This window comes from Phascolarctos cinereus, unplaced genomic scaffold (assembly GCF_003287225.1).
Source record: "Phascolarctos cinereus isolate Bilbo 61053 unplaced genomic scaffold, phaCin_HiC Scaffold_9;HRSCAF=440, whole genome shotgun sequence".
NCBI classification, from domain to species: Eukaryota; Metazoa; Chordata; class Mammalia; order Diprotodontia; family Phascolarctidae; genus Phascolarctos; species Phascolarctos cinereus.
In genome coordinates this window covers 43864209-43936297 of record NW_027556402.1, presented here as the reverse complement: position 1 = coordinate 43936297, position 72089 = coordinate 43864209, and the positions used below count along the sequence as shown (strand labels likewise).

The 72089-nt window shown below is 37.1% G+C and overlaps 1 protein-coding gene across 1 annotated transcript; it reads left to right on the top strand.

The window, feature by feature from the left end:
* Window positions 1–34318: 34318 nt before the first annotated feature.
* On the top strand, window positions 34319–58375 carry CXXC4 (CXXC finger protein 4). Its single transcript, XM_078148269.1, has 4 exons — window positions 34319–34981; window positions 35066–35778; window positions 52760–52883; window positions 54350–58375. The coding sequence occupies exons 1-4, from the start codon at window positions 34660–34662 to the stop codon at window positions 54370–54372; spliced, it is 1182 nt and encodes a 393-aa protein (XP_078004395.1). The 5' UTR covers window positions 34319–34659; the 3' UTR covers window positions 54373–58375.
* The last annotated feature ends 13714 nt before the right edge of the window (window positions 58376–72089 follow it).

Genomic DNA, 72089 nt, shown 5'->3' with positions numbered 1-72089 from the left:
GAGAGAGAGAGGGGGGGGGAGGAGACACAGAGAGAGACACAGAGAGAGAAATGATCAGGGTGCTTCAAAATAAAGCAAGAAAAACCTGAAGTTAAAATTATTAGAAACATTGTAGTCAAATTTCAAAGCCATATCATAGAACAAATTTTATAGGTAGAATGAAAAGGAAAAAGAAATCTTCAATTTCTAAGGTGAAATAACCAGAATAGCATGATTACAAGAAATCAAATGAAAAATTTCAGTATAGTGCTAAAAATCAAAGGGCATTGATTGGCACCCAGGAATACAATATCCTAGAATGGTGAGGCTAAGAACATGAAAGAAAATAACTGAAGACTTACTAAAAGGAAAGAATTTGAACTATTCCTTCAAAGGATCCTGGAGGCAAGCAAGATATTGACCCTGAAAACTGACTAAGCAAGAGAAGACTTTAAGATTGTAAGGTAAAAGTAATAAATGATTTTTCTTATGTGCCTAAGATCCAAAGGTAGGAATGAAGGGTGAAGGTAAATTTATGTTTTTTCTTTTGTTTAATTTTTTTAAAAAAAATCTCTAATGTCTGAGTATATTCATAATTTGGAATCAATGGGTTAAAAGGTATAACAGGAAAAATCGGGAGGAGAAGAGATATGAAAAGTGATTTAATATTTCAATGGCAAATCCTGTGTCTTAATGAATAAGTCAGTATTGTAAGTGGTAGGAATTGAGTTTGTAGGGGAATCAAGAGGAATACCACTCAGATAGCAAGAACAGAAGACAAAAGAGGGAGGGCCAGGTCATGAGTGGTCAGTACCCAAGAGGAGAGGTGTGTGGGTGGGTTGATATCTCCTTTACTTGCTTCAGCTCAAAATTACTTTGTACTTATTCTAAAATTGGTAAGGTGTCTCTGCTTTTCCTTTTAATTGGTTCTCCTTGGCCCAAAGAAATAATTCAGAGGGAATGCCAGTTCAGTTCTGCTGCCTCATTGCAATCAGAAGAGAAGAGAAGTCTGCTCGTGGAACTGACTCAGGGTAAAGAAATTCCTGTCTGCAAGAATCATACTATTCCTAATTGGCACCTGACTCTGAGGAATTTATATTAGCTCAAAAAATGAGACACTAAGGCTTCTTTCTCCCTCCAAGATCCAAATCAAATGGTACCTCCTCTATGAAGCTTTCCTTTCTGTTCTCCCCTAATCTCCCTGAAGTGAAAATGATCTCTTCCTCCTCAAATTTCTCATAACCTTTTGCTTTAACATCTCCTCTGAAATTATCTCTCTTTCATATCACAAATATTTTTATACTTAGCTTTTCTACTCCTCAACTGAGGCCATTATGTAGCTCAGTGGTAGAGTGCAGGGTCTGGGGTTAAAAAGACTTGAGTTCCCATTTGGCCTCAGACACTTACTAGCCAAGAAAACCCCAAGTGGTGTCATGAAGAGTTAGACATGATTGAAATGACTGAAGAGCTCCTCGATTAGATTATAGACTCCTTGAGGGCAGGGTATGTATGGTATTCATCCTTGGAAAAATACACAAATAATAGGCCAGAGTATTGCATATAGTAGAGCCCTAATAACCATATGTTATCAAATGGCTTGTTCCATAATCCAAATGAATTGCTATTAATAAGCTCCTCTGGTTGTCTTATTACATGATGGCCTATTCTCTGCAACATTTTCATCTAACTCTATTATAAAATGTGGTACAACCCCCTGCTGTATTTCTTTCTGTGTCTTAAGCTTGCTCTTGCTTGCCACCATCAAAGTGCAAAAAATAAGAGAAAGAAAAGAAAAAGAAATAAACACAATATCTTCAAACACAATACCATTTCTTCACAAATCTCTATTCCTTTTTTCCACTAGCAATCCTTTTCCCAATCCTCCCAGCGCATTTAATTACATGCAGTTTCATATTTAATGTACCTTGCCTCTTACTTTGTTTTACGTCTCTCTAATGCAGTCATCACGTATCATGTTACATTAAAGCTATAAGTTTGTTCATCATATCTACCTCCTAGACTACAAGCTACTTAAAGAAAAAATGTAATCTATGCTGAGATTGCAACTAAATGTGGAGTATGGTGCAAAAATAGAGCCCTAAGACCGGAAGATCCAAAGCAGGGCTTATATGCCAGTAACCAGACAATAGCAGTCATCATAGAACATGTAGACACCAGATGACCTTAGGAAATAGGGGTCAGTAGTCAGTTAAAGAAACAGAATTTAAAGATACCAAATCAGAAAGACAAGGCAATAGTCCAAAAGTATGTCATCAAAGGTATATGAAGACAGTAGGAACAAAAAGCACACTAGTACTAGAGGTCAAGACCAAGTGGCAGGTGATTAAAACAAACATTTTCAGCAAGGATGTTGCCATGAAAATTCTCATTCAAGGAGAGCTAGCTCCCTTGTAAAAACAACCAAGAGAACAAAGAGAATTGCAAATAGATAAATTAACCAATTAAGTGCTTACTATGTACCAATCACTGTAAAACAAAGACTTGATCAAATCAAAAGGAAATGCCAACGAGCTCTTCCATCCAAGTCTGCACCAGAAAACACACAAAACCATAAAGATACTCCTGTCAGAGGTATGACTGAGGAGCCTGAAGTCAGAACATTCTCTGGTCAGGGTCACTTTCAGAGGAGATGGAATTGAGACAAGTTTATCAGTCAAGAGATAGGGCCTGAACTAATACAATTCCATGTCAGGATATGTAGAGGTCACATCAGAGGGTGAAGCCAACTTTTGGAATATGCCTCCACAAGGAGATGGAGAAGTCTAGGCCAGTGTATGTCAGGTGAAGGTCCCTGAAATCAGCCCAATTGCTCATCTCTGAAACAGGACCAGCTAGGGAATAAAGCTTGAAGTCAACAAGCTTACACACAGATGACTGTACAAGGAGACAGAGAAACACCATAGCTAGTGTAGGTCAGGGCACTAGATGAAGGAAGCAGCAATCAAAGACTGAGCCAGAGGGCAGGGCCTGGTCTAAGCACCAATTCTAATTACCTGACCCATTCTGGGGCTTCAGAAGAAAGAAATGAGAGGAGAGGGAGGCACAGATGAGGACCCAGTCACTCTATCAAAGAATGCAGAGGAGAGAGAACCTGGCCTTACACAAAGTCTCAATCTAGGAATTGCAGCTGGAAACATGACCAAACAGAAGAAAAAACCTAATACAATGAAGTTATGCTATGGGTTAAAATAGGCTCAAGAGAAAACAAAAGTTGAAAGCAACTTCACAAGAAATACAAGTAGAGGTCCAGAATATGAGTTGATTAAACGTAAAGTTTCCAATACTGTATGGAAAAATTCTATAATGAGAGATCTTGGATGACATTAAAGCAGTTGTAGAGAAAAGAGACATAAGACAAGAAGACAGAAAACCCTAAGAAAAGCAAAGACCCTGAATATATAGATAGAGCAAACAGAGTTCAATGATTCAGGGAGAAAACAAGAAATAATAAAAGAGTCAAAAGACAAAGTAGAAAGAAAATAGAATTAAGTAGTCACCTGAGGTCAAGAAAAAAAACAATAAGTGAAGGTTTTAGATAGATAAACAAAGTAAATATATAGAAAGGAGCAGAAACCAAAACAGAGTGAGCTCAAACCTACAACATGATTCTGGCCCAGCCAGGAGCATCTCATTCACTTTTTGTTAGGGTGGAAACAATTCCGAAGACATGGGCAGCCCTGAGCCTACAGCTGAGAGGGTCAGTAATTCAAAACAGGAAGAAGATACTGACAATATTTAAGACACTGAATTTACATTTTTAATTGATATGCTCCCCCTTCCCTCATCTTTGGAATTGTGGGCTTTTAAATACCAATGAGGAATAATTTTTTAAAATGACTGACATGAAGTATTCAGTCAGCCAATAAACATTGAGAGAGGGAAACTGATGACTTTGCACAGCTCTGCCTCACTTAAATCCAATTCACTTGCAAGTCAAGACATCAACCCCCTTATGTCATTGGTCCTTTTTGAGGGTGAAGGATGAACAGCAATAATTGAGCGCTTACTATGTGCCAAGCACTGGGGATACAAATAACAAAAAGAGCTACAAAGGCTTTCTATTGTACAGGTTATTGGAGATGACCAAGCAAAAGACCCCAGAAGAACAACCCAACTTCCCCCACATTTAATTCCTAGTTTTAAAGCAACATCGTCCAGAATAAAATTGTTTCTTAATTCTTGTGTTTAATCAATCACTCCAGTACAGAGTATTTTTTGAAGTGAGTGTGACACTTTGCATGAATCCCATAAATAAACAAAATGTGCACAGATTTGTTTATGTTTGGAGCCTTCTGTTAAGTGCTGCTTATATTTATTTACTTTTAAATTATGCCAGACTTTTGCTGATTTCAGGCAGCTTGGGGACAAATGAAGACATTTAAAGGCTGGCTATTACACCAGTTTCTGATACCTATATTGATAGATTAAGGTAACAGTGATACAGAGAGAATACCAAGGGAGAATATTTGTGGTTGGCTTAGGTATGGGAAAAGAAATTAAATACATCAAAAAGAAATTAGGTAAAAGCTTACAAGGACTTTGCCCATGCTAATCCCTTTCTTGATAACTAGATACAGATGAATAAAATTAAATAAGGATGGGGAGAGGAGGCAGGGAGGAATGTAGTATTTCAGGGGTTATCATTTTAAGGGAAGCAATTAATGGTCAGGAGGGTTGGCTGTATAATAAAATCCAGAGATGAGTGGAGAGATTATGCTCTTTTTGACATTTTATTTCTTCATGTTTCTACCTCTCCTTTTTCTTTTCAATTCTCTCATTATCATTTTCCTCCTTCCTTCCTTCCTTCCTTCCTTCCTTCCTTCCTTCCTTCCTTCCTTCCTTTCTTTCTTTCTTTCTTTCTTTCTCTCTCTCTCTCTCTCTCTCTCTCTCTCTCTCTCTCTCTCTCTCTCTCTCTCTCTCTCTCTCTCTCTCTCTCCTTCTCTTCTTCTCCTCTCTCTCTCTCTCTCTCTTCTCTCTCTCTCTCTCTCTCTCTCTCTCTCTTTCTTTCTTTCTTTCTTTCTTTCTCTCTTCCTCTCTTTCTCTCTTTCTTTCTTTCTTGCATTCCTTGTAAGAAAACATTTTTTGTAGAGGGAATGGCATTGAATTTGAAGCCAGAACACCTTCCTTTATTTGAGTCCATACTCTGCCACTTACTTGCTTTGGGACCTTGGGAAAGTTTCACTGAGCTTCATTTTCCTCATCTGCAAAGTGGTAATGATAATGCCTTTCCTACCTACATCACAGAGTTGTTGTGGGAATCAAAACAGATAACATCTATAAAAGCATTTTGCAGGCTTTTAAGGATTACACCAATAACACTTATACACCTTTTCCAACTCTGGGCTTCTGTTGACCTTCTATTGCCCTATATACCTTTTCCAACTGGAATCAGCACCCCTAACCTTGAGTGATACAACTCAACAACAATGAAACCTTGAACATCAGAGTCTGAGGGCTCTACTGTAACAGAACAGAGAGAAAGGGGAGAAGAGAAGTAGTGGTTGAGGGAGGAATCATTCCAATTAAAAGCTTCCTCCAGGCCTCAGAGACATAACACTTACTAACTGTGGGACCTTGGGCAAGTCACTTAACCCCATTGCCTAGCAAAATAAACAACCAATCAAAAAAAAAACTTCCCCCAGGTAGACCTGTTTTGTCAAAGGTCAACTATGCCAATTTAGCAGTCACCAAATTATTAACATTATCCTACCCTCTATTCATGAGTATATCTCAAGACTCACATTGGGTACTATTTTATCTATATATTCTCTCTCAGTGACCTGATAAGCTCCTAGGGGTTCAATCATTATCTCTATACAGATTGTTCTTAAATCTGCATATATAACCCTCATCTATCTGAAGTTCCAATTCAATGCAAATCACCAGGTATTTGTTAAACACCATTATGTGCACGGAGTTTGTTAGTGACTGAGGATACAAAAGCAAAAAGCAGAACACTCTCTGCCCTTAAGAAGTTTTTTTTTGGGGGGGTGGGTATTATCTGAGGGATATTTCAGATGAATAAAAGATATGATAGGCACCTCAAATTGCCTAAACCTAAACTCATCATCTTTCCTAATAAGCCCACCCCACTTTCTAATGTTGCTAATTTGGTCCAAGACACCCTCCTTCTTCCACTCATCCAGGGTAACAATTTCTGAGTTATTCTGGTCTTTTTCCTCTCCTTCATCTCCCCATTCCTTTGCTCCATATCCAATCAACTATGAAATCTTTATCACTAATTCCCTTCTCTCTCACTGGATCAACTACCCTATGAAAGAAATGATTATTTCTCTCTTACATTAATAATCAATTATAGAATTAGAATTAGATTCTCAGGGTACACACTTTTAGATCCTGGGTGGGAGACTAGAGAACCTTTCAAAGAATTTAATCTAGGGTGAGCTTTGGCCTGTGTGTTTAGTTAGCCAGGTCTGAGTAGAGGTGGACCCCCTTTTGTCTAGATTGCCCTAAGTGAGGGTAGTCTGGAAAAAAGATAAGTCTCTTTGCCTGAGACTGAGTGATCAGAGTCACATCTCCTATTCCATCATTAGAATAAACCTGCATCTCATTATAATATTAATTTTTCTCATTAATTGTTAACCAATCAGAGTTGACTGCCATCCTCAGGAATACCTCTTCTTCCAAGGGCATATAAGCATTGAATGGGTTCCATAAGGGGTCTTTGGCATTTGAGACTGCCACTGATTCATTTTACTCATTATCCATTAACAATGTTTAATTAAATGAGAAATTATCCAGAAACTATGTCTCTTGAACTTTTTATACATCACACCTAGCAGAGGATGTCATGAATTCTCAAATGGTATTTCACCTCATAATTAGTCTCCCTGTAATCTGTTGTCTCCTCTGCAATTGATTTTCTACATTGCTGTCCAAATAAGGTTCCTAAATCACAACTTGGACCATGTTGCTTCCCTGCTCCAGAAACTACAGTGACTCCTTCTTGGTTCCAGGATAAAATTCAGACTTCTTTATTTTGCTATTTAAAGCCCCTCACAATATGTTTCCACTCTACTTTCCCAGACTCGTATCATAGCATTCTTCCCTCATGCACACTATGTCCCAGCCAAAGTGACTCACTAGCTGTTCCCTAAATTTGATATCTCATTTCCTACCTCTATGTCTTAACACAGGTTGCCTCCCATGACTGCCTCTTGAAATCCTATGATTCTTTCAAGGTTCAGATCAGGTGACATCTACTACAAGAGATTGCTCTTAATCCCCCAAATTGTTAGAGTTTTCCTTTCTTAAATGTGTTGTACTTGCTTAGCATATATTTTAATTATTTACATATGTGCATCTTCTGTCTCCCCACCCCAAAAACTTCTGAAGGGCAGAGAGTGTTTTATTTTTTTGTTTTTGTATTCCCTGTCCCTAACAAATGCCTTGCACATAAGGGTTGTTGAACAAATACTTGTTGAATTAAACGGAATGGAATTGGTATATATTCCTGAGAAATAATAGGAAGAAAAGATGGAAACCCAAGTAAGTCTGTAACTACATATATTGGCCTCATCTTGGGATCAGATCTATAAGATAATACAGTCACTTTTCAAGGATGGAAGAACCAGAGGGCTAGAAGTATATCTCCTTCCTCTTATCATGGAAAACAAAATAAAATAGTTTTTTTGTTGCTATGAGACTCAAGAAAAGTGGTAGCTGACATTCTACTGGAAATGTAATAAAGATAATTGAAATATAAGGGCTACCATCAGGAATGTGCTGGAGCCAGTTCTAAACAGTTCTTGAGAGCTGATTGTTAAATTTTCAGTGTGAGTATTTGCACCTCAAAAATTGCCAAATGCTACAATCAGGGCTTGATTAATTGTTTGTGGATTGTCTGGGCTTAAGAAAGCAATGGAGAAAATGTTAATAATGAAGATTAAAAACATAAAAGTGAGTCATACATATATGTAAATATATGTATGTATGTATACACACATATATACATATACATATACATATAATATACAAATACAAATACACATACATGTATCCAGTTGTTAAACATCACACATCTAGGCTAGCTTCAAATGTGTATGGTGACTATTTATGGTAATATGATGATGATCACTGCATAAAAATCAATTAATGGTTAGCTCAATTTGGGTGACATAGTCGGTTCTATTTATTCTGTTGTTCTATAAGGTGACATATCTAGGGGCCACAAGGCAATTCTTTATACATAGGAATTAGCAAAATTAAATGCTACTATAACACTTTAATAGCACTGTATGATGCAAGGAGAGGCAGCTAGAAGTCTAGATGGACAGAGCTGTGAACCAGGAGTCAAGAAAACCTGAATTTAAATCTGGCCTCCCATATATGCTAGCTGTGTGACCCTGGACAAGTCACTTAACCTCTGTCTGCCTCAATCCACTGGAGAAGGAAATGATAAAACCACTCTAGTATCTTTGCCAAGAAAATCCTATGGACAGCATGGCCCACAAGATCATAAAGAATCAGACTTGACTGAACAAAAAATGAGAAAGATTATTGTTACTCATTTTAAAGTACCTAAATTTTGATCCTGCTTCTCACATTTACTACCCATATGACCTTGGGTAAATCTTTTCATCTCCTTAGTCCTCATATTTCTCATTTCTCAAATGAAGGAGGTTGAATGACAGGATCACTGAGGTCTTTTCTAAATGTTCCCATGTCAGAAGAACAATTGACCTTTCAAGCATGCTACTGGGGAGGCAGGGGGGGGGGATAGCATTCAACAGAAAGTGACGATAGCTTAGCTATTTAAAATATAACATTCTCCCTTCATTTTCCTCCCAAAGATATATGTTCCCCTAAAGAAAATGACAAGTCATAACAAATATTGATCTAATAATATTACAATTAATTCCCATATGTGTTACCACTCTAGTTAATTTTGAATCTTGGAAGACTTCTATCACAGATGTAATTCATTAATACATTTGTATTTTTCCTCTTTATTTCATTATTTTTATTGTTCGGTTACTTTTTCACTCATGTCTGACTCTCCATGACCCCATTCGGGGTTTTGTTGGCAAAGATACTGGAGTGGTGTGCCATTTCCTTCTCTATCTCATTTTACAAATGAGGAAACTGAGGAAAACAGGGTTACATATTGGTAAGTGTCTGAGGCCAGATTAGAACTCTGGTCTTTCTTATTCTAGGCCCAGCACTCTACCCACTGTGCCATTTAGATGCCCTTATTCATTGTTTACTTTCTATGATGTTACATCAGTGTCCTTATACTTGCACCACACTATGGATTGGCATCTACCATGTATGTAATATAGTTTCACGATCTAAATAATGTAAATATAAATAATAATTTCATTATGTACTTTCTCTTATTTACATAGCACCATAATTATATATAGCAATACATGATAGGTGCCAATGCATAATGTGGTACACATATAAGGGATTTTATGGGATATATTTTCATATGGTGAGAACAAGAAATGGGCAGTCCATATGCTTCACTGTCAGAGTGTCAAGAGAAAGTGAGAAAACCCCCTAGAGTGCTAAATGGATCCTGTGGAGTATATTTATGGGAGAATTTGAATGTGGGTTATATAAGATAGACAGGCATAAATGGGTTGCAATCTGATTAACTAGAGAGGACAGCCACATCAACAGGATTACTAGTCATTGGTGGTTTCAGTTTAGTTTCAAGAAGGAAAGCTAATATGTTAAAAAGGAAGAAAAATTATGAATGAAAAGTGGTCTCCATGGAGTTTCTCTACAGCATGAATGGATGTTGTTGTCCACCCTTCTTCCTTGAAGAGAGCTAATGACAGCCCGGTGTTGGGGTCCAGGTACAGTGTGTTCAACTGAGACTCATCAGTCCAATACAAAGCCAGAAGGCTCTACCACAGGTTGAGCACAAACAGTCCATTTGATAGCAAGCAGTGGTAGGTACTTAGGAAGCTGCCACCCTTCTGATCTGAAAGTTGTGAATGTCTGAGGACTGAAACTTTCAATTCATCTGAAATCTTGTATTCTGAATTTGGAGTCTCTGGAGGTAGGTGTTGACGCTAACTGTAAATGAAAGAAAAAGAGGAGCTTCCATTACCTCTTGTCTTCTCTCTTCTTTGTTTTCCCTGTAACCAGAGAGCAGGAAATAGTCAGGGATGGAGTCAAGTTAGAAACCTGATCATAACTCAGAATAACTGAGAGAAAAGTAGTATGGATTTAAAGAGTGTAACAGCTGGGGGTATTTTCAGGTCCATGTGACTTTTCTATAGAGTAGATTTCAACTAAATAACTTGAACACTTGCTAACATTAATTAAACCTTACAAGTCCTATGAAGTAGGTAATAGCTATAATTAAATTGATATTTTGGAGAGGTAAATGAGACTCAGAAAATTCAAGGTCATGCTGAGATTAGATGGCCCACATTAGGCAGAGCCATATGTCCTGGCTACTTGTCACTTCTCCACTAAAATGAGGCTTTTGTAATACACCCCCCCACACACACACACACATACACACACAAATATTTAGTTTAAAGCTATATAAAGATAAGCAGCTAAATAAATATGAATAAGAACCTTGAAAGTTAAACCACAGATTGAGAGGTCATATAGTACTGTCTGTAGATTTGAATTTGGATTTGGAATCAGAGGCCCTGAGTTAAAATCCTGGCCTTTACCATTTAGTATTACCTCTGTGTCCTTGGGCAAGTCACTTTGATCTATGTGGGCCTCACTTTCTTCATGTATTTTCTTCAAAGTTCCACTCAGAAGCTCCCAGCTGCATAAAATCTTTTCTAATCTCTGCTAGTATTTCCCCCACTCCAAAAACAAAATAAACTTTACTTTGTTTTCATTTTGTCTGCTTTTATATATACACACTGTTTCCCATAATAGAATGCAAACTCCTTGAGGATAGCAATTTTTTCATTATTGTCTTGGTATGTTCAGTTGAAGAACAATGCTTGGCACATAGTAGGTGCTTAACTCTTAATTGTGTTATTGATTGACAGTAAAATGAAAGAGTTAGATTAGATAATTTCTTAAGGTCCATTTTAGCTCTGAGTCTCATGATTCTGTGTTTAGAGGCATTCAGACAATATGGGGAAATCCCCACATGAATTATTAAAATTCCATAGATGACACATATAAAATGCACATTAGTTATAAATTGCATTTATTTAACATTTCCATTTAAACTGTTGGTTAAGCTGTATGCATTTGCAAAGCTGCACACATACTTAGTGTCAGTATGTATAAATTATTTCTAAAACCATACAGCCTAGTATAAAAGATTGTTACCCCTCTTAATCATTAGTTTCTAGCAAGAAAATTTTAAAAAAATTGATAGAAGGAAATCTTCATACCCCTATAATTCCAGCATAGAGAACACAGGTTAAGTTCAAAATACTTCCTGATTAAAACTTTAACCACTCAAGTATATTGTCCTATACCGTGCCTCCACCCCACTCCCCCACATGCTAAAAAGGAAATGAAAAATGCATTTTAAGCAAATTCATTTAAACATAATTAGTTAGCTAAGCACAACCATTTTTTAGAGAAATATTAATTTATTTTATCCACAATCACTTACATAAGCTTTTGAGATTTAAATTTTTCTCCCCCTCCCTCCCCAAGATGGTATGCAATCTGATGTAGGCTATACATATACATTCCTATTAAACATATTTTCATATTAGTGATGTTGTAGGGAACCATTAGAACCAATAGGAGGAACCACCAGAAAGAGGAAACAAAACAAAACAGAAGAAAAAAGTAGCAAATGGTATGCTTTGATCTCCATTCAAACTCCATAGTTCTTTCTTTGGATGTGGATAGCATTTTCCATCATGAGACCTTTGGAGAGGTCTTAGATCCTTGCATTTCTGAGAAGGGCTAAGTCTATCTACATTAGTCATCGCACGACATGGCTGTTACTGCATACAGTGTTCTCCTGGTTCTGCTCACTTCACTCATCATCAGACCATACAAGTCTTTCCAGGTTTTTCTGAAGTCTGTCTGCTCATCATTTCTTGTAGCACAACAGTATTCCATTATGTTCATATACCACAACTTGTTCAGCCAATTTTTTTTTCAAAACTTTTAGCAAAATACATACATTGTCCCACATGGAAACTACTTCATTTGTCAATGAGCAAAAATATTAGCAAAAAAAAAAAAGATAGATGAGAAAAAAAATATATATATATATTATGTAAAGTACTGCTTCTTTTTATGTGAGAAGGAAAAAAGAAACCTAGCAAAACTGAATTCTACTTTGAAAACACCCTAACACATGTGCAATGCACCTGTGGACCTCTCACCTCGACAAAGGGCTGGGTTGAGAGTGTCCTTGCATGTCTCTTTATTTGGTTCCTGCTCAATCTTTTTACTTTTCTACATTCCTTTTTTTGGTATGTTCTCGTTCTTTCCATTTCATTGTTGTGGTTACTGTCTACAGTGTTTTCTTGACTCTGCTTACTTTACTCTGCATCAATTCATATAGCTCTTTTCATGCTTCTCTGTATTTACCACAGACATCATTTCTTACAGGGCAGCATCACAGAGGAGTCAAAACTTTACAGATATTTCACTGAGTTAAAAAATAGATCATTAATTAACAATTTTGACCTGATCTTTCTCCAATTTAAAAGAAAGAAGCTATATATATATTTTATATCTATAGACATACATGCATATATATATATATATATATATATATATATATATATATATATATATGTAATGCTTTGATTGACCTTGGGCAGGATCTATATTGTAATTTACAGATGGTTTTGACTCCCTTGCAGAAATTCAGCTTCTGAATGTAGTAAATATTATGTAAACAATCAACACATTTATCTCCTTAGGGTTCAAATGAACAACAACTCCCCACTCAGAGGAGACTACAAACCAATCCAAATTTCTAGTATTCTGCCTTTTACGTCAAGATTGAATTTGTGTATAGGAGAGAACAACTAAGAGCTGCAAAACCTAGATATCAGTAGCCAAAAAGCATGAATCCACTCATGTGAGTGCTTGGGCGGCTGCTGGCTGAAGTTGCAGGAGATTTGCTATAGGTTTTCATTCCAGCTCCTAACTTATCTATGGGACATCCTACTTGTTCCCCAGGTCATACTGCCACTAAAGACTATCTTCTAGAATGATAGGCTAGTACTATGTTTCTGCTTGGTGTATAAAAAAGGTAGAATAGAAAAAGAAGAAGACGGAGATCCAGAAAAGGGACTTGGACTAGATCATCTCCATGGTTTCTTGTAGTTCTAAAACTTCCTCTATTCAGATATAGTCATGTGACCTTGGACAAGTCATTTCTATATTTGTCAGATGTGAATAGTCTCTAGATTCTTCTAGCTATAAAATCTTATGATTCGATAAACTTTCTTCAGTGAGGGGGTTAACCTGTATCCAATGATGCTTCTCTAATGAGTTGCAAAAACTAGAAGAAAAAAGAGGTGTGAGTATGCAAGTGTGTGTGTAAATGTGTGTGCATGCGTGCATATTCATATATATGTTGGGATAGCTGGATGGCACAGTGGATAGAGCTCCAGGCCAGGAATCAGGCAGACCTGAGTTCAAATCTGACATCAGACACTTACTAATTGTGTGACCTTGGGCAAGTCACTTATCTGTAAAATGATTTGGAGAAGGAAATAGCAAACTGCTCCAGAATCTTTGACAAGAAAACCCCAAAGGGGTCACAAAGAATTGGGTATGAAACAAACAAACAAAATAAAGTGTGTATGTATACGTGTGTGAGAGAGTGCGTGTGTGTATACATATATATAATATATGTATGCATATGTCTGTATTTGTGTGTATACACATACATATACATACATACTTATAAATACACATATACATACATACACACACACACACACAGCTTCTTAGTACAATTCTCCTATCCTCAGAAAATTTGATGTAAATTGGATTTTTCTTATAAATTGTGCCTATAGTTTAATCAGTATGATTTTTCCATTTATACAAAAATCAACCCAACTTTTTCTAAAATATTAATTGAAAAAAAATTGTGACCTAACTTTTTTTTTACTTGTGAGTTTTCTAATAACCCAGTAGACATAGTATATATTCTACCAGGTGCCCTGTGTACAGTTAGAAGGAAACTTATAGGCCAATTTGCCCAACATCCTTATTTTATAGATAAGGAAACTGAAGGCTGGAGAAATGAACTGATTTACCCAATGTTACATCAAAAAATCAATAGTAAAGCCCATATCTTCTGAATCTAAACCCAGTGTTCTTTCCACTGCAACATATATATATATATGTATATATATGTATATATACATATATATACATATATATACATATATATATACATATACACATATATGTATATATGTATGTGTATATATATGTGTATATATATGTGTGTGTGTGTGTGTGTGTATATATATACATATATATGTGTATATGTATATATATATACATATATATGTGTATATGTATATATACATATATATACATATATATACATATATATGTATTATATATACATATACACATATATATGTATATATATATATACACACACACATATATATACACATATATATACACATACATATATATAAACATACACACACACACACAAACCCAATTATACATACAACTACACAATATTTTCATAAAACATACAGATCTTTCACAAACTCCTACTCTGATGCTTCATAATTATGTGAAGGTGATCTTTGTTTCTTGAAGGATGAGCAAACAGAACACAATATTTAGCAAGCTGGGATGTCTTTGAAAATAATTCCATATTAAAATCAAACTAAGTCCACTTCCTGAAGAACGGAGTAGCTCAGAACTGGGAGGCTTATCATTAGCATGTGGACCATTTGGTGATATATTATCTGGCTGGTGCAACCCATGAAACCAAGGAAAATTCCAATACACCTGAGTCCTGTACTCAAGTTTTTTTGCTTCTGCAATAGTCGCGGCACAGGCAGAAGAGTGGGCAGGGGATACTGCAAATCTCACCACCTTTAACATAATTTTGAAGATGTATCAATCTCACTATTGACAAAATAGGAAGATTGGAGGATATTGTAACTAAATTGAAGACTGCCTCAGCTTCTCAAACGAAAATGAAAGAGTTGGAGGAATTAGTTTTGTCCTCCGCTCAAATGAAACAAATGACATTATTTCATGGGGTATTTGGATACTTTGTATTGAAGTATTTCTGATAAGCATTCCTAAATAGACACAAACATAGTAGTAGCCTTTGTACCAAGACCTGTTGAGGTACATGATGAAGAAAGAGAAGGGAAAGGGTTGGAGGGAAAAGGGGAGAAAGAAAGAGAGGGGAAGGAAAGGCAGGGAAGAGGAAAGGGGCAGGGGAAACCTATATGAATTGGAGCCAATGAAATAGGAGAGCAATTTACACAATGATTAAAAAGAAAAATAACTTAGAAAAGTTGAAAATTTTTGATCAGTGCAATGACCAGCCTCAATTCCAGTGGTCCAATGATGAAACGTGGAATCCAAATCTTAACAGAGAAGTGATGCATTAGAGCTGATAAACATGTCTGAAGTAAGGATCTGTGTTTCTTGACTGTGCTTACTTGAAAGGTTATTTTTTTAAATTAATTTTACAGAAGGAGTATTTGGAGGGAGGGTAATAATAATAATAATGATACAAAAATGGTAAGTGCTCCAATGAAGCATTTTCTTTTTTTAATGCACAGAACAGTAGAAAAAGGGGTTCAGTGGGAAATATATACTTGTACAAAGATATACATAATTGAGGTTCATGATTTCATATACAATCCTCCATTCATGTTCTTCTTTACATGTGGAAATGCTCATATTTGAGAGTGTTTGTCAAATTCATGGTAACTATAAAGAGTTTTAAATTTCATATTAAAATGAAATATGGATTAGGAATAAGCAATGAGAAAGGCCAAAGACTTAAACTTCACAAAAGCCTTTTGCCCGTGTATCGTGAATACTTTCTACTAGAAATGAATCCATAGTAACTAGACATGAGAAGTAGATAAAATCACACCAAAGTGATTATATTTTAACTGGAAGGAAATGATACAACTTTGATTTGTTAAAGCAAAAATCAAAATTAGTACAAAGCTAGAAAAAATTACATGACAAAGACATGGCATGCAATTAAAACAACTCCAACCTGACCTCTTTAAACAAGTTATTAATAATGAAAAATTGGACATGGATGGAAAAAAAGGACATAGATTACAATATTTCCTCATAGAAATTCAACTAATATAAATTAATTGCCCATAAGAAAAGAACAAAAATTCCTTTGAAAGCACCTTGCTGAGCAAAGATCTGACTTATTTGTCATATCTAGGGATGGGGCAGTCAAGAGCAGTCCCAGCTTGGAAAATAAACTCATTCATAAAATCACATGGAGAAGAATGGTAGAAGATCATTATAATTATTCCTTTTTAAAACAGAAAATAGCTATATAAAGTCTGTGAAAAGAATCAACTAACTAATGTTATACCTAGGGAATTTAGAGGATAAAATTGGAAAGAGGACAAGGCAAAGAAGAAAGATTAGAACTACATACCAATATTTTTATAATGATTTTGTTACACCATTAAATATAGTAGAGGTGCATATGTGAACTTCATAGTTCAAGATATTCTTGCAGAAGATGAAATAATTCTAAAGAGAACAAAGATTAATTTTATTAAGCCAACTGTATACAAGCTTTGTCCTGGAAGCAATACAATTTTAAGAGTATTAAAGTATGTTTTCACAAGATAGATTAAGGAGGGAATGTATCAAAAATATACAATTACTACATAGCTGATGAGATATCAACAATTGCTGACCTATGTGTTTATATTCCAATCTATGTAAAACATATGAGAATTATATATACAAATATTGAGGCATTAGTCATTATTCATAAGCATTTATTATGTGCTTACAATAAGCCAGGCACTGTGCTAAGCACAGAAGATACAAAGAAAGACCAAAAAATAGCCCCAGCCCTCAAGGAACTCACAGTGATAAACATATAAGATAGATACAGGATAAACTGGTAAATAATCGCAGTGGGAAGACATTACCATTAAGGGAGACCAGCGAAGTGAACATCAGTAGTGAACAGGAAGACTTCATTGGTGATATATAAAATATTCTACATTTTTACCATCCCACAACTGACTGAAAAAATGTAGGGAATGCAAAATTTTGTTATGCTTGCGGTTTGCTATTTAAAACAAAAACAAAACAAAACACAAAAAAACCCCCACTTTTGTTTAAGTAGACTGGAGCACTACCTAAAAGTATTCTTTTACAACTAGGTGGCTCCAAGTCACACATCAAAATGATGCAAAATTCCTTGAAAGGTATAACACCAGAGGAAAATACATCCAGTCAGTATCAAACGAGGCACAAAAAAGGAGACATAAGATCACTAAAGGTGATAGTATTCAAGAGATAGGATTCAAATTGGAGTGATTCATTAAGTAAGGTCTTTTTGAGGCTCCTATTTGTGTGTGACCTCATACCGGGTGCACCAAGCCTTAGAATCATGCAGAGAGAGTCTCTTGGACAAGAAATAAAACCATTCAAAAGACTTTGGCCTAACCATCTACAAAGGAAAAACCAAGTGGATGAAGAATACCTATTATCAAGGTTATGACACGTAATTCAAATATCTCTAGAACTGTTACTTCACTACATAGATCTTAGAAAGAGATAGTAAATTGAAAATGAGTTGGACAGGCTCAAATTCTTATAATCTAGCCAAGGGCTCAGATTCTTAAAATCTGGCCCCCTGGCATAAGTGATACAAATATTCCTTAAGAGTCTGGCCAATATGGCAGATTCTTTAAATCTCACCCACACCCAATTGATGTTCTAATAAACCTTGTCTTTGGCTGAAAAAAGGCTTGGGTCAAATTCATTCAGGCAGGACCTGCTGTTATGATTTTGGAGTCCCAGCACCCCTAACCTCTAAGCCTCAACATTTTGGTGACCTGTATGGGGAAGCTGCCTAATCCCAAGTTCTTCTCTAGCCAATACTGGAAGGTATGTAAGCCTTCCTTCCCGCTTTTTTCTGCCCTGCAGTTGGGGTCACTCTCCAAGCACCTAGTAAAGTTTGGAGGTGCTTTTCAGGCAGACAGTTATGAAGCTGTCTTGCACTCAGCCTGAAGCTCTCAGGCTCTCAGTCTGTTGGTTTAGTTCAAGACCGTGCACCTATGTACACCTTCTGCAGCATAGAGGACAAGGATGCACACCCTATCTGGAAGCGTATGCTCAATTCTGTCAATTCTCTTGGCACTAAGGAATCGGGAAAACTGCAAGTGCCTTTTGGTTCCCTTAGGCTTACTTACTCCCTTCCCTCTAAACCTCTGCATCTGCCTCCATGAAAGTTACAGGGAAAAGTTAGAATAGGTAAAAATATCTTAGCAGATTCTGGAAGGTCTTCTGATAGATCATTAAGGAATTTTGAAACACCTCTTTACAACCTTGGTCACGTCCTTCCCTTGAGTCAAGAGGGTATCTGTTAATTCCTCTCATAGGCAAAGAGAGTTTCACCCTCCCCCCCCTTTGAATTTGCCCTCCCCTACCTGGTGAAAAGAAGAATGGGGTAGGGGCAGCAGCTACAGCATGGGTCCCATTGGCAATGGCCTTGGGCCTTAGGGCAATATTTGCCTGGAAGCATCACCCAGGTTCAGCAAATCCTGTTCAAGGTAGAGAAGCTAGCCTCCAAACTTGGGGAACCACGCTCTTTTAAAGTTGTAGTTTTAACTGTTAATGATGAGATGTTGATTCTCTGTGTAAAGTAATTTGGAAATGCATTTAACAAAATTGAAGTCACTTGATTGGCAATGGGTTTGCTTCAAGTTTCAAACTGGTAACTTTTTGTATCAGTTACGTCAAACAATTTTTCATAATTTGGTTACAGATAAAACAATTTGGCCATTGTTGGTCATTGTTTTAATGTGTAAACTTGCCAAAAAGCTTATTTGGGTTATGTATGGTTTGCTGAGAATTTGCAAGTATATGGAAATAATCTCTAGTAATTGGCTGTTTATACCAGGACTAATTTAAATTTGAGATATAAATCCAGGAAAAGTTTTTCTTAAACTGTGATTGATGAAACTTGCTGTTTGAGGTAAAACGTGGGACCATAAATGATTTTATTTTGAGTTGTCTGATGGATCAAAATAATCTATCAATAATCAACAATCCACTATGTCTGTGAGAAATGGCACAAACCACTCAGAGAGAATGTGATACAGGTGTGAAGTCCATATCCAGAAAGGCTGAGAGGACAGGTTTAGCCTCAGTCTAAGATGGGATCCTCCTGGCTCAGTTTCCCCATTATGTTCCTTTGAAAAGGAATGTTATCCACCTGGCTATTCCTGAGTCTGGCTATGAGGTAGATTTGATACTGCATGGTTGGAAAGTTGTGAATTATCTGAATTCAAACAGGGCTAAGAATATTTTATCCTGTCATATTTGGACCCTAAATTTTGTCCCTGCTTTAAAATCCTTTTATAGCAAATTCCTATAATCAAAGCAAGTGGTCAGTAAAAGATCAATGCAGGTGTGTGAGATCTGGCTGTTTTGACCTGAATGTATAGTCATTCAGTACCCCAAAACAACTGAAATTAAATCAGAAACATCTTCAGTTTGGTTTAAGGAGCAGAATTTCAGAGAATTGAAGTGAAAGTCAGTCTCTTGGCAAATTCATTTGTGTAACTATTTAACCCAGGGGAGGAAAACTTCTACTGGCCAAAGTGTTACTTAAACTTTTGAAAGAGTAAAGAGATCAGATAATCCTGCAGGTTAAATGTAAGTGATTTTAATGGGGCTCTTACACTTTTACTTCTCCCTATATCTGGGACCTGCAGTCTTTTCTGTCAGATTTGTGTCTTCCAGACTACAGGCCATTCACCTACAGTTGGTAGCAGACAGCGAGTACCAGCCAATGCCTCCCCCCTCCATTGTCCCCTAGATTCAGCCTGTGCTCTATTCCAGTCAACCTCCTCTTTGGGACCCCCTCGAGGCAGGGACAGCTCTCTGTCCCTTGCCAGCAAGAAGCAGTTTCAGAAATCAAGACTCTTAGTCCCTTATCCCAAAAGAATTTGGGTCCCTTTCATTTGAGGGGGGAATGATGAGGATGGGATCTGAACCCCTAAAAGAAAAAGAGCATGTCTTTGGGATCTGGACTCAAAAAAAAAAGAAAATCCCTGGACTTTTCCCAAATCTCTGGTGTTTGCCTGAGGCTGTAATCCACTCAACTGGCCTTTCATTTTGGCTGTGCCCAACCTCCTAATTCAGTTCTGTAACCTCCCCATTGCCCCTGGCCACTTCCCATCTTTAATAATATCTAGACTCCATTCTCCCTGGTCACATGGTTCAGGTCCCTGGCCTTCTGTTCACCCCAGTTTACTGGACACCCTAATCCAGATACTCCTTAAACCCCTCCTCCTGTCACCCCAAAGTACTTGGCTGCTTCCAGATCCCTCCCACAGTCTTTCTGTATAAGTCCATCTTGTCTCCAGTAAGCTGTTCAGATTCTTAAAATCTAGCCACTGCTCAGATTCTTAAGATCTCGCTCACTTGCATTAGTGATACAAATGTTTAAATTCCTTAAGAGTCTGGACAATATGACAGATGTTCTAATAAACCCTGTCTTTGGCTAAAAAAAAAAGAAAACAAAATGAGTTGGACATATAATTAATCAGGAAGAGGAAAGAGGACTAGATTACCTTTCCAAAATTGTAAAACTTCTTTAATGACAACTTTCCTCTGAAATAGAGTCCCATCTTTTTAATACCAATATTTCAATGGGTGTTGTCTAATTATATTTAATGAGATACTACTGCCTCTGAAGAATTAAATGTGAATATCACCTACAGGGCTATGAAAAGGCACATGGTACACATATGAGCAGATTTTAATACCTTATAAATAAAGAACTTTAAAGAAGGACCATAGTTAAGGTGTCATGTATTATCCCAAAAGAAGGTGAGTTAGTCATGTGCAAAGAGGGTGTATCAACTGAAAAACAGCCTGCATATTCTACTTTTTGCCTTCTCATAAGAGACATTAAGGAAGATTCTCAGCAACATGGGTGGAACTCCTGTGGCCTATGTCTATGAGAACACAGACAAGATTGCCATGGAATGGACAAGTCTGGATGGCTTCCAATTTGCATCCTTGGAGGAAAGATTGAATGAATAAGATCATACATTCATTTTTTGAGTATATAGACATTCAAAGAGAATGGGTCATATCCATATATAAAGAAAATTAAGCAGAAAGCATAATGAAGTTATAAAAGAGAGACCTAGAAATGAACTTTAAGCTTGGAATTTTGACTTCATAGTTATTTGGTTTAAATAAAAATCTGGGCCTGAAGAGTGTTTACATCTGCTACAGAAAATGACTTGTCTTTCCATAGGGAAGAGAGGAGGGGGAGAGGAATCAAAAAGAAAAGTAAATACACAGCTCAGTTACCTAAACATGGTAACCTCAAGCTTAAGGATTTCTGTGGGTCTGTATCCACCATAAACCATAGCTCAGGAGCCCCTATTGATATATTAATTTTCCTGATCAGCTGGAGGATACAGCTTAGAGCTGTATTTTTTTCCTCAAATTCAGGGACACATTCTCCTACAAATACATACACAATTGGTGGAAAGAATGGAGGCACAGATGGGCAGCTTTGCGGCACAATAGATAGGGCACCAGCCCTGGAGTCAGGAGGACCTGAGTTCAAATCTGGTCTCAGACACTTGACACTTACTAAATGTGTGACCTGGACAAGTCACTTACACCCAATTGCCTCACCAAAAGGAAAAAAAAGAAAAAAAAAATGTAGGCACATAAAAGTAGGGAAACTGTGTAGAGGGGCAAATTATGCCTTTGACACTGTAGGGTCATCAATATATGGAATACACACACACACACACACACACACACAGAGCTGGGTTAGATTAGTTACAAAATATTCTTAATAAGTCTGAAGTAATAAGGATCAACCATTTGGACCAGTTAATTTTATTCTGTTCTATAACCACAGGCTATTCCATTTACACTGTCCAGCCATATCATATCATTGATTATACAAGGGTTTGTGCCCAATTGTCCCTGTCTCATTTAATGGAAGGGTTAAAAATGGGGCCTGCTATAGGCTGGGAATAGCAATACCACCAGGACAGGCTAAGAGTTTGTGATTCAAGGAACTGGGGAAGGTCAGGTCTAGTAGGGACCAGGAGGGGTGGAGAAGTTGTCAGGAGCTAGCTACCATATTTCACTGCATAATCATCACAGATTTTACGCCATTTTTTGAAAAAAAAATGGGGTGTGACCATTATGTGACATTTCAAAAAATTGTGCTGGTATTACTTAAAAATAATTTTATTACTAAATTATCTTTGGTACAAGAATAGCATGCATGAAATACTTATGAATATACCTTAAAATTGAATACTGACAGTGTGCATGCACTGAGAATTCTAGGCTCAAGGCTCACAATGTATGAGAGATAAATGCATGTCCATATGCCACTGGTGAATACATTGCTGCTCTGTTTACTTTTTAAGTGATGTGATAAACAGAATTACATCATGTGATGGTTACATGATGAAAGGTTACAGACCAATTTTTGGACTGAAAAAATAGGGTGTGACAATTACATGGTGAAATATGGGATTACAGATAAGGAGTGCTAAGCAGAAGATCTATATAAAGGGAAATGAGGTACAGTAGAAAGAATACTGGATTTTAAGTCAGAAGACCTAGGTTTGAATCCTGTCTTCGATATTTATTACTTGCATTAGCTTGAGCAAATGACTTGATTTCCCTAGGCAAGTTATTTAACCTCATTTTTCTCATGGAAAATATGGTGGTTGGTTAAAATGACCTGTAAGTCCTTTCCATTTTATCAAGCCAGAAAGTCTAGTGTAAATATTCAGAAAGCCTGAAGATATGAATTTAAATTTCCATTCCCATACTTACAAGTATACACACACACACACACACACACACACACACACACACACACATACACACGCATACAGTGATACTTGTATGACCATGGACCAATCACTGAATCTCTCAAACTTCATTTATTCTTTCATTACATGGGAATAAAAATTGTGAGTTGTTGTGAGTGTGTATATATGTGGTCTAACAGCAGGCAGAAATTTAAGAATCCAGAAAGGTGAGGCATGTCTAAATTTAATGAAGAATCCAAAATGATACACCATACTCAGTGGCCTTTGGATGCTGGAGTATTTTTATAAGACATAGGATGCCAGCTTTCCCTTTCCAGCTTCCCTAAAATATGTTTCTGCCCTAAAGAACAAATTCCCCAATAGACAGATAGATAAGTTGAGAGAATGTTGATGGATCAACATAAATCAAAGACCTCTGGGAGAAAAAAATAACTCAAAACATACACTTTACTAAGGACAGGTCACTAGAGTAACCTTTGTGTAGGAAAGCTAGCAAGGTTGTGATGATGTATGGACATTTACTTAGAAGTAAAGAAAATAACACAGCAGCAAGGAAACTTGGCTTTAGAAAATAACTTCTAAATAATAGTTGTTAAAACATCAAAAATAAACCCTCAGAATATTTAAATTTATGAGATGGAAATTTCACTATATTAAATACAATCCATTTGAAAGTTACTTAAAATAAGATCTTGATTAGTGTTGGAAGTGGTCAGATTATTTGAATTCATGCTGCATGTTTCCATCAAGATGGAACTAATTATTATATTTTTCATAATTATAACTTCAAATAATGTGATTTTAAATACATGCATAAACTTCATGGGGTTTATTATTGGCACTAATTGGAAACTAGCTGTACACATAAATGGATAATTCATATATAGATACACACACATACATATATGCTTACGTACACACTTTGTATAGCACATATTATATATTATACACATATCCATGCATACATACATACAAATTGGCTTCAATTTTGTTCATTGCCTCTGGTCTCCTGGGAGTCCTGGGCACTGGGTACATAGGGGTGGCACTGGGACAGAACAAGGATGAGACATAGCTGTGTTGGCATAAGTAGGTTTCAGGTCAAGGACTCAGCTATAGTTCCAAGGAAGTTACACTTAAAAACTGTAGGAGCTGCCTGCACTCCACTCTGGAAAAGGGACCAGGGAAGTGACAGATGTTCAAAGGCAGAGTAACAAGCTTGCCCTTGGGAAGGAATAATGATAAGATCAATACTGTATTGATTTAGTCAGACAGGGTCTGGGACCAGAAGCAAGGGTTTGCCTGCATGCCACAGCAACAGGTCAAGAGTCCAATTAGAAAACAGGGCCTGGAGACCCAGGGAAAAAGCTGGGTCCTTATATCGGGAGTAAGTAATGCCAATAGGTCAATTTGGGGACAGGTCAAGGTCAAGTGAAAAAGTTAAGTCGGAAATAAGACTGGAAGCCCAAGGCAAAATTCAAAAGGCTTATCAAGGAATTAAGTTACTTTATACAATTCACTCATTCTCCTCACTATCCTTTGAAAGTTCCTTGTATATTTCCACCTCCAAAATTCCACTCAATTCACCATTACCACACACCCCTAACAAAATGAATCATACCTCCCCTACACCATTTAGAATTCTGTGAATATCCTTCAAGGTTCAAATGAAGTCTGCTATTCTATATGAAATCTTTCCTGATCAACTCAAAGGACAGTAACCACTCCCACATTCAGGAAACACAAGATAGATAATATCTATTGTTTATATCATCAGTTGATAGTTATGGCCACAGAATCAAAGAGTTTTTGAGCAGGAAAGGACTTCATTAGCCACATAATTCAGTAACTACAATATCTCAAAAACAATCCCTACTAAAACAAATCCAGCAACTGGTCATTTAGCAAAAGCCAGATGGTTAGTTCTTTAGTGTTTGAAGACCTCCAGGGACAGGAAACCAACTAACTTTTGAAGTAACCCATTCCTAGGTTCTTTAGTTAACCCCCACATAGCATGAACTCAAGATCATCATTCTATTTGCCTCACACTATTCATTGTTCAATCAATGTTTTTCCTAAACTGTAGTACCCTAAAAACAAACACAATACTCCTGATATAGTCCGACTAGTATTTGTGAGGTCTAGAGGTTTAGGGGTGCTGGGACCCCAATCACAACATGAGGTACTTCCTGAAAGAATTTGACCCAAGCCTTCTTTTAGTCAAAGATAAGGCTTATTAGAACATCCATCATATTAGCCAGACTCTTAAGGAATCCGATCATCTGTGAGCTATTGGCTAGATTGTAAGAATCTGAGCACCTTAATGGAGACAAGATGGACCTTACATACAGAAAGACTGTGGGAGGGATCTAGGAGTGGCCAAGTAGGGACTGTGAGGTAACAGAATGCCAGGGACCTGGACCATATGGCCAAGGGAGAATGGAGCCTATATAGGATAAAAAGTGGTAAGTGGCCATAGGGAGGTGAGACAATGGAGGGCTAGGAATAGAGAAATGGGAGATTGGGTGTAGGAAAGGCCAGTTGGTGGGAATGTACCTTCAGAGGCTTCCTTGATCAAGTAAGAGAATTCAAGGACAATTCAAGGGTTTTCTAGGGTCCATAGTCAAAAGGGACCCAAATTCTTTCGGGGTAAGAGGTGAAGGTCTCAGCTGGGGCCCACACCCCATTATTATTACTTTTTAGTATTTGAAAATGTGCATTTACCTGTGCAGCCCAAGATCCCATTAGTTGCATTTTTTTTCTTTCTGTTTTGTTACATTGTTGAATCATATGTTGGGGGGGGTGCAGCTAGGTGGCCCAGTGGATAGAGCTTGGTGCCTGAAGTCAGGAAGACTCATCTTTACGAGTTCAAATTCAGCCTTAAACACTTAGTAGCTGTGTGATCCTGTGCAAGCCACTAACCCTGTTTGCCTTAGTTAACCTCATCTGTAAAATGAGTTGGAAAAGAAAATGGCAAATCACTACAGTATTTTTTTCCCTCAGAGGTCTTTTGATCCATCCACATTCTCTCGACTTATCTGTCTATTGGGGACTCCATTCCTTAGGGCAGAAAGACATTTGGGGAAGCTGGAAAAGGAAAGCTGGCATTCTGACTGAACATAAAAACACCCAAGCAGCCAAAGGCCACTGAATATGGTGTATTGTTTTGGATTCTTCGTTAAATTTAGACATGCCTCACCTTTCTGGATTCTTAAATTTCTGCCTGCTGTTAGACCACGTATATCCCCTTGCTTACTCCCTGAACAGTAATACACACTCACAACAACTCACAATTTTTATTCCCATGTAATAAAAGAATAAATGAAGTCTGAGAGATTCAGTGATTGGTCCATGGTCATACAAGTATCACTGTGTGTGTGTGTGTGTGTGTGTGTGTGTGTGTGTGTGTGTGTGTGTGTGTTTACTTGTAAGTATGGGAATGGAAATTTAAATTGAGATCTTCAGGGTCCCTGAATCCTTTGCACTAGGCTTTCTGGCTTGATAAAATGGAAAGGACTTTACAGGTTATTTTATCCAACCACCATATTTTCCATGAGAAAAATGAGGTTAAATAACTTGCTTAGGGAAATTAAGTCATTTGCTCAAGCTAATGCAAGTAATAAATATCAAAGACAGGATTCAAACCTAGGTCTTCTGACTTAAAATCCCAGCTAGATTATAAACTCTTTGAGAGCAGAAAACATATTAAGCATAGGCACTCTGCAGTGTAGACACTCAATAGATATGGATTCATTGACTGGAATGCAAATTTAAGCCTATGTGAAGTCTATTTTTTTCGCTTTTATAGTTTCAAAGATTGAGAGATAGAAAGCATCTCAGAATTATTAACATGACACAACCTTATTTTATAGATAAGGAATAGAATAGAATAGGATAGATAGATAGAGGTAGAGAAATGAAATGAGGTCAGAAACTAAGGCAAGGTCAGTGGTGAAATGACTTGTTTAATGTCACACAGATCATAAGTGGGACAGCCAAGCCTCAAACCCATTCTCTACCTTGAAACCCATCCACTCTACACATTGCCTCAATTTGAAACAGTGTAGAGGTAGTGTGGTAGAGTGCGGTGCTGGATTTGTATCCAGGGAAGCTGAGTTCAGATACTGACACTCCTTTTTATTATGTGAATGACTGTGAATGGATCACTTCTCATTAGCCTCAGTTTCTAAATACATAAAATGTTGGAGTTGGAGTAGATGGTCTCCAAGGTATCTTATACTTCTAAATCTCTTCTATGAATCTAGATGAATAATGGTTATTCAGGCAACTGAAAACCAAAGCTATGGAGTCCAACCATCCCCTTTCCCCTTTATCTATTCTTTTCCTCTTCACTCTCCTACTTGAAATCCTCTCCATCCATCCAGGCTATGACTTCCAGGAAAAGAATTTAAGGACGCATTTTATATGATAGTAAGCTCCTCCTCTACTACCTTTGCTCCACTGGTCAAATCCCTTTTGATTATAGGATCTGTGAGCTAGGGGAGAAATTCTCCACCTTGATATATTATGTTGCAATATCAATCAAAGGGTTATAATATAATTTTCAGTAAACTCCTGGCATCTGGAAACATAAAGTGTCTTCTCAAATTTTACTCCATTTAAAAATGCTACTATCAGTCATCAAGTGCATGGCATGGGATGATATTCACTCTGCACAACAAAATATTTAGCTATATGGTGATAAAGACCACAGCCTTAAGAACAAATATATTTTGTAAAGCTAGAACACTAAAATATTTTATGTATACATTTTATGTCATTGTATACATTTATTTGATTTCACTTAGAAATATTGGACTAAAAAGTTAACCTGAAACATCATCAAACTTGCCAGAAAATTTAAATGGTTCTTAATTGGGACTGAGGGGAAAAAAAAACAAGAAAAAAGTGGTTTCAGAGTCAGAGGGCACTGGTTCACATCTCAGGTCTGTCACTTTCTAACCCTGACTTTGGGAAAGTAACTTATTTCCTCCAGGTCTCAGGTTTCTTAACTCTGAAATGGAAAGATTGAACTACATAGTCTCTGAGGTTTAATACCTTTCCTCCCAAGGAATCCCTCCACCAAGGCATCTGAGGTATTAAGGCAATGGAAGAACAGGTATTCAAATACTTTCCCACATTATTGTGAACTCAGGGTAAAAAAAAGAAAAAGGGAACATCTGGGATTTGCTGAGAGGAAGAAGGGAGAAATTGCAATGACTGAACACACACACACACACACACACACACACACACACACACAGACTTCAGCAGTAGTGTTCAGAGACAATAACTCCTAGACAACTTGTAGTAAGTACCTGAGAGGTAAGCTGGGAACTACATAAAACTTCTGAAGAAAAGCTAATGGTGGTGGTACACAGCCATGTTTGTACCAAAAGTGGGAAAACTGGCTTAAAAGAAGATAAGCCAGGAGTGACAAATGGGTGGTGGCCAAAGCTGAGAGCCCTAATTAATCTAGTTCATTTGCACTGGCCACAGAAGCTAGGATAGTCCAGGATACTGGGGTTTTATCTCCTGTCCTCACGAGTTGTTGGTGGGGGATGTGACCTGAACTGCAGGGTAAAGAGCCAAAGTCTCAGAGTAAGGGATGTTATTTATAACCATTTTCTCTCTATCCCTTTCAATGCCTGAGAATGAAGTTGATTTAGATTTCAATACTTTGGTGCCCTGGTTATTTGAAGCAGAAAAGTGAACATCCCCAGTGCAGATATAAAAAATGAGTCAGATCATTGTATTCAGAGTCCCTTTGGGTGGGAGCAAACATGAGACATAAAGAATAATACTTATTGAGAAGCCTTCAAAATCATGATTCCAGAACTACATGATGATTTTCATTTTACAGAGATCAAGAGAAGTTAAGTGATTTTTCCAAGGTCACATAAGTAGGACTTGAAGTACGGTCTTTTAAGTCTAAATCCTGTGCTCTGTCCAGTATGGCAGTCATAGTGGAATGCTGGGTCATTAAAGAATAATTCTAGTAGAGGACAAGTTGTGCCAGGTCTTATCAGATTGTCAAGGTGTTCTGTACTGGTCCATTCAAACTTGGCAAGGCTAACCAAGTCGCCAAAAAGTTCAGGTTACTCTATAGACCATTAGACACTCTGCTAAAACCCTAGTCTGATGATGGACTGTGTAATACCCTAAAATCTATCTACCATTTAAATGTATTTTATTGTGCAGTAGATAAAGCCAGGCTCAGAACCAGAACAGACTGGCTGTGTAGCTGTCAGCAAGCCACTCCACATACATGCTCTAGTCAATCCATTAAAACCATAAATTACAGAGAAAGTGTCAAGCTGCTCTGGTAGAGGGAGGTTCCTCACCAGAGAGTTCCCCATACCAATGAAATCACAGTTTAGTCCTTGTTCTTAGCCTTTATTAATTGATATTAAAGTTGATATGAATGGAATTGACATGCACAAGATCCGAATGCTAAAATTGAGAAATTTCATTTTTAAAAGTTGTCATTTCTTAGTAATAATTATTTACCACTGAAATTAGTTGCCTTCAGTTAGAACACAAATTTACATTCCAATTCATAGAAGCAAAAGAATCTTAAACTAGCGTTTTTTTCCTTTTTTAAAATAGTTTATTAATAGCTACTTTTTTTCCTTTTGAAAAACTTACAAAATCCACCAAATTTTAAAGTGATGATATTGGCTCTACAATTACTTTGGTTCTACTTTTAAAAAAATACAGTATGCTTCATTTCAATGTGTAATAGAGCAGCGCCTGTTTGAAATATTATACTGACATGTTTGCATAGCACTTTTTAGTTGCTGAATTGCTTTCACATGCACACATCATTTGATCCTCAGAACTACTCTGTGAGGTGCGTATCATCCCCATTTTGCAGATAAAAAAAAACTAAAGCAAAAAATGTAAGCTGGCAAAGCCCTGCCTAGAACCCAAGTCTTTTGACTGCAAATCCAGTAGTACACTTGACACTGCATTACACTCTGAGTTGTAATCATGATGGAACCACAAAATCCTGAGAAAAAAATATTAATCATTAAAATGCTAATACATTCATTAAAATGTCAAGAAATACAACAAATGAAATGCTAATCAAGAATTGGTCATCTGTGAATCAATATTCAGAAAAACCCAAGTTTAAAAGTTCCACTTCAAGTCAATTTGGAAATTTAAGGAAAAAAAAAGTCAAACCCATCCTGGTTTACCTGCAAAGCAGATACAGAAGAGGGAACTGAAGGGAGAGAAAGAGAAAAGAAAAGAAAGTAGATGAGAGGTGCGATTGAAGGAGGGAGGGAAGGAAGAAGAGAGAGAAGGGGGGAGGAGAGAGGGAGAGAGAGAGAGAGAGAGAGAGAGAGAGAGAGAGAGAGAGAGAGAGAGAGAGAGAGAGAGAGAGAGAGAGAGAGAGAGAGAGAGAGAGAGAGAGAAGCAAAGTAGCACAGATTCAATTTAGTTTCTGTTCTAATAGCGTTAAGGCGCTGGATTTCAGTGCCACCAGAAACACTTGACTGGAGACGCTTTTTTCTTCCTCTAAGCCTATGAGGAATAAAAGAGAGGGAAAGCGAGGAGAGAGAAAAGACAGACAGACAGACAGACAGACAGACAGACAGAAATAGACAGAGTCTTAATGGTTCAGGAGAAGGGATTAATGTAGGGTAGAATGTGGACGAAAAGCATCCCTTAAACAAACACGACCTTCACTCCCTTCTTGGCTTGCTTCTCAACCTAGTCAGAGAATCCAGACAAGTTTATTTACACACACACACACACACACACACACACACACACACACACACACACACACCTCACACTGAAGGAGCGGCGGAAACGCCCTCTTTCCATGTCTCCCAAACAATTATTTCGAAGAGCAAAAGAAAGAAAATAATCAGCAGCCCTCGTTCTGTGTGTATGTGTGTATGTATGCAACTCTGTGTGTGTGTGTGTGTGTGTGTGTGTGTGTGTGTGTGTGTGTGTGTGTGTATCTCCAGGCTTCCTGCTCCTGCGACCAGGGCGCAGGCAGAGAGGGAGCCAGGCGGGCAGGCGGGCAGGCGGGCAGGCGGGCAGAGCCGGGAAACGTGGCTCTGCTGCTTAGCAGAGGATTTGTGAAGACGAGCGGTGGACCGCGTGCGCCTCTTGTTCCCGGTGTAATTTGCAGCCAATCATCAGTAGGTGTCCACGTCCCTGCGTCCTCCTCACCTCAGCGCCAATCACCCCCCCACACACTTGGCCCCCCTCCCGCCCCCTCAGCCAGCACACCTCCCCCCCTGCTCCTTTCTCTCTCCCTCTCTCTCCCTCTCTCCCCTCCCCCAGCAACCACACACGCACACACACAAACGGGGGGGGGGAGAGAGAGGAGAGAGAGAGAGAGAGAGAGAGAGAGAGAGAGAGAGAGAGAGAGAGAGAGAGAGAGAGAGAGAGACTCCCCGGTTCCCTCCCTCCCTCGCACACAGCGACTAGAGACGGACCGAGAGCAACGCGCAGGGAGAGGAGAGAGCACGGAGAAGAGCCCCGCGCTCTCACACATACACTCACACTCTGCTCTCTTTCCTCTCCCCCAACCCCTCCTCCTTCCACCCCCGCCACTAACACCATCTCCTCCTCCTTCTCTCTGCAACAAGAAAAAAAAAGCCATTTACAGGTATTTTTTTTTTGGCGGATCCGCATATTTATTTATTTTTCCCCCTAACAGTTTGTTTACAAGTATTAAAGTTGTAATTGGGAGCTGCCAAGACACATCTGGATTTGTGTTTCTTTGTGTTAGGGGGTGATGTGCAACTAATTAAAGGCAGACTGGCAGCGTCTGCAAATCCTAAGGCTCCCCAAATAAAAAGAGACTGGTAAGTGATTGTTCTTTCTTTTTCTCTGGCTTTTTTTTCCTTAAATGTTTGCTGTCCGCTGGGATTGTAAAAGTGGATTAATAATGCTGGACTCCAGCAATAAAAAAGCGCCGCTGTATTAATTTATTAATTAATCTGCACCCGCCCCTCCTCCTGAATGTTAAATATGACCTTTGATCTCAATGTCTCTGGTAGAACAGACATGCAATATTGAGCATGTACAGTTACATTGTTTAAAACTAAAACAGGATCATGAAGTGCTGATTTCTAATTTGGGCTGTATGTTAGGCAGTAGTTATTAATGTGTTTTGTTTTTTTAAAAGAAAAGAAAACAATAGCTGTAGCTTAGACACCTTTTTTTTTTCATGCTCTAGAGATGCATTGATTAAACAATAATGACCTGGATGATAGGCACCATCATTTTCTACAGTTTCTGATGGCATTAGATCTTAAGGGAGAAAGAGTTGGGGGGGGGGTCTGAAGGGCAGGTGAGGAAAGCTTGTGTTTGGAAACACCACTTTTTTCCTTGGAAATAGGACATAAAATGATTCCCTAATTGAATCAAGATTAAAGGACTGAAATAGACACATTTTCTTCCCCTTCCCCCAATACGTTAGCTTTCTAGTGCATGATTGGTATAACTAGTTTTGCTGGGTAGCTGTTATTATGGACATACAGTTACAATTTCATTTGCAGAAAGAGAATCTCTATGCATATTCTTGGTATGCTCCTTCCTTCCCCTCCTCCCCAGAACGTTTAGCCTGGAGCTTTTGGGGGGCACCCTTTGTATTGCCTGCAGACCTCTGAAGAGATCAGTTTTCCCTGATGCTAAAATACAGAGGTGGTTCCTGGATGATTAGGGACTCTAAGTGATTGAAAGATGCACGCTAACACACTACTTCCTAATCTAGCGCTGGGTGAGATGCCTTATCTTGATTTACTCTACCCTAATGGGGATTTGTTTACACAAACCCTGCTTTTTAGTATACATCATCAGTATAACTTGAAGTTTTTTCACTGGTAGGTTAGGCATAAATGGTTCATTAATCTAATTATAAACATAATTATAATAATTGATAACCATTTTGAACTCTGAATATTCAAAGCTGACACTGTACTCGGCCCCATTTACTAATACCAGAACTAAACATTTCTGGCCAATGTCTAGGTGTCAGGAGATGCTATAAACAGATTTTCTGGTAAAGAATCTGGAAAAATCTGGAAACAAAGGACTATATTTTTGTTTAATACATACTTTGTGTTTTTGTTTTACTTAAAAGCCTGTGATGTACCTCTTTCCCTCTGCAGTAAACAACTAAAATACCCCTTCTCAAAGCATAATAATGGCCTATAAGGCATCAGGTAGAGACAAAAACACTCAGTTAACATTAACTTTCCTTTAAAAAAAGAAAAAAATAGAAAATTATTTCTAATGGTTTGATCTTCAGGTAATCAGTACCTGAAATATTCCCCTCCCCCTTTAATCTGTGTATAAAGTCTTTCAATGTCTACAGGAGTGGCATTAGGGGAAAAAAAAAATAAAGTCCCATACAGTCCCCTTGTCTTTGGAAAGGGACAGAAGTCCCTATTGGTAATAACTGTGAATATTAGTCCTTACAGCAGCTTCAGGTTCTTGGATCAAAACCTATGAAATTGCATGGTTTACTACTACTACTACTACTACTACTACTACTACTATTACTATTACTATTATTATTATTAATCTGTTCTTTTCTTTCTTTTTTTTTCTTTTAAAGTAGAACACCACCCCTCTTAACCCCCCCCACCCCAATCTCACACCAAATGGTTTGTACAATTGAGACCTGCCCTTGGTCCATTGAATTAAGACCCTAACAGAGCCAGCTGTGCTGGGATTCAAACTAATGACCGTCAGACACAGAAGGACACTGTGGCAGCTGGTAGTTCCTTTTTTTCTGGCCTCCTTAGTTCAGATTGTAGCTTAGCTCTCAGCTGTATTGTGTTTGCTTACAGTTTATACGCTAGAGCATTGTAGACTTTTTCCGTACCTCATTTCTTAATTTCCTGTTCGTTTTCTTCTTAAGGCCATAGATTTTTTTTTCTTTTAATTTTATAGCATTTGCACGCCCATGGAATACTTGTTCACACATTTCATAATGTTTAAATGCCCTCTGCTTGTAGGTAGTAGCACCCTTTCCGCCCCTCATTTGCATGTCTTTAGTACTCCAAGTGTCCTCTTCCCTTGGCATTTGTAACCTCCTTCCTCCTTCTCTATCCCTGGGCATCCCTGACTATTAATTCATTTACTCGGGAGTGTTATAAGGATGGGGGGGGTGGAGCTGCGGTGTGGTGGTGGCTGAGGTTGGGGTGGGGTGGTCTGGGGTGGTGTGAGGGGACCTGGGAGGGAGGGCAAGTGGGGGAAAGAACGGGAGGTGTGGAGGTGCGTGTATGTAGCGAGGGGGGGTGTCCGTGTCTTTATGATTGTCATGCGAACGACTTGGCAGGTGAATGTATGAGCGCGTCTATGTATGTGGTGGTTTATTTATTTTTAATCTTTTCCTCGTGCATCTCGTTGGAATGACTTTCTTTATTTTAGTTGTAACAGTTGGAGGATAATGCAAAGGAAGACGCTGCCTGGAAATTCGCTGTCTGTGGATATGTGCCCCAGAGAGGAATAAAGCAACCCTTCACGGTCTCTCCCCCCCCCCAACCTCGACCCATCTTTCCTTCCTAACCAGGCCCCCACTCCAACACCAACCATCACCCCCTTCCCTCCTCCCCACCTCCCCCCCTTTCCCGCCCAGGTGTCGGACCAGGCGCCCCCCTCTTCCACCCTGCACCCCTTCTTTCCCCCCTGCACCATGAACACCAATGTCTGCGTGGAGCCGGGGCCGAGCCCGGAGGCCCCGGGCTTGCCCAAGGAGAGCCACCTGCCCGAGGGCGCCCTCAACAGCCTTGTGGATTACAACTCAGAGATGGAGCGCTACCGCTCCTTTGCCACCTCCTTCTACAAGACCAACGGGGGCGCCTTCCCGCAGGCGGCCAAGATCGCGCGCATCACCACGCCGATCTTCCCCAGCAGCGCCGCCGCCGCCGCCGCCGCCGCCCGCATCGGCATGTCCCCCTGGAACTGCGACAACGCGGCCACCGCCGCCGCCGCCACCGCCATGCTCTGGGGCAGCGGCGGCGGCGGCGGGGGCGCAGCCGGGGGCGCAGCCGGGGGCGGCGGAGGAGCAGGAGCAGGAGGAGGCGGAGGAGGAGGAGGAGGAGGCGGAGGAGGAGGAGGAGGAGGAGGCGGAGGAGGAGGAGGAGGGGGCGGCGGCGGCGGCGGCGGAGGGGGGGGCGGCAGGAAATCCTCCTCCTCCTCCGCCTCCTCCTCCTCCTCCTCCTCCTCCATCCACCCGGGCAGCGGCGGCAGCAGCAGGACCAGCATGCACCATCGAAACGACTCCCAGAGGCTGGGCAAAGCTGGCTGCCCGCCAGAGCCGTCGTTGCAAATGGCAAATACTAATTTCCTCTCCACCTTATCCCCTGAACACTGCAGACCTTTGGCGGGGGAATGCATGAACAAGCTCAAATGCGGCGCTGCTGAAGCAGAGATAATGAATCTCCCCGAACGCGTGGGGACTTTTTCCGCTATCCCGGCTTTAGGGGGCATCTCATTACCTCCAGGGGTCATCGTCATGACAGCCCTTCACTCCCCCGCAGCAGCCTCAGCAGCCGTCACAGACAGTGCGTTTCAAATTGCCAATCTGGCAGACTGCCCGCAGAATCACTCCTCCTCCTCCTCCTCCTCTGGAGGAACTGGCGGAACCAACCCGGCCAAGAAGAAGAGGAAAAGGTGTGGGGTCTGCGTGCCCTGCAAGAGGCTCATCAACTGTGGAGTCTGCAGCAGTTGCAGGAATCGCAAAACGGGACACCAGATCTGCAAATTTAGGAAATGTGAAGAGCTAAAGAAAAAACCTGGCACTTCACTAGAGGTCAGAGGAGATGATTTCTTGTTTCCCAGCCTCCCCCCGTCCCTTCTCACCCCCTTCCCCTCACCCCTTCAGGGCTTCTTGTCTAACTTCAAGATGCATTATCCCTTTTCTGAAGCTTCATTCAGGTTGTAAAATACTGTAGGTGAGTGGAGGAGGGCACAGTCTCTCCCTCCCCCGCTTTACCCCGACCTGCATCTCGGATGGAACCACCCTCTACAGGGGGAGGCCCCCCACCTCTTTTTTGTCTCTGGGGGGAAAATGTAATTGGTCAAAAAGTCAGAAGTTTCACATTCATTATGGTCACAATTTTACCCTGGTGGTTTAAAGCCCCTCCCCCCATCATTTTGGTCTCTCTTCCCAACCCCAAATCTCTGCACATGGTTGAACTCATCACATCCTATACATTTATATGTAGGCTCAGAATGACACATTGGTGACCTATTTTCACCATTTCTGTATGGTAACACAAACATTTTTATGCACATAGATAAGTGTTGATGTGAAAAATAACATAACAAGAGATAAATGTTTGAACCAGAAATACCTGGATGCAAATGAAGATTCTCCCTGAAGTGTGTATACACATTTATGTATACATATATACAAACATACACAGAAACATTTATACTTATTTTCCCTAGCATGTCCTAAATCTTCCTCTGATTTATCTGCTATTTTTAAATATATACATATAGCTGGTGTTTTCTTAAGAAACAGACAAAAGTACAGAGATAGCTGAACACCTGCATTTTTAATGAGAAGAAGTTCAGAGTAAAGTAATACATTAGCTAATTTTAGGACAACTGAAGGTAATTTTGTTCAGAAAGAATGCCTGGGTATAGTTTCAGAAATGAATGGTTGGTAAAATATACTAAGAAAAATGTTTCCTTTGGGCACTGCTTTTGTGTCACTGCTTGTGGTGCATTAAAATTCTACCAAAAATAGCTAGGCACAGGTTTGATTAATACATATTTGATCTGCAATACAATGTATTCTGCCTATATGTGCTCCAAATGGATGATGTACGAAATACCACAGAGGTGTAAAGTGAGATTTTCAAATTTGTTAACCATAAAAGAAGAGATGTTTGGAAGAATTTCAGGTGATGTACTGAACAAAACAAACTGGGGGTGGGGGCACAAAACCCTAAGTAAAATGGTGGTATTTTTAGCAAAGGAAGACAAGCAAGTAATCATTTAATCATGTTATTGAAATTACGGTGCTTCTGGTTAGATGTGCTTCTACACAATTCTTATAAAGCTGGAGGTGCTTGCTTTATCATTGAACTCTAAACTAGGTGAGAGATGTGCAATTGCAAATTGTCATCAGTGATCAATTATTACATTTCTTTTTAAATGATCACTACTTTGGAGTTTTGTCTAGGAAGTATTGTAGGTGGGATTAAAAAAAAATAAAACAAAAGAAGAAAAAACATCTTTGTAGTTTGTGAAATACCAGTAAGACAAACAATTGAAAAAAAATTAGTTTGGAATCTTGAACTGAACAACATTTGTTTTCTAAAATTCTATGTTTTATTGCCATTATGACTTATGATCAGATAAATCAAAAAATTTCCTCTCCCCCACAAGAGTGTATGTCCCAGGAAGTTTTCATTTTTAGCTCGCTGAATTCCATTTCTTTTAGATCTCAGGTGGTAAAATAGTATTTGTCCATTGTCTTGGCTTTTGTTTTTAGACACTTATCACATGAGTTCACTTTTATTAAGAGTTTCAAAGAGCTATAGGCAATTAAAACTGCTAACACTGAAATTTCCTGTTGATGCACAATTAATAATGAGCACGTGGCATACGACTCCCTCCTCTGCCCCCTTTCTGTGGTGTTAGCCACTAGCATTCCAGTCTTTGGGTGATGCCAGCCTGGAAAATGAGTTAGACAGAAGCTATAACACAGTGTTGCAAGACAGGATACATAGTAGATGGGGAGACAGTGATGGCTCTCTGGTTTATTTCACAAGCATGGTACTCTGAGGGAACCTGACTTACACATTACCAGCGTTTCATTATCACCTTGTTTCTGGATAGATATCTACTTCTGAGAAGATTTTTTAAAATTTCCTTGAGTCTGACTGAGATGTTCCATTAGCATTCAAAATTGTTGAGGCATGTTATACCTGATGTTAAAATTATTTAATCAGTATGACTAGTAAAAACCATAGTTTTGTTAGCCATGTGCATTTTTATAACCACTTGCTTCCTTCTCTTCTCCTTGACCATGGTTTGAAGATAGATTTTCTAGCTTCTAGAGATATCTAAGGATGTTCTCTTGACTGCAAATCATGTCTGTTTGGAAAATGTCCTATGGACCACAGATCGTATTTTAAAAGAATGTTATTTGGTAGAAGGAGAGGAAAAGTTTCCTAAATTGGCTTGGTTTCTATTCAGATCAGTTTTTTTAAAGGAAAAAAAAAACCCTAAGGAATGACAACATGATTTCCTAAAGCATATGTGTAGCAACACTGTTATGGTTGTAAAGAAACCAACTGGAAACACGTCAGAGTGACAGGTTTACGTGACTAAACCAAAGAAACAGCAGTGGGGCAGGTGGATGCAAAGTCACCCTGCTGAACTATGTGGCCTTTCAAGTTTGTTTCATGGTCCCCATAATTCGTCATCTTCTTAGGTGGTGCCTTGTAGATTGGTTAGAAATTTTACTTAGAGGTGTCAAATTCCACCATGGACTTTTTTCTGGGTCTTCCTGGTCTAAGTTTAGCATCAGATGCAATGATTGACTTCAAATTGAGAGTTCAGATCAAACTTGGTAGAGGACAAGTAGGTTGTGCTATCTCATTGGATGAGTCTGTAGCTCTCCATTCCTTCAATTACTTCTTTCTTCTTCACTTATTCTTGTCTTGGTTAGTAAGGTTACTAGGTTAGTAAGTAGAAGTTAAGACTGATTCACATTAATGCTTTCAGATTCCTGCCCTTACATTTTAAATAAAATGATTCCCTTCCAGTATTCCTTTTAAAATTGCTTTCATCTTTTCCATGATTTTCCTTATTAGGTTCACCTTAAAAGCATACCAATATGCTATAAATTCTTTTAATGAAATTAATTATGATTTTCCATGTATAATGTATATAAAATAATAAAACAATTTCCTATGCTACTATTCACTACATATTTGCATACATACTTTTTTATTTATCTAATGATTAGTTTACAAATGTAGTAATTAGGGACAATTCTGTATTCCCCTCCTATTAGGTACTATATTTCTAAAACTTGTAATCTAGCTGATCAGTTTTAAGATCTTGGGTATTTTACAATTATTATTAATTTATCCAGAGGAAGTTATTTTAATTGGCTTATCATAGTTTTTTTTTTAAACTACTTTAGGAAGATAACGATAAGAGTTTTTATATTCAGCCATCACCTTTCTGATACTCAGATGTTACTATTTAGACATGGTCTCATCTTATATGGCCCAAAGAATAAAGCTATCCCATGGGCTACCCAAACCCCTAAGTCCCTAAACATTGTTCAGGTGACGTGATTGATCTCTGTAGGATAGCATTAGAGACCACACAGATCTGGTTTCTCTCTCATTAGTTGATTTATGGAACTACATCAGTAAGTAGCTCCTCTAGAGGTTTTCCTGCCCTCCCCCCACTCTTTGCTTTCTTTGCTGAAAGTTACATACCACAATGACACTAAAGTGTAGGAAGAACTAGAATATTGAAAGGAGATGGAAAGGCTAGGTATAATGAACAGGTTGGGGAGAAATGGAAAAAAATCTGGTAAAATCAGGTAAAAGGACATTCTTATTCAGTTTTCTGAGCTCTTTGTCAAATATCCCCTCAAGGAAGGAACAACACCTCAGGGATTCAGGCCCTGTCAATTATAGTCATAAACATATTTCTGACTTTTGGAGGGTTTTGTTTGTTTGTTTACTTTGATTGTGGCTGGGTTCAGTAAATATTTTATTAAGCCCTAAAAGCAACAGCAAACTAGGCGAGAAAATGTGTTGAAGACCTACTAGGCTGCTAGGGCTGGGCCAACTCTCTCCTTGTAGTTTCAAGCCAACGTTACAGATTATATTGATGAAAACCACAAACTTGTCAAGATATGGTCACAGAAATGTAGCATTCTCTGGAGTTACCTAATCTTTTCCCTTTTTTTTCACTTTTAAGCTTTTTTACATCAACTAGAAATAGTTCATGTTTTAATCTGATTCATTGTACAGGTCAGTATTTTAGTGTTTCGTGTCCTGAAGTCTTCCTTTGAGAATGTGTTTCTAAATGGGAGGTTAGAGGAGAGGTGTGTCAGACCATAATACAATGTTTAGGTTTAATTACAAAATTCAGAAATTTTGAACAAAATGTATTTAGTGAATTCTAAAAGCAACCACCAATAGGCATGTTCCCGTAAGATTCAAACTCATTACAAGGTGTCTCAAACATCTTAGTGCAGCTATTAAGGTTTAAACTTCATTAAGATTTTTGGAGTAGCCTGTACAATATTATAAGATTTTTAAAAAAGAAACTAAGTATTTTTTTTAATATTTCCTAGATTAGGAATATACACAAATTAATCTCATTTGAAATGTTAGGGAAACTTTTAAAAAAGTCAATCAGGAATGGTAAAATATAAACAATCAACAATTTGCAAATTATGCTAAAAATAATGCAAATGCATCAAGCAATTTAACAAAAGTAACATGTGGAATTAATCAGATTAAAATTATTTGTTGCTTTAGATTAAGAAAGAAGGGGAGGCTTCATGGTAAGATAGCAGCAGTTTACTTTTCAACTATTTTAAAGAAGCAGTAAATAGAGTATTGAAGTTTTGCTATTCTTCTCCCTCTCCTCCCAGTTTTTGTCTTTCATGTTCCTGAATGAATGATTTACAAACATAATTAAGAACATTGTGATGGGCAGGCACAGAGGTTAGCAAAGTGTGACTGGTTTGTAAATTATCTGGTTTAAATATTTCATTGAATATTTAAATTAACTATAAAACAACAGAAAAGTGTGTATAAAGGATAACTGTTTCAGGCATAGGAAAACTCTACCCTGATTTAATAAAAATATTAGTGCTTATTATATTGAGAATGTTTTTCCCTATATTTTTTTTAGGTGGAGGGTTATTTGCAAACTGAATATGATAGCTTTCTTTTTTAAATAATATGTAGCCAGTTTGAGGGTGGTATGATGATGGAGCCTTCTGAGTGGCCACCTTAAATGATCCACATTGGCAATGAATAGTATTCAAATACACCAAAAAAGTATTTACCATATTGACTACGTGTTGCCCTAGTGGAGGAGGCCTATGAGAATTTGTGTTATTGAGTGGGTAGGAATCCAACTTAATTCATTGAATTGCTTGGAGAAAATAAATATTAGTTCAGTTGTGATCTTTATAATCAGTCTGATTTTGAAACATTGAGATATGAGTATAAAGATATCCACTGGAAAATTATTCTTTTAAGTTTAGTCTTCCCAGTCCACTGCTAGCCATGTTTCATAGTTTTCCTTGGTTGGAAAAAAATGCTTTTTAAAAAAAAGTACATCTAAATATGTGATACAAACATATGATTCATGACTCTTAAATTTCTAAAATAGTACAATATTTATTCACTTGTTTAGAATTAGGATAACCTTTGATTTAGGGTTGGAATTTTAAATTAGATAAATAAAGTAGATTTGGACACTATTATTTTTATCCCAGAAAACCCCCACATTCTTTTGCTAAAAATAAACAATTTTGAGGATCCTATTTATCCATGCTTTTGTCTACTACATTTAATTTTTTTAGTCTAGGAATATTACCTTGAAATAGATGGTTTCATTTGACATTATACTGTGAACTCAGGCTGCAGTATCTTTTTTTTTTCCCAGACAGTCTTTTTTTTTTTTTAATTCTTCAGTCATATCTTGTTCTATCACATGCAAACACCTGTCCTGAAATTGAATTATTCTGCAGGGTAATCTAAAGTCTCCCCCCTTTCAGCATCATATGTTTTCTGTTGTTTATTGAGTTATGTGCACCATACTTCAGATGCGACAGCCATTTAATAATGTTGAAGCCTTAGCTCTGCAGGGGCTAAAAAGATCCCAGCAGGCTTGTTAACTTCTACACTCAAACATTATGGGAAATATTTTCTCCTCTGTGGAACTCCTAGGCTTCCTCTTAATTTATTTTCACACTATAAAAATCTATAGCCAGGTAGGTGTTAAACCTACTGCATTTTTGCAGTTTTCTGAGTTTATTTTTCAATATTTAACCATTCTTATCTTTTATGCAATATGCAGAAGAAAGCAGTGTGATCATCAACTATTTCTTTTAAAAATCAAAATTAAATACTTTTTTCCTTTTGCTTATATTAAGGCTCATTCATACTTATATCACAATGAAAGTTTCTCAAAACCTCAGTTTTCTTCATAATTTTGTGACATATTTTGGAATTCATGGCTAGGTCCATACCATCAAAATGCAAGCAACTATGCTGATAATCAAGCTCAAGATGTTCAGATAACCTAGGCTGATGGAGTCCTTTTTGCTATTTAACATTAGTTATCTAGATAGTGTTATTGGTATTCATTTGCCTAGTCAAGGTGTGATATGGGTTCACTTGGAAAGAGTTAAATTCTAATTGTTTTCAACAGTACTAGCAAGTCATAGGTAAGATATTGAGCTATTATCTGAATTCAATTAATGGGGACAATCAATGCAGATAATCTCTGTGTCTGTTTTTTAAATTATTAAAGAAGTGCATTCTTTTTTTCTTGCTATTTATTGTATAATCTGCAAAACGTTATGCTCCATCTCTGTATTATGTATGCAGAAAGAGCTAATGGTATGTGTAATGAGAATTAAAAGATTTTAAGGAAAAGTTTGTGAGGAAAAACAGTTCAGATGTTGCTGCTAGATAGACAAGGTCTGCCTCAAATGTGTGTACTCCAGAGAGATACATTGTGTTAATTTTCTAAAAATAAACAAAAAAACTAAAATGTGATTAGAATAGCATGGCCAGCTAAAAGACAAGAAGGATAGAAGGAGGGAGGATGTAAAGTTTGAGAGGTAAGGAAGAAAGTCCTTGGAAAGTTCTTGAGATATAAGAAAGTAGTTTTGAGTTGATTTTGGATTTGTCAAAAGATGCTAGGAAATGTTCTGGGAAGTAAATACATAGTTTAACTGTGGTTGTAGTGAACCAAATATTTCAAATGCTGATTAGGGCAACCTTGAAAGAGGCAATGGCGATGCTCAAACTAGGAAACCATGAATACAGGTGATATAGAAGAAACTGCCCAGGAAGGAAGTGAATTTATACTTATTTTCAGAAATTTTTTGAAATAGGATGAAGGAGAAGGAAAGGGACACAGGTTTATAATCAGCATATCTTGTCTGGGAAACTAGGGTGAGGCATTAGGGAGATGCATGCAAATAGACACAAATTCTATTGAATTCAGCAAGTATTAATTGAATGCCTACTATGTGCCAGGTACTTTTCTAGGTATTGCAGATATAATGATAAAAATGAAAATTTCACTTTCTCTCAAGGAACTTACATTGCATTGGAGAAGATAGCATGCAAATAGAAGTGAATAGACTTTGGATACAAAGTAAATACAAAGTAATTGAGGATGGGGCATTGGGAAGCATAGTCTGCTGGTAAATTCCTTCTCCCTCTCTCTTTTCCTCTTCTTTTCCCTTTAATTTACCCCCTCCCTACTCATGAATGTGCATAGCCTAACTATGGTGCGGGTCTGAATTTTTTCTTCACTTCTCATGATGGTAGTTATGGTTATAGTGGTGACAAGTATTTATCTAAGCTTCTGAAGCATTTGATAGAAAGATGCCAAAGTGTAACTAGATATCAGTAGGTCTAAGATTGGTGAAAGGTTCTGATTTGGGGGTCATCTATATCAAAACTTATGTTTCATATAGAGCTAGATAGACATGAAAAATCCCTCCAGAAGCAAAGAAGCAAAGAAGAGAGATGACTTAGGAGAAAACAGTTCTGAAGTACTTGCTCAAAGACTCAGAAAAGATGAATGATTGATGATGGCAAAAACCTCACAGCAAATAGTAGATGAAGAGAAAAGGAGATATACACACATACATATATCCATATGTGTGTATTTTTTATTGTTTGTGTGTTTGTTACCTTTTTTACAAAGTAGCACCTATATTATAGGAAGGTAGAAGATAGTGGAATTTCCAGGTATTTCTTAAGTACTTATTCTATGCCAGGTACTGTGCTAAGGAAAAGAAGTTTAGCATACTATTGTTCAGTGTGATACAAGGTAGTTTGAAGTCAAGATCTCCTGTCTTGTAATCTATGCTGAGGTAAGGAGAATTGAAATGAATATTTTAAAATATTTGAAGATGATCCAAATTTCACTGTGACAAAATTGTGATTGTTAGTGGTAAATCTGATGTTGGTGGAAAGAAAAGGTTAACTGGGTTGGGAAATGGGAAGTCCCTTGGGGAAATGCTTTTGTTTATGGGTTAAATGAGGTCAGTGATGGCTTTGATGGAGATGAAAGAAGTAAGGGTAAGAGATAAAATGCTATATTCTATGTGGTGAAAAAAAAATCAGAGGAGGTGGCCATATCTTCAGTTTTTGAATTCTGAAATGTTCTTTAGAAATATGAAAGGGGGGAAATGAAAATAAGTTAAAGTAATAAAGTAATGGTATATTTTTATTTCAAGGTCAAGGCACTATGTCTATCTGAAATTCAGTAAGGTGGCTACTTTAGACCCACTTTAAGAGATGGGGTTGTAGTATCCTTGAACCAAATGCTTACTGTTTTACATACCTGAAGTTCCTCCTTCATGATACTTCAATCTTTACAGCCTATATCTAGACCTCCATCCCAGGGGAAGAAGGAAATTCTAAAATTCATTCACTCAAACAATAGGAGACTTGGGTAATTTTAAGATGCATTCAAAAAGTCCTCTGATTCTTTGCTATATTCATTGCATGGACTTGTTTTGGTATCTGGGAAGGAAAACAGGACTGTTTTTATCTATGTAATATATAATATGGAAGGAGAAAGAATAGGAGTGTTTTAAAAGTAACAATCAATTGAAAATATGAAAAAGGGAAAGGGAGGAGAGAGAGAGAGCGACAGAGACAGAGAGAGACAGAGACAGAGACAGAGAGACAGAGAGTAGTATAGAATTAGGTAGAGGTATTCACTCTGGAGCATGTGATAACACTGGTTTCAATGGAATCAGAAATAAGAAATGGAAGAGAGAATAAGCTAGGGTTGTCATGGTTTTTAAGAAAATACAGAAAGAAATATGTTAGCACATGTTGTCTCAAGGTCACCATCTTGAATCTGGTCCAAATTAGAAATGACAAGTTATGGTTGACATTTCAAGAGACTCATGGGAAGCTTTGGTCATTGATGATAACCTTGATTAAAAAAAAATGGGCTATGTACTTATGGGCCTTCTTGTAAATATATATGCATGTGTGTTTATACATATATATGTGCGAGTATGTACACACATGAATGCACATGTGTATGTATGTGTGTGAATAGATAGAATAATTAACTGGGAAATAAATATGCTGCTTTTTCAAGAAAGTTGATTCTCAGGATTAAAATGAAGTTCTATAGAAAAGATGGTGTGGGAGGAATTTCTATTCCAAGGTAATGATAATGTGTATTTTACTAGAGGTGATCTAATTGCCAATATTTCAGAAACCTTAGCAAAATTTTTAACAGGCCAAGAGAAATACAGGAAAACTAACAAAAGTATTGCCCTGATAAACTTTTTGTAATATTAGCCAGTGTGTCCTTCACACTGCTGAGGGAAAAAAAGATTAAAATTGAAATCCTGATGGTCACTCACTACTTGTATGACCTTGGCTAAGTCCCTTCCCCTCTTTGCATCTTAGTTTTTAAAACTTTAATTGGGGATAGGACTAGATGATTTCAAAGGCACCTCCTCTGATTTTATGAATAAAGAAACTTCCAGTGATATGTATATGGCTATTGATATAACAAAATCATGAATTTCATTTTGTTTTCTCAGTACCAGTACATACATATGAACATTTTGGAAAGGTAGGTGATTTTTTAAAAAAGCATTCGTATAGATAAGGCCTTGAAGACTTGGACTGACCAAAGATATGACATAGGAGAGATATTGTAATAGTAACGTGTTTTTCTTTAATGATTAACAAAATTAAGAATAACCTCATGTAGAAAAAAATGTCCTATTTAATTTTTTTAAGAGTTATCTTATAACTAGCCTAACAGAGGGAAAGGGGCTAAGTAACTCTAATTGTCACAAAGCTAGGTTGTTGTTGTTGATTTTTTCTCCCTCCTGTATTAGTAGAGATAGTTTGGAAAAATAATAGGATTCTTTCAAATTGAAAGTCAGCATGATACAGTGGTTCAAGTGTACTAGCCATGGAAAAGTTACTCAATCTCCCAGCCTCAGTTTCATCATTTGTTAAAAAAAACAAAAAACCTAACTCATAGGATTGCTATTAAAATAGGTCACATCGGTAAAGCATTTTGAAATTTTAAAATGTTAAATTAAATATCAGTTAAGACAATATGACATGATGATCAAGTCAACAAGCATTTATTAAGTACCTGTTATGCGCCAGGCATTGTGCTAACCTTTAGGGATACAGAAAGGGAAAAACAACCCTTGTTCTCAAGGAACTTAAATGGAAAACCGGATATGAGGGATTGGGTAGTAATCGGGAAAAAAATATACTTTAAAAGCTGCATAGACTACTCAAAACTATAGCTTTCATATAGATATCTTATATTAATAATGGGGTCCAATTGGATAAATTGCTCAGAATGAATTCTTTCTTAATTCCCCATGGTGATAAATAGAAAATCAGTAGTTTTGGTTTCTTCAGGTTGTCTTTCTTAGCAATGTCCCAAAGTTGTAAGAAACATTCACAACTAAATTCCATTGGGTGGCTATTTGCAAAATTCTATATGATTACAATGAAACTTTATGTAGTGTTTTAAGGCTCCCAAGTACTCATATCAATCCTGTGAGGTGCTTTGATTTTTCTATTACAGATTAATGAACTGAGGCTCAGAGAGGTTTAATGACTGCTAATTAGTAGCATGATCTGGATTCAAACCCAGGTCTCCTAAGTCTTTCCTAGACCAGGACTCTACACTGTACCAAGTAGGACACAACAATTTTTGGTTTTTGCTATTGGTTGTAGCACTTGGGATTGGGAATTGGACCTATGATTTCAATCAAGACCTCCTGGTAAGATTACTGCTTTTAAGAATTCAGGGTGGTTCCTTTTTTTTTTTTTTTTTTGCAACTTTGAGCTTCAGAGAGTTGCTCACAGTCATAAAGCCAGTATGAGTTAGGGGCAGAGCTTGATCCAGGGTGTCTACCCACTACAGTGTATCTGCTCTCTAGTGAAAGAATATAGATTTACCCTCTTGCTTAGGTTCAATCACTTTATTTTTCTCTGAATTTGATTCACAAATTCCTCTATCATTGACCTACTGGTCAGGTTAGCCTTTTCCTCTATCAGTAAGTGCCTTTACAATTCATTAAATGTGGATGTTTGTTCCTATTTCCATTAAAAAAAAAAGGAATGGGGAAAGTTCAATAGCAGTTTACAAACTTGCCATCCCAAATGAAAAAGAATGTTATACAAGCATAGTCAATTGGTTGCTTTTCAGGAGCTGATTGGCTCTGTCCTCACTGAGTAGTATTGCTATACTCAACAGGAATTACTGTAATGACTTTGAGAAGAGACAGAGTTATTGAATCAGACAAATAAAAGACATAGGGAAAATGTACATATAAAAGTGTAAATATTACAACCATCCTTGACAGGGCGATATTGGGTTTTTAACTATTATTTTATCTCAGTTTACTTATGACAGAATAGTTTATTTCAATTTTAAAAAATGATTGTGTCATATTGTCACTACTAGGTGTAGTTAAACAATTGTAGGAAACCTTATTTAAAAAAAATAAACTTTGTGGTATTCATTCTCCCTTTTAAAAGTAATTATTCCTCTTTCCCAATGTGAATATAAATCATACACATATACACATACATACATACATACACATACATGTACATATATACATAAAATAGAACTTGCCACTATACACACTGTATGTGTGTAAATGCTGGCAAATTGTAATTTATTTACCTAGGCTCAAGAAGTTTTTTTTTTTTATTGCTACCTAGGATGTTTGTAATGCCATAAAAAAGCTTTTACTTGCTTGATGGACTTAAAGTTCGTATGTTTTTTTCTTGGATGGTTTTGACAAAATTAAATGAAAGATAATTGGACACCCCCTTCTCCTTCAAAAAGCAAATCTACTTCAATAAAATAGTTACAAAGTTCAAGAGAAAAGTAATTTCCATTGTTCAAAGTGACTTTCATGGCTTAGCCTCTTTGCCAGAGTTAAGAACTTGAGCAGGTGTGGTATGAAGTGGTTGATCTCACATACTCATCCCCTCCCCCTTTATCATCTGCTGTCCCAGTTTACATCACTATTATAATGGCTTTCTTTGGCTTATCAGCTTTATCACAGAATAAAAGAATAAAAATCATCTGCCCTTTGCAGAGAGTTCATATGTGTTTTCCCACTTCCCCGCCCCGCCCCCACTCCTAAGTGCTGATTCACAACTTAGTAGTGGTAAAAGTGGAGGTGATAGAGACAACAGTCTAGGGAGTATGGAGCAGCAGTAATAACATCCAGCTATTGTCTATTAATTAAAAACTCTTACTTCTGGTTTTCTCCCATTAGGCAGGTTAAAAGTTTGGGTCATCCAGAAACTGGAAATTTGGAGTATTGCTTATGACCAAGTATTAAGTAAAACATGTTGGATTGATTGATTGATTTTTCTTTGATTTTCATTTCCAAAAATTTAGACTTTCTTCCAAGTAAGGGATTTTAATTTCCTTTTATAACTATAGTGACAGTTATATCCAACTTAAATATTTATTTTAATGGCCAAAACAAAGATGTAACCCAAAGATACTATGAGACAAATGTATTTAATGCATATGAACATGTATTAGAGATAGATATATTACAAGAAGAAAACCAAAAGAGATTTAGAAAGTCACAACAGAGTACTTTCATATTTACTTATATCTTTGTAAATTCACATATTGAATGTGTAAGTTAAGGGCTGCTAACTCTTAACACAGTAAATATCATTATATTTTTTAGTTTGGGCATCACTAGTTCCTATTTTGCAGGGTTACTTATAGCTGACTTTTTTTACAGGCATACAATGCTTCTGAGCACTAGTTTTCTCTACATCTTCATATAGATGTGTTTCCATATTTTTTGACGATTTTACTGCAGGTATCAGCAGACTCTATTTAATGAACAAAAGCACCTTCTAAGGGCAAAGTGCTGAGAACACAAAAAGAAAGAAAGAAAGAAAGAAAAGAAAACATTACCTGCCCTCAATGAGTTTATATTCTACTCATGTGTAGAGCTATTACTTTCTTTTAATTGTTTTTGTAGTTATTTAGGGTACAGCAGAGGATTTTGAGTAAACTTTACATATTTTCCTGTTTGCCTTCTTTGGCTTTGTCTAATACTCACTTGGCTTCATAAAGTATTTCAGCATTCAATATTGGTAGTAGATTTGTGCCTCAGTTTCTACATTGTGTCCAGAGGCAATTTTACATATATATATACATACATATATATATGTATATATATATACACATACACATATATACATATATATGTATACACACACACATATATATACACACATATATGTATATATATACATATATATATGTATGTATGTATGTATGTATGTATGTATGTATGTATGTATGTATATTCCTCCATGATTATACACAGAATGTGGGCATTTAATTGTTTTTCTTACTCGTAAGTAAACTGATATCACTCTGCATGATATTTAATAATTACATTTCAGTATTCATTAGGATTGGATTATAGCTTCCTCTATTAAACCTAGGCATATGAAAGCTCAATTTTCCTTTGTAGGAAGACAGGTAAATAAGCACAAAGCATGTGGACTATATGAATGAGTACAATCACGAAACCCAGTGTTTTGTGAATAGGCCTAGACCTAGAGCTACTAGAAATCTTGGTTCAAATCTTGCCCCTTATCCTAGCTGTGTGTCTATGGGTAGGACACAAATTCTCTTAGCTGCTGTTCCCTCATCTGTACAACGGGAAAGCCTTAGAGGGTTTCACTGAGCATCAGATGAGATGATTTTGTTACAGAATGCTTTACTAACCTTAAAGCACTATACAAATTCCATCTACTCTAATATTATCAAAGATAAAGGACAATAGATTGTGGTTATTTCACTTATAGCATTTATTTATGTAACTTTCTAGTGCAATCATGATTGCCCAATGGGGTACTTTAGCTCATTTCAAAGTAATTTTTTACTGCTAACTGGCTGTGTGACCTTTGACAGTAATAATGGGAATAATAATATTTTTCTGTAATGCTTTTAGCTTTACGAAGCACTATATTCATAACGAACCTGAGAGGAACACATGACTCTAACGCTCTGAGTGCCTAACTCGGGCAAGGTCACACAGCTAGAGTCAGGCAAGTCAATTCCTTTGACTAGGACATAGGACCGTTTTGTTAAATGTGCGAGGTCACAGGACCAGTTCTATTGTTAGATCATGGATTTAAATCTAGGCGAGACCTTAAAGGCCAACTAATCCAACACCATTATTTTACTGATGGGAAAACTGCTGCTTTCCCAAGGTAATAGAAGCAGGATTTGAACCCAATTCCTTTTTACTCCAAATCCTGTTAGGAGAAGCTGGGGCTGCAGTTTTCTCAACATGCCTCATGGGAACAAGAATGCTGTTTGTCAGTATTTGCACCTGCATCAGCACTGAAGACTGCCTTAAACAATGCTGATCAACTCCAATTCTATTCTTTGCCTCCCCTCCCCCCTTAACTTCCAGGGGAATCTGGCTTCCCTGTCACTCAGGATAATGATTCCCTGCAAGCATAACTGAGATCCAGAAACTAAGTGTAATCTCATCAAGAGTTCGATTCCCCAGCTGGGACTCTTGGATTTATATCACCAGAAGGTAGATAGATGGTTAGTGCACTTAAGCCCCTCTGCTCTTGTGCTCAGACTTTGAACTGGTTGAAAGGGCATTTCTCTAATGAAGATAACATCACCTGTTGTGATGGAAAAATTAGAGAAGTTATTCCAACAAATTATGCATAGCCTAATCTGAACCATACAATTGGACACTATATGGTAGTCAGAAAAAATGCACTGGCTCATATACCAGGACTTTACAGAAATCATTCCAGTCTGGATGAAAATTGGACAGTGGGCTTAATAAAAAAAAATGACTAATATATAGTCTATCTTTTCTTTCCATTTCTATTTTGTGTGACTTTCAGGGGAATTTTATCTTAAGGGGAAAGCTGTATTTATTTTTCTTTCTGCATTCTTTGAACATGGTAAAATGCAGAGTGGCAGATGAAAATAGACATGGGAAGGAGAAGGAATGCAGTGTTCAGTATGGGAGAGGTCAATGCACATTTGATGGGCAGGATGAAATTTTTGGGGGGTGTTTCAGGATTTAAAAATTACTGAAAGACACAGAAAAACATGGGTTAATAATTTGAAGGCATCTGGGAGCTTATTCTCCACATAATATAGTAACGAGGATTTATTTTCTACTATGTTAGTTCAAAAAAGAATTGGTTGTACCTTTTAGAAGGAGAGATTTTTAATATAGCATCTTTGCCCTTCAATACTATTATTCTATGTATTTAAAGGTCTGATTGACCTTTTAATCAGGCACTGTGCCTTCATTTCCAGCTGATATGACTAAATCTGACAGAGTTAATTCAGCCTAATGTTTCAAGACAGTAAATAAAAGAAAACTGAATTCTAGTTATTAAAAAGCTGTTTTGAATAAGGAATGCATATATCTAATAATAAACTAAAATTATAATTAATCATTCTGTTGAGATAAGCCTTCATGTAATTTATATATTCACAGTTATAAGATAACTATTTCAGAATGCTAACTGCTTTGACTTCTTCCTTATGAGATATACATACTTCTGACCGCTTTTACCATTAGAAACCATCTTGTAACCTACACAAGACTGGTGAACAAGTGAACAAGGTCAACTTTCTTCGGTTTGGATTTGGAGGAAGACTTGCTTTTATTTCACTGTCTTCTATAAAACATGCACATAAGTATGTATAGCATAACATTACATGTAAAGGACTACATATAGTTATATGTGCACACACATGCATATAGTATTGTAGATACATACATATACACACATATGCTTGCACAAATTTCTCTTTGGTTCAGACTTGTGATTTCATTGGTATAGGGAAATCCTGGTGTGGAAACTCTCTGTACCAATGCAGATGACACACTCATCTCTCATTTGTAACTTAGAGAGCTCCCAGACATTGAGAAGTGAAGTGACTTGTCCATAAATTAGTGAGTATTATTAGAGACAGAACTTTCACTCAGATAACCCCAACCCCAAGATAGGCCCTTTTTTATCTTTTCTTCTCTATTGTCTCTTAACCACATACAGGTGTGCACACGTGCACACATTTACAAATGTGCACACGTATATACACATCCCACATAAAACAGGGTAAGGATTATAAAGAGGATTATAGTGTTATGCTGTTTTGAATGTTAAGGTATAAATGAAAATTCTGTATTTTGGATTATGTTTATGCAAGATAGGAACTCATAGTAATTGTAAGTTAATGCTGCAGGATTTATTAAACTCAATATTTTCAGAGCTTGGGGAATGAGAAAGAATGTTTTCAAATTCTGGTGATATAACCAATTCAATTTAATCCATGATGCTACTCAGGGAATAATTGACAATTATTTAACAAGAGAATCTCCTCTTCTTCTAGGCCCCTTTTTATGTACATTAAATTAAATACTTTGACAATAAGGATTAAGTCGATTCCTTCAATACCCTTTTTTTTTCTTTACCTTTGGTGTTTAGAAACCGCCTTTGCTGCATGTGAACAATGTGAATGGAGTTCAGAGCCCTTACACTTGCACCACAACCAGCACTTTACAAAGTTGCTGGAATACGTACGAAACATTTAGGAATCTTCCTCTAGTAGGTGAATATTTTTGGTGCATGCTTTACTAGTCTTTTGGAAAATATTTGTTGTCTTTTCTTAAAATAATATGAAAGGATGGTACATTCCCTCCAGTATCAATGAATGACTTCAGTTTTTTTTTCTAATTTTTGAGATAGAACAATTTCTGTGTATTTTTTCTGCAGACAAAAGGATAGTGACTAACCCTGGTATTTTCTTGGTCTAGGGATCTCCCAAGCAAGAAAATTCTCCCTGCCAGTTTGGGTCAGCACTTTATTTGTCTTGCATAGTCTAAGAAAGTTTACTAGAACAGTACCCTTAGAAAGAGTTACCCAACCAGTCAGTATATGTCAGAAGTGGTACCTGAGCCCAGATCATTCTTGCATCAAGGCCAGATCTCTATTTGCTACTCAGTGCTGCCTCCCTTATGTTTACAAGGTTTTAAAAAATGTAGGCCCAGAGGGTCTGAGATGTTTTAGGTTGGAGGGACTGATATATTTTAGTTTCTGCATAATTTTCAGTAGTTTATGTATAGTATTTTGCTGAACATATACTAATTGAAAAAATGTTTTCAAAAGAAACGAATTATTGGTTGTCATTGCACCCCAAAAGAGATTCTTCAAAATGAAGAGCTGGCTGCACTAGGTTCTGAAAGTATGCTGTACCTGGGTAGAATGTGCATTCAGTGTATCTGAACAGAAATATGCTTTAGAATGATTTTAGAAATAGCATTCCCCTTGTCAACATCATTTTTCTTGAAATGTTCTGCCCTCAGTTTTGTCTTTTTAGCTAAATCTCTGTCAGTGTTTTTTTCTTTTCTTTTCTTTTTTTTTGGAGTGAGGATGTTTTTGGGCCAAGTCAAATAAAAAAGTAGATGATTTTGTGCATGTTTCCATAGGTAACTAAACATGAAATACTTCTGCATAGGACTCTCATTTATCTTATTGATTCTGAAATGAGGTCCAACGCTGAGTTAGTCTTTTAAACTGTAATAATAAGTAGTAAACAGGCCAGTGTAGAAGGTTAAACAGCACAGGCCTGGCAAGTGATAGGATTGTTTCTTCATTGTCTTTGTTATGCTTGAAGTAAGATGATGCTCTCATTAATATAGTACATTTTTCCTGTAAGCCATTAAAGGAGACAGGCACCAGCCTTCCATTGGCTACTTAGTTATCCTGACCGAAGTCACATATACAGGGTCATTCCCTCCCTCTTCCCTTCCCTGTATACTACTTGCTATGATTTTTTTTAGGGATTTCCTAGAAATTTTTTTCCACACCACTGTTAATATAAGCATATCTTGTTCAATAAAACAGGAGAAAGTCACCATTCTGATTTTTAAAAATGTCCTAAAATGGCATTTTTAAAATTAAATGTTGTATCTCACTAACTAAAAAAAAATATGGCTGAAGTGTAAAGAAAAAAAAATCTCATTTTGTATTGCCATAGAAGGAAAGCTTAACTTGTTTTCTTGCTTTTTTTTATAGAGAACACCTGTTCCCAGCGCTGAAGCATTCCGATGGTTCTTTTAAAGGTGTAGTGTATCTTATTTTCAAGGCAGTCGGAAGTGAATGGCAAACTAAAGTCTTGTTTTAAGAAACTGCTTAGTCCACCACTGAAGAAAATATTCAGATACTATTTTATTTTATGTATAGGGGTTTCCTCAAAAACAAACAAACCAACAAACCACAACATGAAAAAATCTGGGAGTGTGGGGAATTGGCCAATTAGTACACTGATTATTTCTTTCTTTGATGTAACTTAGCTATACTAGTGAAGTCGTTGTCTATTTTTAAAGTGGCTGTAAAATAAAAAAAGAATAATAAGTTTGGGTAAACCCCTGCTGTAAAATCATGTATCTTTGCAAAGTACATATCTATACTTCATTTTCCAAATATATGTGTTTCAGTACTGTAAACTGTACAGATAGCAGCTTGTATTTTGTGTGTTTAGACACAAGGAGACAATCACGTCTGAGCATCTATGGAGATTAACAGTTTGTACACAACAGTGTGGTTCTGCGAGTCAAATCTGGAGCAATAAATTCTAGCTTTAAATATATATTTTTCTTTTTTCCAGTTGTTTAGTAGCAGTAGCAGCAGCAAAGCTGTTTGGCCATGCATCCTCCTGTAGAGACTTGATGGCAAGTTTTACAAGATTAAAAGATTATGATGCATCTAGCAATTACCTTCAGTTGTATTGTTGTAAAAGGGGAAGACATTATAAAATTTTCAATTAATCTTTTGAGCACTATATTAGAGTAGTGGTTATGCACTTGCATTGCTTACAAAAGAGCTGTATGGAAGAGGATATCTCCAAAGTACTTAGGATAGTTGACTTGCCTTTGACTGCACTGGAAGGTGGAGTACTCAGAGTAGTAGGACATGCAGTTATATATTTTAAAAGAAGTGTTTTCTAGGATACAGAATGAATAAAGCACCATATCTTAGGAAAAGAATCCATGGCTGACTATATGTGCCTGCTTGACTGCCTACCATGGGCTACAAAGTAGGCTTTTTAATAGTAAAAGGAAAACTTTATAAAATATTTTAACTCCATATATGATATTCAGTGGTTAGATTTGTTTTTGAATTTAGGTAAGTTGAGGCCTTCTGCAGCTATGCAGGGCTGACTACATTCATATCAACTAACAATGAATTGAACATAGATGTACAAATGTGGCTCTTTATCCCTTTACATCTTTCTCTCCATTGAGCCTACCTGGTGGCACCAATGATCTTCTAATGTAGTCCCCCAGTGGAAGTCCCATTAAATCCACTCCCATTCCAGTTACTCAACCAACCTATTGGTTCCTGAGAAGACATTGCCACACTACATGGAATATGAAAAATTCAATCTGGAATGGAAACACAGAGAATCTACATCTCACAGGACTGATGTTTTCCTTTATTTGTGGTTCATCATTATCATAACAATTATGGATGTATAGGCCATTTCATCAATACAAAAAGTGTTTGGAATGATAGCTATGTAGTAAATTAATTTGTACCACAGAGGATGATGACAATTATCTGCTTCACGAGTGACCCAAAATATTTGGGGGAGAGGGAGGGAAAGGAGCAAATCAGGTTAAATACATAAAGTGTTCAAAGTTGTCATGTTATTTCCACCCTTTCCCCTTTCATCACTGGGTTATCTCAATCCACAGACTTTCTCTTTCTCTCATCTCCTTCCTTTCCCCTCCCACCTCATTCACTTGATGAAAAAAAAAGTAATAAATAGTTAGCAGAGAGGTTCATTTGCCAATGCAGCTTGGAGACAGCAAGAATGACTGAGTGGTGGAAGGAATCAGTGAACATTAGAATAGCAAATGGATTTTATAGGACTAAGTTGTAGGTTTAAATTGGGAGTGGCACAAAGGGCCAGGAAAGCATAGGAGGCACTGTGTGGTCAGTGGACAAATATTAATGTGTTTGTGAGTTGATGAATTTTAAAACAAATATTGGAAAGCCAAAAAGGTTTGCCCTAGCTTTCATAAAATCTGACATCAAATGCCTGCAAGTCTTCAGGGGCAATATCCTTTCTGAAGTAAACCCCTTGTGTGTTTCACTTCTCAATGTTTTAGAAAAAATACAATAAAATCACCATAAAGACAAAATGCTTTCTATTCATTAATTTGGTTGTTTTCTATATGATGTTTCATTTTAGACATTTTTGTCAGGACCTCTGTTTCTACTGTGGAACCAATGAGAGCTCACTCTGTAAGTTCTTAACCAAATTGCTGAACAATTAAAATGGAGCATAGCCTGATTTGCGCAGTTAGTTGATACACTTACTTTGCATCTTTTTTTAATTGTCATTACAGAAGTAAAACAAAATTCAGTTCAGGCTACATTAGGAGTATGATACCATACAGAGACATCAGCAGCAATGTATTCACTGTCTAAAATGCCCTGATGTTTTATGTCTTTTTGTGTTTTTAAATTTTGCTTTTGAAAGAACTGATGGATTTGTATATTGTAAATGTGGTGTTTTACATGTCAATTCAAAAAATTTTAAGAGAAACCTGTTAATTATTAAAACAGACAAGGGTAGATTTTCTTTGATTCTTGCATACATTTTTTATTGATAGTTGTTCCTTGACATCATATAATTTTTATGTTTTGACAAAATAAAACTATGTTGTAGTGGGTGTAGAGCATTCTGGTTGATAATACTTAAAGAAAGACAGTCCTTTTCTGGTTTCCATTTTTCTCATCACAGATTAGGTATTTGTATATTGGAGCATTGTATATTAAGTTTATAACTAAAAATTTGATTTTCTCACGATTCCAAAATACTTGCGAAATGTAAAAGATTTCATCATCATTGTTATTCCTTTTTTTTTGGGGGGGGACATCAAGAAAATTCAGAAAATAATTCTGAAGTATTATGGGTGTATATATTAAAGACAACCCTTTTTTTTTAAAGTACACTAAATAAGCTATTGAGTGGAAAGGTTGCAAAAGAGGTATGGTCCTAAGAGAGTGGTATGTTCCCCTAGGTCCAGTGGGGAGAGAAACTCCCACTAACATAGTTAGGTGGAGGAAAACAGAGTTAAAGGATGGTAGTGAAGACAGGGAACATGTTTCTACTTCAACAGGATCATCTAGCAACTTTGTGAATGGATGGAGCCCTCAGATCATATTTCATTTCTTCCCTGAGCTGCTTGGCTATGTGAAAGGTGGGGCACTGCCACAAAGTGGTCTTAGGGAGCTGATTCTTCACCCTTATCCTAAGGGTTTCCAAAGATTCCTTCTTCACCTGTGTGATAGCGTGACCCTGAAACCTACTTCTTTTCCTTCAACCTACTCTTAGGTAGAGAACAGAGCTTACAGAGAATTAGTATTAAACACCCCCTAAGAGAAAGGAATAGTCCCTGTAATCAGAACCCCTGGCATGTAAGTCATACAATTAATGCTAAATCATATAAAGTCTTTATGCTGACAATGTCTGTAATCAAATAATGAAAAAAGAGAGTTGTTAAGTGAACACACCATCCAGGGTTGAAGGCATTCAGCAAAAAGCCGTAGTGGGTCTTTGATCATGGTTAGATGCATAGTGATATCAAACAGTTGGTTTTCATGTAACAGCTAAATGTTTCAGATTTTGTTTTTTATTAAATTTGGCAGTTTCACACTGAGATCTGTATTCCTAGTGAATAAAAGACAGCTACTACATTAGCAAGGGTTCCATTTTCACAACTGCAGGGAAGTTGGAGATTTTTCAGAAATGTGGGCCACCAAAAAAAAAATGTACTCCTTTCACAGTGTTCTCCTATTTCTGAACTGTGCAGTTATCGATTAAATTTTCTAACAGATATTTGTGTAAGGTGTATGTATGCTTGTGCAATTATGAAAAACAGTTTTGGAAAACCGTGTATTTATTTTAAAAAAATCACTTATGGGGCATGTACAAAATTGTAAAAAAGAAAAAAAACACATTCAATTTGCCCAGTAAAGTTGTTTTTTGTGAAATTTCTGTGTTGTTGAATAAAGGACTTTAGTATTCAATATATCTCTATTTTTCCATGGACAAACTTTTGTTTGTGGGATTTTAAAGCATGAAAAGATTATTCTTGAAAATCAATCTTCATGATAAAGAAGGCTACAATTCTGCCCTGACTCTTAAGTAGTTGAATGAACATTATGTATGACATTTTGGTAAAAATAAGCCTATGAAGTTTTTGTTTTCCCACTGAAATTATAAAACTCATACTTCTCATATGTGAAGATAATTTGAGGGAAAAAACACGTTTCTTCGTGTGTTTATAAGTGACAATAATATCAGAAATATCTAAAAGTTATTATTCAAAGAGAAGCCAAATGGAAAAAACTGAAACAAATATAAAAACAGCCCACTACCTCATTCCCTATCACAGAAGGGATTCAGGGTGAACCCCATTATTCACTTAAATTGAACATTGAATGAATTCATGCTATGGATGAAGAATAAAGTTGTTGATATTTGGACACATTACCATATATGGACAATCCTGAAATTTCATCCACAGCCATAAGAAAAAAGCCAGAAATATCCTGCCTGATATTAAAATGGTTATTATGCTTTTTTATGATTGGAATATTTTGAATCATGAATGCTGCTTACTATACACTGGGAGTAGCACTTGACCCTCATTTTGCTGCTCCTTGGTACAAATTTCCAATTTTTAGTTGCCTCATAAATTGTAGGAAGTGTAAGAAACAAGCTCTTACACCTTCTTATAATGGCAAACACTGTAAACATTGAAAAGTGTTTTTGACTACAGAATTCCATGAGAACACAATAGTAGATTTAAAAATTAAGTTTAGAACAACATTCTTCAGCTTATCCTGTGATCTGTAATACTCCAAGACACAGAGTGTGTTTATGGCATCTAAAAGTAATTGATAATTGAGTCTGTGGGCATCATCGAATTCCCTAGCACTTGTCTAGGTAAGTTAAATAAAAAAAAATAAAGAAGAAACAGAGTAAGTAACAAAAATCGAAAGTGTGTGCACTAGATTTTTCTAAGATATCGTTTTATTTCCTAAGAATCTTTAAGACTGCCTCTTACTCACAACACTCATTAAATAATGACAGTAAAAACCTTTGGGGTTGTTTGAATAAAGAGGAGAAGAAGGACTACCTTTCCAAATTAATGCTGTTTCTTTTCCATGAGCTTTCTCTAGCATGCCTCCTAGGTGGAGATGCCTGAGAGAAGGACATATTCATCCTCTTCTCCTTCCTGTTATTTTAAATGAAAGAAGGAAATAAGTTGTTTTAAGCAGATTACAGATCAGTCAACGAAACTAAAAGCATTTATTAAGTGCCTACCCTGTGCCAGGTAGCATGCTAAGCACTGTTATATGTATATACTTAGACACCCCAGGTAGTGTAATTATCAAAACTCTTCTTATTGTAATTTTTTTTCCCTTCATCTAGGATCTGGGTTAAAATGTGATCTTAGAGTTGGACTTCTTGGAAAGCTTCAATCAAATAAGCCCAAAATTCTTGTTTAAACCATACATTTATAAAATCAAATTGCAATATTGTATTATTATTTTGAAAGCTGATAGTCTGTGTATGGCCCTCCACTTGAGGCAGAAACCTCAGGCCAACTAACCAGAGTTGTAGTGTTAGATGCTTGGTACGATGATGACCAATCACCAGAAGCCTATGGAATACTCTGTGCAACTCTTAAAGTAAAGACATTGCATAAATTTCTTGATTCATACTAAATTGTGTTTTCTTTTTTGAGTTATGGAGAATAAGGATCTGACTACATAGTTTTAATGATTTACTTTGACTTCTCTGATTCTTTTCCCCTCTGTTAGCCGTCCTTTGCTTTTATGGCACTGTTGCTACAGGATTACTCATAGAAAAAGTGAGTAGAGTTGGTCAGGTGGTTTGACATTCACAGAAATGCTCCAATATTTAAAATGAATAATTTTACTTACAGTAGCTAAAGCAAACTTTAATGTTCCATGGGAAGGTATATTTTACCCTAATCTTTTATTTTTTAATAGTTGACACCGTTTAAACAAATGTCATTGGAGGAAATTTCCCTGATAGTGTCCTAAGTCAATTTTTGTTTATTAGTTTTTAATTTAATTTTATTTTGTTTTGAGACTACATCCTACTTCGCTGCTTAGCTCACAGTTAGATGTAAGTAAAGCCTGTCATGAGTAGTTAAGGATCATTTCTGGAAAAGAATCTGTGACAATTTTAATAGTTTAAAAGTGTGCATGTTTTTTTTTTCATGATGTAAAACAGATCCTGAACTCACTATTCAATGAGATTAAACAAGTTGATCCATCCTTTTTCAGTGTCTTGGTTTCCCTGACCCCATCAGACACTCAGAGAATCTGCATTAACTCTTTCAGACCATTAGGAAGCCATTTGGTAAATTATCAATTCATTTCACACCACCAGCATTCTCATTTATTTCTGGTCCTAGGATCAAATTTGTTGACTATTTCGGTTTCTTGCTACTGCAATGTTTGCCTTAATTTGCCCATCATTTTGGCATTGGAGGTGGGGGCAAGGAGGAGGGAGAGGTACATTTTGCTTTTAGCAGAGAATAAAATGGATTAATTTTATGTTTCACCTCTTCTTGAACTTATCCTCTTTTTGATACTCATGCTTACAAATGGTTTAAAGATATGATAAGTCTGTTTGTATCCATGACTATCAGACTGCCCATCTGTTTGTATGTATACTTAAGTTACACAAGGATAAGGTATTGAATTGAGAATTCTGGAAAGGGTATATTTTGGCCAGCCAAGGAGTTCCTTTTTCGCATGTGGATTACTTTTAAAACAATTCAACAAGTATTTTAAGGTACCTTTTTATATCCTAACCCAGAGAGTTTTAACGTCCATGCAATATTTTTAATTAATCAATTTTTTTTAGGCAATTGGGATTAAATGACTTGCCCAGGGTCACGTAGCTAGTAAATGTAAAGTGTTTGGTCTGAAGACGGATTTGAACTCAGGTTCTCCTGACTTCAGGGCTGGTGCTGTATGCACTGCACCACCTAGCTGCCCCCCATGCAATATTTTTAAAGAATATTTTGATAACCATATGCCAATATAATTGATTTCCTTTATAATCCTTTGTCTTTAAATTTGAGAAGAGTTCCATAGGTCTCATTAGACTTCCCATGACAAAAAGAAAAACAAATAAAGATTCAGAAACTTGGTGCTAGGGCCTAGGTTATGGGAACACAAATACATAATATGACACTGACTTCAGGAAAGTTACAACCTTCCTGAGGAAAAATAGGAGGAATATAAGTATCTAAATAACCCTAATAGGAGAAAAGGTGTGATATATATGAAGAAGATGTTCTTGTAAACTGATAGGAGAAATCTGATTTGAGTTTTGAAAAAAAAAGAGATCTTAACATTTTAGATGGGAGTGGACTCTAGGGTTCCACTCTAGACAAGAGAGAAAACATGAGCGAAGAGATAGAGTGAATAGTTTATATGAAAAGTAAAATTACAAAGATGAGAAAAATAGAAAATAAGGTTATAAAAGTAGTTTGAAGTCATAATGTGAAAGTAGTCCAAAATGCCGTAATGAAAAGTTTATACTTTATTTGGCAGGAAATGGGGGGGCACTAAAAATTTTAAGCAAAGGAATTGAATTGTTCAGACATCTAAAGCTGAAAAGGATCTTTAGAGGTCACCAAGTACAATTCTTACATTTTACAAATGAGAAAACTAAGGACCTCATTTTCTTTCCCTTTAAGCCGCCACCTCCTTCCTAATTTTTCTATTACTGTCCAGGGCACCACCATCCTCCATCACCCGGGCTTCCAACCTCAGTGTCATATTTGATGCCTCATTCTCCCTCACCGCTCCCCATATCCAGTCTGTTGCTAGACTCTGCCTTCATAATTTCTCTCATTTATGCCCCTGCCCTCTTCTTTTCTGATACTGCCACTACCCTAGAGCAGACCCTCATCAAGTTTTGTCCAGATTATTGAAATAGCCTTGTGGTTTGTCTCCCTGGCTCATGTCTCTTCCCACTCTGGACTTCATTTACAACAAAGCGATCTTCCCGAAGTGAAGTTTTGACTATGTTATACCCCCCACTCTATTCAAGAAACTTCAGAATCAGATATGAAATACTTTGTCTCTTAAAGCCCTTGGTAGCCTAGCCCTCTCTTAATTTTATCATCTTCTTACGCCTTACCCTACCCCTTCCTTACCCTGTCTCCCTCCGCCCCGCATACTCTACAATTCATTTATCCAGTGACACTGGCTTTCTTGATGTTGCTTTTACAAGTCGCTCATCTCCCACTTTGGGAATTTTCACTGGCTGTCTTCCAAGCCTGGAACTCTCTCCATCCTGATCTCCATCTGGATTCCTTGGCTTCTGTCAAGTCCCAGTGGAAATCCCACCTTCTTAATCCCCCTCAATGCTACTGTCTCTCCTTAATTAATTACCTCTAAGCTACCCAGTATATATCTTATTTGCACATAGTTGTTTGCGTGTTATCTCCCCCATTAGGGTGTGAGCTTCTTGCAACCAGGGATGATTTGGAGAGGAGATGATTTTTTTTTCATCCTCAGGACTTAGAGCAAGGTCTAGAACATAGTAGACTCTTAATAAATGTTTGATGACTTCTTGATTTGACTTAAGTGACTTACCCAAGGTCAAAGAGTTCAAGTCATTGCAGAGCCAGTATTTTCACCTAGGTCTTGACATCAAATCTGCTGATCTTTCCAGCCCCATGGTGTGGAGAGAGAATTAACAGGACTCTGTAAATTATTGGATATATCATTTTAGGAAGAAATATCAGTTAGAGATTCTACTGAGGTCCTTTTCTAAAAATAATATTTCTGGCCTGTGCTTATAGGACCAGAGATTTAGAGCTGGGAAGACTCTAGAACTCATCTAGTCAGAGGGTGAGAGATCACAGATTTAGAACTGGAAAGGACTTTAGAGTCCTTCTCTAGTCCAGTGCCTTCATTTTTCAGATGAGGAAACTTATGCCAAAAGAGTTTATGACTTGTTCAAGATCCTAGAGAGAACAAGAGGCAGAATTGGAATTTTAATCATAATCCATTGACTCCAATCCAGTGTCCCTTCCACTCTATTACATTGGTTAACTTACCAAGTAAGTGTGTCCATCCTAATTTCTTCTCATTTGAGAGGATGTTGGTAACAGCTTGGGCATGCTTTATTTAGAAATGGCTAAATGTCACATGAGGGGGAGGAACATGTAGAAAACCTCTGGAATCAAAGGTAAAGAGATGCCAATGGTCATCAAAGTACACAGGAGCCAGCTGAAGAAATTTTGGGAGAAAATGGTGGCCATTCAGAAGCATAGGAAAACCTTGGGAGCTTAGAGGAAAACATAGTGCATCTTCTGTTTTTCTCCACCCAAGAAATCTTACCCTCTTTCTCTTTATCCTTAGTAAGACTTAGACCATGACCTTCTTCCTCCAGCGCTTCACCAAGGCTAACACATCACCTCATCTTCATCTTCATTATTATGATCATCCTTGTTATTATCATTTGTATGCATCCATATAAAGTATTCAACTTAAACAAAGTTAACTTAACATATAAACAAAAGTAAATTTATTTTCCTGTGCAGCATAATCACTAGAGTAATGCATAACTCACTGGAGTTAGAGGGAGAATATTTGGACTCAATTCTCAGTTCTCTCACTTTAACAACCAGTGTGGTATGGGATGGAATATGTTCATGTCTTCAATTTCTTCACCTCTACCTTTCTTCCAGCTCTGAATCTCCTATCTGAATCCATGAAAATATCCATCAGGAAAAGTGTATGTGATAACATCAAAAAAAGATATCAAATCAATAACTCCACTTTATCATATGGAAAATACATCTGTTCTTGGGATATACTTCATATTCCAGAATTTTGCACACATTTTTAGCAGGTGGGTCAAAAAGGGAGGTTAACAGAAATTAATTAATTTTGCCTCTTCATAACTGCTCAGGAAAAGGGTTTGTTGGTGGAATGTGTCAAGTTATTCACCACAAATTTTGTTGTCCCACATTCTTCCTGTATCCCACTATTATGACAGGGAATTGACAGTAAATGATGTCCTAGTCACCTGAAAGAGTTAATGAGCCTTCCCACTGTGCCCTTCCTCCAATAGAATAACTTATAGTGGCGGGGGTAGAGAAGGGATGTTATTCATTAAGCCTTAAAAAGTAGAGGAGCATGAACTTATCACTTTCCTTTCCTAAGCGATTCCCCTAGTCCCTTTGCCCTTGACTCTTACAGAGTTAATCACAAGCACTTTCATTAATAGCCTGAACCTCTCCCAGGGAACTTGGTGGGGAGAAATATTACTTTACATCTTCCTTGCAAGAGACAGTTTTGTGTCAGGAGAGTGCTAAATTATCTTAGGTTAGAGACTCAGCATTCATCCCAAGCTCCTGACAGAAATCCCCACATAACAGATGCCTAGCCCCATCCTTCCCCATCATTCAGAAGACCGTGAAGAGAAACCTGAACCTAAAAGAAAGATTAAATGAGGACTATTCTTATTTACTCATCACCCAAGAACCTGAAAATAAAACTTGAGATGCCTCAATATAAAGAGCTAAAAAGTGTTGTGAAGCTAAAGAATTGGTCAAGAAAAATGACCTTGATCTGGGGAATACAGCACTTTATACTGAACCTTCAAAAGAATTGAGGTGAAAATCCACAATTAGGCCACCATGGACATTCAGAACCTCTAAGGCTTATCAGCTGATGCCACAAGAAATAGCTAAGTTAGGCACAATACATCATCCATGCATCTCAACATAAATAGCACCTTTCTTGCAATGGTGAAGCAGGCTGTTGCATCATTAAATGAGTATGTTGTTTGACCCTGTCAAAACTACTAAAACTGAGAAGAGGTGAGACTTTCCAGCTTATATCCAGTTCCAGAAACTCATTTCTTAAATAGCTAATTTAAAGGAAGCTGGCATTCAATTTAGAGTTGTAATTTGAGTCACGGCTTGATGATACACTCTTACTTGTTTAGCCTTATACGCAGATTGTTTGCATTACCCGAACAGATTTTTCTGTTTCTGTTCTAACTGCATTGTGTATGGTGTGAGGAATACTGATTAATTTTTGTCAGTAATCACCACATACGCTGCCAGTGGTGTGCATTTATATCCTCTCCTCAATAATCTATGGGTGCATTCCTTCTGTTATTAGTGGAGATAGAGTTTAGTAGGTAAATAAACTTGGTCTTGATTTAGATTAAAAGTGAATGTCTATCCTTTCCCATCTTTAAAAGCATGTAAACCTTAGGGAGGGGAATCTGGTATAGCCTCCAACTACTTCAAGGAGCTTTAACCAGAATTCTATAATTGCCCCTACAGCTGCTCCCTGTAGTAAACTCTGAAATACCAATTGTAATTGGAAGTTCAATTTGCATTTTATTCAAGACATGAAGTATTTCTTACCTTTTGAACTTTCCCAGTGCTTGACTGGCTATAGCAATAGGATTGGAGTTTTTGTTTAACGGGCCATTTGGATACTTGTTTTAGAAATGCTGCTCTCATTCTCTGCTCTCTTTGAAAAGATAGATACATAGGGAATGGCCACTAGTTGTGGTCACTGTGTAAAGAATGACTTCTAGCTGTGGTCATTTTAGAGTACTGCATATTGTTTTGTCCAGAGAAGATCAGAATAGAACAGATTTACAGCTAGGAGGAAAACTTAGAAGCCATTAAGTCCAACCTTCTCACTTGATAGATGAGACTGGAGATGCTAAGGCCATATAGCTCATGTGTCTGAGGCAGGATGGGAATTCTTCCTGACTCCAAGTCTAACATTCTATCCATTACCAATTACTGCCTCCAAAAGTAAAGAATGCTCTGGGACCATGTCAGTTCTCTTGTTTTATTGAAGAAACCAAATCAACAAGCATTTAAATGTGCCTTCTATGTGCTATATCCTATGTGTACTGTGCTGAATATTGGGAATACAAAGAAAAATAGGGGCAGACTCCATGTTTAAAGATATCACAGTCTGATAATAGAGACAATATGTGAACAACTATGAACAAACAAGATATATACAGAACAAATTAGGGAAAACTAATAGAGGGAAGGCATTAACATTAAGGGTGATCAGAAGACTTCTCATAGAAGGTGGGGTTCTAGCTGAGACTTAAAGGAAGCCAGCGAAACCAGGAGGCTGAGATAAGGAGGAAGAGATTCCAGGTATGAGAGGCAGCAAATGAAAATGCTTGGAGTTGGGAGATGGAGTGTCTGGTGAAAGGAAGAACAAGCAGGTGAGTGTCACTGGGTCACAGAATGTGAGGGAGCTAAGGGATAACTTGAAGCCCGGAAAGGTGAAAATCATCTTACTAGTTTTTGTGGGGGATTTAAATGACAAGAGCAATATGGTTCTTCTCTTTTTAGGATTAATCTCAGTTGTCTTCAGTGATAGGAATTGAGGATGCTGTAGATAAAATCTAGATAACACAATCTGATTTTAACCTTTAACCTTGTAGCTTTCACTTTCACCTTTAACCAGGTGTTCAGTTGGAGAGAAGCTAACAATGAGACAGCTTAATAAAATCATCCAATTTGATCTGATCAGTAAGCCCATCTTTATGAAAGGGAAATAGGAGATCTGATATTTTCAGGTAAGCCCTGTATGGTTTGGGTGAGTTGCCTAGATCAAATAAGAATGCTTGATTATAATTTAGTTTAGTTGCTTAAGAAAAAAAAAATAACTCCCTTTGCCTCTAATTACCTGCCCCTCAAAAAACTAGTTAATGAAAGGAAAGAAGTGTGACAAAGAAGGATAAAGAAACAAGGTCTTGCATTCTGAATAATCAAGAACTAACTATATTTGATTCACATGGATGACGTGTTCATTCATCACCTAACTATATATAGATACATGGACACACACGTGTATGTGTATACACTCTATACTTTTCTTAGTCCCTGTGCTCTCATTTCAGAATAAGTGATTTACACTTTATTTTAAGGAATGAAACCCCTGTTATTTTGGTTGTGGATGTGGCAACGGCCTAAGGGATATTTCTAAAGCATAAGTCTCAGTGTGTCCTTGACCCAGTAAACTCTAGCGGCTTGCTGTTTGACTCCAGAGTCAAATATTGTTTTAAGTCCTGTTCAAAACCTTTCAAAACCTGGCTCCAACTTACTTTTCCAGGCAGCACATATATCACTCCCCTTTACACATTCTGCAGGCTGGTCAAATTGGCTTTCTCATTGATACTTATACAGGACACTCTATCCCCCACATTCATTCCTTTATTCCTTTACCTTGCCTAGAAAGCATTCCTTCCTCACTCCCACCTCCTAGAATTCCTGATTTCCTTTAAGGCTCAGGTAAAATGCCACCTGCTGTGTAAATCCCCTCACACACAAATTACCGTTTATAGCTCTAGAGCTATGTATCTGCTTTGTATAACTTGAGCAAATTAGCACACATGTATCTTGTCCCAACTTCGAGAGCTTAAGCTTCTAGTGAGCAGGATGGGTTGCATTTTCATTTGTATCTCCAACACTCACCTTCCACAGGGTAGGTGCTTAGTACACGGTCATTGTTTGGTGGATTGGTGGGTCTTAACTTCAAAACTGTCCTGCCTCAGAAAGATATAGCCGCCAAATAACAATTGGGAGCAGTCTGGTCAGTATAACAGAAGTTGAAACTATTTGTTAGGTGATGAAAAACCTTCACAACCTGTCACATTCTATCTCCTTCTCACCTCTCTATTGATTATGCAGTCACATGAAGCCTTTGAACTCACCAGCTCCCAGATATTACAGGTTAGAAAGCAATATTCTATCTAGAATTCTATCTAGAATCCATCTAGCTCAGTGCCTGAAAGTATGGATAAAATTTTGGCCTAAGTCATTTTCAAAGAGATATTTTCAAATCCACTGAAGGTTAAAGGTGGTGAATATTTTCCTTCTTAATGGCATTTGCTCTTCCTCTGAAGTGGTGCCCATTTGAAATTCTTTCATTTAGGATTTTGGAATGGCTCAAATTTGTCTTGAGTTGAAACTATAGTTTGTATCTATCTATCATCTCTATCTATCTTATCTATTTCTATCTATATCTGTGTCACTTTTATCTCTATATCATCCACATCTACCATAGTTATGTCATCTCTTTGTATAAGTTCTGTCCATCTATATAATCTATATCTATAGTTATATCTATACTTACTATATTTATATTTACCTATCTGTATAATCTATATCTGTACTATTCATATTTATATCTATCTATAATTATTTATATTTATATATATTATATATATAATTTATATTGTCTATGTCTACTGTATTTATTTCTATCTACAACTATTTATATCTCTATCATCTCTATATCAATCTATATAATCAATATCTCTATCATCTATAGTTATATCATCCATATCTATCTACATCCACATATGTAACTTGATAGATCTATGAACAAAAAGAGAACAATTAACTCTGTTTCCTAGTACTAGAAAATAAATTATTCAATTAATGTATTAATTTGTGTTTTTAACAAAAATTAATTATGTACATTAAATCTAATATATCATGGTAGGTGGTAGGGACATGAGAAAAAGCAGATTTGGTCCCTGCCGTTAGTGGGCTCATGAAACAGTAGGTGGAAGGGAGAAGATAAAGATTATACAAATTGAAATATGTTATATATACATAAAGAGCGTAAAGTGTTATCAAATGAGGAAACAATCGCAGTGCTTATGTTATTGTTTGTTTAATTCTTGCTCCTCATTTTTTTCTTCATGCTCACTTATGCCACAAAGATTGTGGTATTATTTTTATAATGAAAAGAATTTCTACATAAAAAGAAAATGAGAAAGCTGAATTATCAAATTATTTCAAGTCTACTATCCCATACTGATGGGCTGTTTGGACATTTAATTATATAATATAACAACAGTGGCACCAAAATTTGTTGGCCAAAAGTGGCTGATAAATGATGTATGCATCTCCCTTGGAGACAGGTAGTTCAAATAACACAAAATCTGGAGTAAACAACAGTTGTTGATATATGATGTGGTTTTAATGGCCTGTGACACTTAGCAGAATTTAAAATATAAGAACTCCAGTCCATGGCTCACTTTCAAGTACTCCCAGCCAACTTCATGGGTTTAGAGTGCTATTTATCCCTAGGGACAATATTTCTTAGTTAGAGTTGATTAAGGTTATGGAGAGGTTAGAATAAAGCTTGCCATATTTCTGTCCAAACTTATGTGGCTAAATAAGGGACTATAGTTCTCAGATTTTTTAAATCATCACCGAATCCACTACTGTGAAACTAAATATCTTCTCTGTTAAGTGTTTGCTGGTGGTGACATGAGAGGAATTTGCCAACAAAGCCACTCAAGTGACTATATTTTAAAATATTCCTTTTTAACTTAAAAGAGGTTCTAATCCAAATTCTAAAACTTAGAGGTAAAATCAATTTTTTCTCACTTGTAAATATGACAGTAGAATATTTCTTTCATGTCTGAGAGCAGTGTTGGATGGTAGTTAGAAGTAGGAAGCAGTTGGAGCATCTTACATATTGACATTAGTATAAAATGAATTTAAAAATTAATAAATGCTTGGTGCTTGATACTGGTCCTTCTCTACCCACAAACGTGTTCAGTTCTTGATCATATTTCCCAGTCACTTTAGCTCCCTACTTCTTTTCACTGGAAAATTTCTAGCAAGAATATGGCCTCTCCCACATCACTATCTACTCAGTTTGGCTTCTTTTCCCACCACTCTACTGAAATTGCACTATGGTCACCAATAACCATATGATTGAACAATCCAATGGCCTCTGCTCAGTGCTCTAGTTCCTTGACCCAATAGTTGATTCTTTATTTATACTTTCTCCTCTGTTCAATTCATTGCATTGCTCTCTTTTGCTTCTCCTACTTCCCTGGCTATTCCTTCTTGGTTCTTCTTTCTCCTTATCCACCCCCTTTTGGTCAAGTTTCTCCCGTCTGGCCCTGTCCTCTCTCCTATCCCCTCTCCATGAATTATTCTCTGACAATTTCATTCATTTCTATGGCATCATTAATTATGCCCATGAAGATGATGCCCACATCTATATATCCGGATCTGACCTCAACTTCTGGACCTGGCCTTCCTCCTGGTTTTCTTATTTATGGTGATACAAACATATTCTTAGTTCCCAAGGCTAGAAAGTTCAAAGTCAGCTCTTGTTTTTCTCTTTCTCTTGTACCACATATCTGGGACTGTGGATTCACATTCCCAATATCTCTCCATTCATCTCCTCTTTCCCACTTCCTAATCCTCCATGGATATGACCTAGATCGTATCATCACCTGAGTTATTGTAGTGGTCTATTAAGTGATCTCCTTACGTCCTATAACTACCATCTCTAATCAGCCCCTCTCCTAGCTTCCAAAGTAAGTTTCCGCCTACACTAATCTCCAAAAGTTCCAGTGGCATTGTCTTGTTTTTCTTGTTGTTTAGTTGTTTTAGGCATGTCTAACTCTTTGTGACCCCATTTGGATTTTTCTTGTCAAAGACAATGGAATGGCTTGCCATTTCCTTCTCCAGTTCATTTTACAGATGAAGAAACTGAGGGAAAATAAGGTAAAGTGACTTGACCAAGGTCACATGTATAGTGTGTGTGGCTGGATTTGAACTCAGGTCTTCCTGACTCCAGACCCAGGGCTCTATCCACTGTGCCTGCCTAGCTCCCCATGGCTCCTTAATGAAGTCAAAACCCATAAAAGACCCTTCTCAGTCAGCCTCCAACCTAATTTAGTCCTTCCCTCTCCTTTCTCTAGGCGTGCTTACCTATACAATCCCCCGAAGGCTGAAATGCACTCTTCTTATGTCTTTGCATACTGAATGCTTTTCTTACTACAAGGAGCAGATCAGATGCTACTCAATCCATCAAACCTCATTTGATTTTCTCTCAGCTAGGAGGGACATTTAGGTCCTTGAAATTCCAGGGCTACCTTGTTTTTTCCTCTATACTTTTTTTTTCCCATTCTTAATTGTATTTTGATTACTTGTGTAAATACCTTAGACTCTCCCCACTCACTCCCACTTGCCCCCATTAGATTATCAATTTTGTGAGTTCAGAGATAAACTATGTTCATGTTGGTATCTTCAGGACTGAGAAGTAGTAATGAGTAGTAGAAAGAATCCCGGACCTGGGGTAAGGAAAAACCTGTTTTTAATCCCAATTCAAACACTTGCTATCTGATTAACTATAATCATCTTGACCCTTGGAGCTTCAGGCAACCTTCCAACACTTATCTACAGAGTTAGAGGTGGGTGGCTATCTACAGAGCTGCAGGGCTGCAGAGCTGACAAAAACACAGATATTTGACTTACCCCAAATGCTAACACAGTGCCTTGTATACAATTACTTTTTCAAAGAATCATTTATGCCACAAAGCCTTCCTGACCCCCACCCTCCAACTGAAAATGGTGTCACTTTTGAACTCCTGTAACACTTGGGTAATACCACTCAGTAGGCTATATCTTACACTGACTTTAATTGACTTTGTTTAGGAAAGAGGTCCTCTCCATTCATAGATTGTAAACTCATTGAGAGTAGGGAAGATTTCTTGTAGATTTGTGAATTTCCTACAGTACCTACCCTAGTGCCTTACAAAGAGTCATGATAAATATTTGATGAATGACTTAGTGAATGAATGAATGGATCAGATAAAATTGTAGTAAATCTGCTAACAGTAATTGAGTGCCCCAAAGTCACT

Bases quoted from the DNA above. Each gene is read 5' to 3' on its own strand.
- CXXC4 (XM_078148269.1), top strand. From the start codon at position 34,660: ATGAACACCAATGTCTGCGTGGAGCCGGGGCCGAGCCCGGAGGCCCCG. The intron at 34,982-35,065 runs GCGGCGGCGGCG...GAGGAGGAGGAG, and splicing joins CGCCATGCTCTGGGGCAGCG to GAGGCGGAGGAGGAGGAGGA. The intron at 35,779-52,759 runs GTCAGAGGAGAT...TTTGGTGTTTAG, and splicing joins AACCTGGCACTTCACTAGAG to AAACCGCCTTTGCTGCATGT.